We start from the raw sequence: 71,738 nt of genomic DNA, 5'->3' as shown, positions 1-71,738 counted from the left end.
TCCAGTCCATTTTAGTTCGCTGATTCCTAGAATGTCGACGTTCACTCTTGCCATCTCCTGTTTGACCACTTCCAATTTGCCTTGATTCATGGACCTAACATTCCAGGTTCCTATGCAATATTGCTCGTTACAGCATTGGACTTTGCTTCTATCACCAGTCACATCCACAGCTGGGTGCTGTTTTTGCTTTGACTCTGTCTCTTCATTCTTTCTGGAGTTATTTCTCCACTGATCTCCAGTAGCATATTGGGCCCCAAACTTTGAGGTTCCCATTTGTTTGGCCTCACTGTACATAAGGCACAGGAACTTGGGTTTGAAACCGCAGGTTCGTCCCTGTCTAAAGAAAATGAACAATCTGTTCTTCGTGTTGGAACTAATGCCACATCTGGGCTCCATTTCCATTCACCCTGAAATGGAACCCAATAGCCAACAGTGCCACATTGAGTTCACAGTCAGCTTTAATAATCCCACCAGTGACTAGGTATTTGGGGTAATTGTGATACATGAAAAGGAAACATTGTGGAATAGAGAAATTATCTCATAGGAACACAAGAGATAGTTCAGGCTAAATAAGGAGCTTGAGAGAAACGGATTTGTATCCTCAGAGACATTTATGAAGACACCACATCAATTAAACAAGAAGATGCTATGAAAATGCTAATTAAAATGTTGGAAGATAAAATAGAGGAAACCAAAAGAAAAAGAGCATAAAATGATCAACAACAACAAAAACATTTAAAAATAACCCAGGGGCTCAATATCCAGCTGATAGACAATCCAAAAGAAAAATATGTGGGAAGGAATTACAAAGAAATATTACAAGAGAATTTCCCAGAGTCAAAGGATATAAAAGTTAAGACAGAAGGGTCTACCTACTCCCCACCATAATGAATAAAAGATAGCACAAACATCACTTAAAATTTTGGAATGTTGATATTAAAAGAGAGATCTTAAGTGCTTCCAGAGAGGGACAGAGACAGGGACAGAAATGAAGAAAAAAACCAACAACCCACAAATAAATGGGCACCGAAGGCTTAAGAGCAACTCTAGATGATAGACTGTAATGAAATGCTTTGTATTATGAAGGAAAGCTCCTTTTCACTAGAATTCTATTCAGGAAAAATAGTTGTGAATTTTGAAGGCAGAAGAAAAGATATTTTCAGACAAATGCAGTGTTGAAAAGCCTTAATTCCACACATCTTTGAAGGAAGTCATTTGAGGACACAGCTGCAAAAGGAGAGAGTAAAGCAAGCCAGAAGGAGACGTAGGATTCTGGAAGCAGTACCTGCAACTTGGACAGGCGGGAAGAGAAATGTAGATGACATTTTTGCTGTAGGTCTAACGAGAGATCAGTACAGATTTTACAGCTGAAGGAAACTTGGATGTGTATTTTCTGCCATTTATAAAGACATCATAAACACAGAATTGTTAAGTCAGTTGAAGCTGGCAATCTGGACCCAATTAGTCTAACTTCAGAGAGTGAACGCTTACTTTTTTTTTTTATCTTATGTTACTTCGTCTCATAAGTTAAAGTGATTTATGGTTTCCACCAAGAAAATAAAAATTTTAGTATGTGCCCTGTATGCTAAGCACTCTTATTAGAGTCAGAATGCAAAAAAAAAAAAAAAAAAAAAAAGTTATGCAAAATTGCTAAATTAAGAAATGACTTTCTAGAAATCCAAAAATAGTTCCTAGAGAAATGAATGTAACCACAAGGAGAGAAAATTTTAAAGAGTGAAAGGCGGTTTAGTTGAGGTAGTTCAGAGGCAGAGGGAAGAGGAGGGCAAGAGATTAAATTAATCATGTGTATTCCTTTGAAAATTTAAAACTTTTTTGCTGTGTATTAAAAAAAATATTTAAGTAATTTATTTGACTGCACCAGGTCTTAGTCGCAGCATGCAGGATTTTTAGTTGAGGCATGTGGGATCTTGTTCCCTGACCATGGATGAAACCTGGACCCTTTGCATTGGGAGCATGGAGTCTTCCCTTCTAGACCACCAGGGAAGTCCCTGTTTCTTTGTATTTAAAAAAAAAATGAATAGGGCTTGTTTTAATGATAAACCAGATGAGGAATTACAGCAAGGCACAAAGGCCTGGAAGAGTAAAACGTTCGTGGCTTGGAGGAGGTCGGTATGGCTTAAGGGACTGAACTGGAGGATGGTTGTGGGCAAGTAGGAGAAGCTGGAGATGACTCTGGAAAAGTAGACCAGGGCAGGGCTGTGAAAAGCATCGAATGCCACGCTAAATAGATTGGAATTTCCTTTGTTGGCAACAGAACGATGAAAAGTTTTTGAGCCGCGTGATTCCATCTGTGTTCTAGGAGGCGCATCCTTATTGCGATGTGAAACGGGCGCTGAGTGTGGGAAGACAGGAAGCCGGAGGATGGAGGACGAGAGCAGCGCCGGGTACAGCCGTCTACGGCTCTGAACGAAGGCTTTCATCCTGGGAGGAAACAAGTTCCATACCAGTGACTGGAATCAAAAGCCCTCCTGCCACGTTAGCTGCCGCCCGGGCCTGCTGCTGTCTGCGGTTCAGTGCCCTCTGTCTGGTTGGATGGTCCCCGCCCCGGGATGCACGGCTGGTCCTCGTGTTGGGGCAGCGGGGTGGCCTCGTGGAATTGCAGCCCCTCCTCCCCTGGGAACCGCTAGAAGCCCACGCCTGGGTGGCGTCTCAGTTCAGCTTTTTAGACCTTCCTATAAACTATTTTTTGGCTACTTCTAAAGCCATGTTTTAGTTTTTCATATGGGATTTTTACCAACTTCTCTGCACCCCCTCCACACCCTTGAATGGTTCCCCTGGTTTTTATAAGCAGTTTTTCAGTTTTTTCCTCCTGTCTTGCCAACACATCTAAGAAGTAGGATTTTTTCTCTCTCGTTCTTTTATTATTAATAGCTTTAAAATAATGTGATGGAAAGAATGAATGTTTGTAAACTTCTGCCCTCCTGCTTTCTAGGTTCACACCCAGGGGTGCCCTCCCTCTGAGGCTAATTAACATTCCACGTGCTGGGTGTGGGTGTCTGTGTGGCTAGGAGCTCTCAGATGGTTTCAGCCCTGCCTCCTCAGTTACCCCGATTTCCTCCCTGACTTCTTACCTACCTCCTTGTCTTTCTCCCGCCTCTGGTTGCTAGACAACATAGGTCAGGGGCAAAAGAGTTTGGTTGGAAGTGCCTAGGTAAGGAACTCCGGGAGTTGGGCAACATGCTGAAGGTCAAAGGCAGCCATCCATGGCTGTGGCATTCTCTCCTCTAGGCATGAACCTGACTCAGGAGGGGAAATATTCGAAGGCAGGGAGTGGTGTGAAGTAGGTAGCTTTCCCTTCACACCCAAGAGACCACATGGTTCCTAGCCTTCTGGCAGAGAGGATCAAAATTGAGCTGAACAGGTCTTTGTGCATTTCAGGAATGTGTTCATTTCCCTCCAGGCTTCTCCTGCCCTTGACTCTGCAAAAATGACAAACTCACTTGTTAGTAGAGGTGGCATTTGAGGGTTGGGGATCCACCTCCCTATTACCATGTCATTCAAAATTTGACCTGGGGACTGGCAGCAGAGGAATCACCTGAGAGCTTGTTAGAAATGCAAGCCTCAGCCCCACCCCAGACCTGTGAGCCAGAATCTGCCTTTAGTCAGAATGGCTGGGTCGTTTGTGTGCACATTAAGTTTGAGACTTGGATCAGATACTCCGCTGTCAGTTTGGTTAGAATGAGGGCACCTGGCTGACAATGGGACTGGTGCCCCACAGAATCCTACCTTTGCCTGGTCAGTGGAGCATCACAGAGCCATAGAATTGGGGTCTTCTACGGATTTATGGAGAAGTCCGTGTGCAAAAGCACAGTCAGTCTCTCCTTTCTCCATCCGCCCTGATCTTTCCCAGGTTCCCCCAACCATGCATGCTTAGATTCGTTCTCCCACCTCATCCTTGCAGAATCCTAGGGGGTAGCAAATTGGGGTTATTAATCTCATTTTAAACAGTAAGCCTCCATTTTATGGATGAGGGAATGACTATCGCATTCAACGTCACAGAGCTGCTAAACTCTACTTACCCTTCTGATCACCCAGCATCTCACTCCCAGACTAGACTTTCAGCCCTTTTCAGCATGAAGCTAAGAAAAACTAATTACTATGGAAAAAAATAAAAAAAGTCATCAGAAGCATCATGTTGGGTTTGAATCATAAATTCCACCACATAGGGCTGCATCTAAAGCCTTCTTCCTGAGCCTGTGCAAACGATTCCAGTGGTTCAGAGGCCCTTTGAGCAAGAGGTTACACGGATTGAGTTTCAAAGAAAAGAATGTCGAAAAAGATCTCCCAGATGAGGATGGAGTCCAGATGTGGACATGACTCTTCCAGATGTGTGGGAGAGTCGGGTTGGGGAGCGAGTGGCCTCACATGTCTGCAGGATGAAATGGAAAAACTGCTAGCAGCCACGGGAGAAAGTAGGACAGGGGGAAGAGGAAAGAGATGAGGGGGAACGGAATCCAAGCTCAACTCTGCAACACAGGACCAGACGAATTTGAGGTGCCCGTTCCCACGTGAGCTGACATTTCCAATCTGTGGTCCATGTGGAGGCCACACCTCATACTGTGCTGCTGGAGAGAAAACTGAGACGGTGTTGTGCCTTCAGGTTGCTGAATGAATCTGATCTGCCCCACAGAGGACTTTTCCACGTGAGGCTGCAGGGCAGGCCAGGCACCTGGAGTCTTGCACAGGGCAGAAGGGAACCTAAGGCTGGAATGCGGAAGAAGGAGCCAGAAACTGCCTGGTCCTTCCTTCCCCCAGCGTCTGAATCAGCAGCTCGTGTTCTCCGGCCTCACCTGGTTTGTTATTTCAGCAGGGCTGGGACATTCCCTGTTTCTCAGATGAGTAAATCTGCACAGAAAACAGAGCTCGTGTGCACCGAGTCATCATGGTTTGTCACATCTCTGAAAGCCAGTTGTTGTTGTTCTTCAGTTGCTAAGTTGTGTCCAATTCTTTGTGACCCCATGGACTGCAGCACGCCAGGCTCCCCTGTCCTTCACCATTTCCTGGAGTTTGCTCAAATTCAAGTCCGTTGAATCAGTGGAAGCCAGAACCATTGTCCAACTCCTGGCTGCAGGGAGTACACCCCCTCTATTTCCCTCGGTCAGCATCTTTCCCTTCTGGAAGATGTCCCAGATCACTGCTCGTAGCGTGCTGTTGTTTCTCCCCACACCACTCCCACCCCCGTGCCCCGCCACTCTCCCAAGCCTTCCTCTCCTTCCATGTAAGGACCATCCTCAAGTTCCTGAGTCCATGTCACTCTTGGCCATGCATTCCCTCTTACCCTTCCTGATATGTTTTAGCAACACAAATAACTCACTCTGCGCTGGTCCCACTAGTGGGGTCCATGTTTCTATCTCCCTCTAAGGGGTCCCAGAATCCGAGGAATATGTTCCAACAAAATGAGTACATTTAAGTTGTTAATTATGTGTATTATTAAAACATGTGCGCATGTAACAACTCCTACATACTGATTACACACATACACATGCACACACACAGTCACAATCCCTGGCCAGTATGCTAATAACACAATGAATGCTCAGTTGAAAAAGATAATTGCCATAAACACACTGCTGCTGCTGCTGCTAAGTCGCTTCAGTTGTGTCTGACTCTGTGGGACCCCAGAGATGGCAGCCCACCAGGCTCCCCTGTCCCTAGAATTCTCTAGGGAAGAACACTGGAGTGGGTTGTCATTTCCTTCTCCAATGCAGGAAAGTGAAAAGTGAAAGTGAAGTTGCTCAGTCATGTCTGACTCTTAGCGACCCCATGGACTGCAGCCGACCAGGCTCCTCCGTCCATGGGATATTCCAGGCAAGAGTACTGGAGTGGGTTGCCATTGCCTTCTCCCATAAACACACTACTATATGTAAAATATATAATCAATAAGGGCCTACTGTATAGCATAGTAAACTCTACTTAGTACTTTGCAATAACCTATATAGGAAAAGAATCTGAAAAAAGAATGGATATATGTATATGTAGAGCTGATTCACATTGCTTTACACCTGAAATTAACACTATTGTAAATCAACTATACTCCAATATAAAATGAAAATTAAATTAAAAAATAATAAAATATTCAAAGAAATTTTAAAAAAAGAGTCAATTAGTTTATTAGTTAATCTGTTTTCCTCAGTTCAGTTCAGTCGCTCAGTCGTGTCCGACTCTTTGCGACCCCATGAATCACAGCACGCCAGGCCTCCCTGTCCATCACCAACTCCCGGAGTTCACTCAGATTCACATCCATCGAGTCAGTGATGCCATCCAGCCATCTCATCCTCTGTCATCCCCTTCTCCTCCTGCCCCCAATCCCTCCCAGCATCAGAGTCTTTTCCAATGAGTCAACTCTTTGCATGTGGCCAAAGTACTGGAGCTTCAGCTTTAGCATCATTCCCTCCAAAGAAATCTCAGGGCTGATCTCCTTCAGAATGGACTGGTTGGATCTCCTTGCAGTCCAAGGGACTCTCAAGAGTCTTCTCCAACACCACAGTTCAAAAGCATCAATTCTTCAGTGCTCAGCCTTCTTCACAGTCCAACTCTCACATCCATACATGACCACTGGGAAAACCATAGCCTTGACTAGACGGACCTTAGTCGGCAAAGTAATATCTCTGCTTTTGAATATACTATCTAGGTTGGTCATAACTTTTCTTCCAAGGAGTAAGTGTCTTTTGATTTCATGGCTGCAGTCACCATTTGCAGTGATTTTGGAGCTCCCAAAAATAAAGTCTGACACTGTTTCCACTGTTTCCCCATCTATTTCCCATGAAGTGATGGGACCAGATGCCATGATCTTCGTTTTCTGAATGTTGAGCTTTAAGCCAACTTTTTTGCTCTCCTCTTTTACTTTCTTCAAGAGGCTCTTTAGCTCCTCTTCACTTTCTGCCATAAGGGTGGTGTCATCTGCATATCTGAGGTTATTGATACTTCTCCCGGCAATCTTGATTCCAGCTTGTGTTTCTTCCAGTCCAGCGTTTCTCATGATGTACTCTGCATATAAGTTAAATAAGCAGGGTGACAATATGCAGCCTTGACGTACTCCTTTTCCTATTTGGAAGCAGTCTGTTGTTCCATGTCCAGTTCTAACTGTTGCTTCCTGACCTGCATACAGATTTCTCAAGAGGCACGTCAGGTGGTCTGATATTCCCATCTCTCTCAGAATTTTCCACAGTTTATTGTGATCCACACAGTCAAAGGCTTTGGCATAGTCAATAAAGCAGAAATAGATGTTTCTCTGGAACTCTCTTGCTTTTTGATGATCCAGCGGATGTTGGCAATTTGATCTCTGGTTCCTCTGCCTTTTCTAAAACCAGCTTGAACATCAGGGAGTTCACGGTTCACGTATTGCTGAAGCTTGGCTTGGAGAATTTTGAGCATTACTTTACTAGCATGTGAGATGAGTGCAACCGCGCCATAGTTTGAGCATTCTTTGGCATTGCCTTTCTTTGGGATTGGAATGAAAACTGACCTTTTCCAGTCCTGTCTGTGGCCACTGCTGAGTTTTCCAAATCTGCTGGCATATTGAGTGCAGCACTTTCACAGCATCATCTTTCAGGATTTGAAATAGCTCAACTGGAATTCTATCACCTCCACTAGCTTTGTTCGTAGTGATGCTTTCTAAGGCCCACTTGACTTCACATTCCAAGACGTCTGGCTCTAGATTAATGATCACATCATCATGATTATCTGGGTCGTGAAGATCTTTTTTGTACAGTTCTTCTGTGTATTCTTGCCACTTCTTCTTAATATCTTCTACTTCTGTCAGGTCCATACTATTTCTGTCCTTTATTGAGCCCATCTTTGCATGAAATGTTCCCTTGGTATCTCTAATTTTCTTAAAGAGATCTCTAGTCTTTCCCATTCTGTTGTTTTCCTCTATTTTTTTGCATTGATTGCTGAAGAAGGCTTTCTTATCTCTTCTTACCATTCTTTGGAACTCTGCATTCAGATGCTTATATATTTCCTTTTCTCCTTCGCTTTTCGCCTTTCTCATTTTCCTATGTGGTATCTAATCTTCCCTGGGTCTGCAGCCCAACACATTTTTCAAAGCCCACATCAGTCAGAGGTTAGATTATCCAGTTACAAGGTACTGAGGTCATTGCAGGGTAAAGTTAGGAGTGGTGCACCCTGGGCACAGAGATAAATGTCATTACTTTGGGAATCAAGTACCAGGAAGTATAGGACTGTAACTGAGCAGGGCCCTATGAGGTCTTTCCAGAATAAACCCCTACCAGTGTCTTCTACCTGCCTTTTGTCTTTAGAGAAACTTTACAAAAAAGAATAAATTTAATCAGAGAACTGAGGAAATGCAGGAAAAAAGGAAAACAGTTGAGCAAGACAAAATAATAATAGTTAAGCCATTTAACAAAGTTAAGGACCATTAGTTCTCCTTCAAGGACTATAGGTGACATTCTGAGTCATGTTCTTTGAGCTGTTGCAGAAACTGAAACTCCCACCAGATGGAAGAAGTTAAGCACACAGACCCCAGAGAAGTTGGAACCAGCAGGCTGAAGATGAGGCCTCCCAATTACCTCACCACCAATCAATCAGAAGAATGTCCACAAACTGATCACATACCTCACAAGCCCCCTCCCTCATCCGTCTTTATAAGTCTTTCCCTGAAACCCTTTGGCAAGCCTGCATCTTTTAAGCACTAGCTGTCCTGGACTCCTTACTTGGACCTGCATTAACCACGCACTTCCCTTCACTGCAGCCCGTTGCCAGTAGGTTGGCTTCACGGTGCACAGGAAGTGTCTCCAAGTTTGGTTCTGTAACAGTATCATTATCATTATCATCATCACCATCAGCATCATTGTTGGCTAATGGCAAATGCTTTATTTCCCTCATTTTATCTATACGTTTTTAGGCTATGCTGGGCCTTCCTTGCTGCACTGGCTTTTCTCTAGTGCGAAGAGCAGAGGCTGCTCTCCAGGTGTGGTGCTCAGTTTTCCCACTGTGGTGGCTTCTCTTATTGCAGAGCAAGGGCTCTAGGGCTCGTGGGCTTCAGTAGTTGCGCTGCATGGGCTCAGTAGCTGTGGTTCCAGGGCTCCAGAGCATAGGCTCACTCGCTGTGACGTGTAGGCTTAGCTGCTCCGTGGCCTGTGAGATCTTCCCAGACCAGGAATTGACCCTGCTGCTGCTGCTAAGTCGCTTCAGTCCTGTCAGACTCTGTGTGACCCCATAGACGGCAGCCCACCAGGCTCCCCCGTCCCTGGGACTCTCCAGGCAAGAACACTGGAGTGGGTTGCCATTTCTCTCTCCAATGCATGAAAGTGAAAAGTGATAGTGAAGCTGCTCAGTTGTGTCTGACTCTTTGCGACCCCATGGACTGCAGCTGACCAGGCTCCTCTGTCCATGGGATTTTCCAGGCAAGAGTACTGGAGGGGGTGCCATTGCCTTCTTCGGAATCGAACCTGTGTCTCCTGCATTGGCAGGCAGAGTCTTTAACACTGAGTCACCAGGGAAGCCCTATTTTCTTTGTTTTAGTCTAAGTTGAGTTAAATTCTCAAGCTACTGTTTGTTTTATATTTGATTCTAAGGGTAATACGATATTCCAATTAGTACCTTGTCCAGTTTTGTAAAATTGATTCTGTCCTGGTTCACTAGAATGTACATCTTTAAGTTTTTATATGTAAACCCACTTAGAATTGGCTTTAGGCCTAGACAAATAAAAAGCTAGGCTAAGTTCAGTGTGTGGTTCAGAAAATGTCTACACTTCATCCTGGCTTTTAATCACCAACTTATGTATTTCATGCTTCTGAACTGGATAGATTTCTGTTTGGCATTTTGGGTGGCCATGTTGGTTGAAAGTTCTTGTAAGCTGGTTGTATTCATTGTTATTTTAGAAAGATTCTAGAAAGCCTGGTGTTACAAGTAGCTTACTTTGCCCCCAAATACTGCCCTGTGGGTCCTTAATCACTGCATTTTGCTCAAGTTTTGTGTTATCAAGCTTTTCCACCTTCTATTTCTGGGCTTTTCACAGAGTCACACATCTGCTCCGGGAGTGATGGTATTCGGGTTTGCTTACTACCCTGATTCAAGCAGGCCTGTTCAGGGAGGAAGGATAAGGCTTTTCTCCTATCAGAACTTCCACCCCTGCTGGAGAGAGAATCCCAGCCCATTACTCCTCAGTGGTGACTAAGGCTCAAAAGCTTAGCCCTTGTCCTTGGATTCCACCTGTGTAATTTCATTTGGAATGTACCTTTCTGTTTACTTGTTCTCCTCCTTTCTTTTCACCTATCTGTTATGCTTAACTCTGCCCTCGCATACGTGTTAATTCTAATCCTTTGGTGACCTAAGCTAGAGAAATGCCGCAGGAATAAGCTGTTCAGCATCCATGAGTTTTCTCCCCTGCCTGCTATGGCATCTATTCCTCTGACATTAATGCACTGGTGTTACTGAACACGCATTCAGGTGCCTGACGCACAGTGAGGCCAAACAAGCCGAAACATCGGAGTCTGGAGAAGAGAGGTGTTTGTTGCAGGACCACACAAGGAGGCTGGTGGCTCATGTTCCTAAACCCCCCAAACCCCCAAAGCGTTCCAGCAAAACATTATTAAAGACCAGGTGAAGAAGGGGTATTGCTGGTTTTTGCAAACTTCTTGGCGTCAGAATTCTTTGTTCTTACAGCTGTCTATGTGGGTCATGTCACAATGTTCCTATAAACCTCCAACAGGACAAATGTTATTCTCTGTTCTGCAACTTTTAATCTCTATATGAATGGAAAAGTGTTTTACCCTGAAAGGTGAGAGCCTTCAGAATGGGCTTTCCTATACATTTCAGGCTAAGGCAACATTCTAAGTCATGGAACACAAAGGGTAAAGTAAAAGAATCAGAGCCAATCTGAAGTCAGATTTGCTCTTCCCTATTACACTGAGTTAAATCTTTCATTAATTATAGAACTATGTGCCAAGAAATTGACTCATGTTTATCAAATTTATTGCTACTAACAACCCAACTAGCTAGATGGTATTCTCCCCATTTTACAGATGAGGAAACTGAGGCTCAGAGTGGCTGAATGCCTTGCTCAAGTCCCTGCAGCTGGAAATCAGATGAAACCTGGTTCATGTGACTCCAGAGCCTCTTCTCCAAGGACTTTTAGTTCTAGTTCAGGGTACCCCAAGAGGTCTTCTGTTATTTCAAGAAATTCTTAAATGGCCAAACCCATCTGTTTCAATTCAGTGTATTAATAAAAACAATAATGCTTATAGGTCTCATAGTAATAAAGTGAAAGGAAGAAGAGGGTTATAGCCTGAAAGGTTGGAAATCGCCCTCTCTACACTGGAAGGAAGACTTCAGGTTACACATTAGATGTTTCCACTAGAGTGACTTTGGCCATAGGTATGTGAACCCTCCACCGCCCTTTCATTTGGTGGGTGGATTTAAGTCTGCAGCTGAACCTGATGGAGGAGATTCCTTCTAGGTTCATGGCCCTGCTCTTGGGGATGCAGGGTCTTGAGCTGGCAGGTCCTGAATGGCAGAACAAAGACCGAGTGAGATGCACAGGAACAAGGGCTGGAAGTTCATGTCATCAAACAGTTGAAAATGCAGATATTCTTTCTAGAACTTGTAGCAAAATGGTGCTTTCTATTGCAAGAAAATACAAACCACTTCCCCGTCAAGGTTATTTCCTTGTGCATACCCCCTGACACCCTTGACACTGATCCCTCTCGGCCTCTGGAGAACAAGCCTGGGTAAGTCTAGAGAAGCATGGTCTAGTGTAGGTTTACAGCTTTATCCTGCCTCCTTCCACAGAGTAGTCGAGGCTACACAAGTAATACTGTGAGGCTCTGGCAATGCCATTTTTCCCAGTGATAAGTTTGCAGACTTTGCCATGGATGACTCTGCTGACAGTCCGGAGAGGGTCACACAGTCCTCTGACAGAAGTCCAAAGCTGAAAGTCACAGTCTAACTCTGAAGTCTTATTGTGAGAATTGGTATTTCTGGAGGATGCACAGGAAAATTTTCTCATGGCATCGAGGAGATCAAATCCAAAAAGACTTGAGGAAAGGGTTGAATTTTTAAGCCTTCAAAACGAACTTTTAGGAAAGGGCCTTATCATCTGTGTGTGCGTGCTAATTAGTAGTGTCTGACTCTTTGCAACCCTATGGACTATTGTCCACCAGGCTCCTATGTCCGTGGGATTCTCCAGGCAAGAATACTGGAATGGGTTGCCATTCCCTGCTCCAGGGGATCTTCCTGCCCCAGGGATCAAACCCACGTCTCCTGTGATTTTTCATCCATTATTAACTGCAAACCAAGGAGAGAAGGCTATACCCTTCCAGGATCTTTCTTTTGGGCAATTTTTTTTTTTTTGCCAATGATAGGGTGGTATTAAGAGAGAGACACTGAAGTCTCTTGTTCTTCAGGTTAAATGTGAAGTTTGCTCAGGAAATATGAGCAAACATCTAGGAATCCTTATCACCCCATATAAACTGCTTTACTAGTTGACTCTACAGACAGTATCATATTTACAGAAATGAAATGATACCTTTGTGGAGAGTCTTTCATCATAGGATTTCTTGGCCTGGCTATCTGACCCCTAATTTGCAGAGATAAGAATAAAAACTGCGAGAGGTCACAGTTGAGGAATAAGTCATCAGCAGAACATGATGAGAGCTTAGCCTTCACTAACCTGGCATCCAGATCCAAGCCCTGGGCTCAGGACATGAGACTTGTTTGCACTCCCAACCCTGGATAAGCAACCTCATTGCAATGGAGCATGTGTAGTTAGCAGAGTGGAGTGAGTCTAATTGCTGTTGAATTAGTTGAGAGTTCAAGATCAGCTGGGTTCTTTCACCATTAACCATCATCCAACAATACTATCGAGCATCTATATGCCATGGGTGGCACTGGACACCAAGGAGAGAAAGGAGAGGCTGTGACATTTCAGCTTTTAACTTGTACAGAAGAAACGGCAGGCAGGGTCTCATACTTTTCTTTAGAGAGAAGGTCAGTAAATAAACATGAAGCCAGTAGAGAATGACATGGAGTATGTCATCAAAATGGCAAAGAAAAGAGTATGAAGGAACACTGAAGGGAATGAATGGGTGTTGGTTTCCAGGCCAAGGTTTGAAGGAAGGATGGACAAAGAATGGGTCAGAGAGAAGGGGAAGCTACATGGAAATGTTATTGTTCAGGCAAAGGGGTGGGAATCTCCGAGGTGCATGAAGGGCTGGATAAGAAAGAAGCAGACTAGACCTGTAGGGCTGTTTGTGCTGAAGCAGGTGATGATCGGGTTAAGGAGTTCAGTTCAGTTGCTCAGTTGTGTCTGACTCTGTGACCCCATGGACTGCAGCACATCAGGCCTCCCTGTCCATCACCAGCTCCTGGAGCTTGCCCAAACTCATGTCCATCGAGTCGGTGATGCCATCCAGCCCTTTCATCCTCTGTTATCCCCTTCTCCTCCTGCCTTCAATCTTTCCCAGCATCAGGGTCTTTTCGAATGAGTCAGTTGTTCACATAAGGTGGCCAAAGTATTGGAATTTCAACTTCAGCATCAGTCCTTCCGATGAATATTGAGGACTGATTTCCTTTACAATTGACTGGTTTGATCTCTTTGCAGTCCAAGGGATTCTCAAAGGTCTTCTCCAGCACCACAGGGTTAAAGGAGGAAGAAGCCATACACAGTTCCTGAATCAGGTACAAAATGGTTTTGAAACTAGTTATTCTCACCAGCTACATGTGGTATCATTTAATTAAAAAAATAAAAAACAAAATACTACACATGTTATCATGTCTAGCAATAGACATGAGTTTGAGCAAGCTCCGGGAGATGGTGATGGACAGGGAAGCCTGGCATGCTGCAGTCCATGGGGTCACAAAAGAGCGACTGAACTGAATTGAAGAAGTTTAAAGGATGAAGCAGTGATGATACCTTTGGAATGGAGGAAAAGACCTCAAAACAGGAAGTGAGAAAGAGAAAGAATTAGGAGGACTCAGTAAAAAGGGGAAAAAAATAGGCTATGGAGGAGTGATACTGAGTGTGTTTTGGCCGAATCTTTTCTGAATTTTTGAGTTGGATAACACTTTAGTCCAGTATCCTTATTTTATAAATGAGGAAACCCAGGCCAGGTCTGTAAAGAAGCTGTACATACAGAATTCAGTGTTCTTGCCTGGAGAATCCCAGGGACTGGGGAGCCTGGTGGGCTGCCATCGATGAGGTCACACAGAGTCGGACACGACTGAAGTGACTTAGCAGCAGCAGCAGTGAAGTTGAACCAGGCCCTTATCTTATTTAGACAATAATGTAAGTTTTAAGGTTCAGTCACAGAAACTTCTGTAAAATTACGGGAAGATCAGAGGAAGCAGAATGTAAGGTCTGAACTCATGACTTCTGCATTCTGAGTCTAGAAAGATCTGACTCTTGGAGACCTTTGGTGGATGGAGAGTTACTTTGCAGTGAGGTTAATCTGGATGGAGGGATTCAGGTCATCAAAAAGCCACTGGGAAACGTGGTAGGCAGAGGATGGGGTAGGGGTTGGGGGGTTCCTGAAGTCACACCCTGCTCCTGGGGGCTCCAAGATCTGGGGATGATCAGGCCTGTGTGAATGGTTGGATCTTTTCTGGGGAGCCCCACTCTGGTTGGGATCAGCCAGCTTCCCATCCAGACTCGTGCTGGTATTAAACCATGTGATTCTCTGTGACCCTTCAGCCAGCATCGTTTCTCACACAATATTATAACAAAAAAAAAAAAAAAAAAGAACTTTCCCATGGATTAGGAATGCGTTTCATCTAGCTTCATTTAAAATACATTGTTAGACTTGTGTTCACAGATTTGCCCAGTACTATAAATATGTATGAAGTTGCAGAGGCTCCCACACCCATAGAAAGGCCAGTTTTTGCACAGCTAACAGACAGAGAGAATTTTAAGTACATCCTGTTTCACTAAAGCTTAATATTTTTCCGTTTTTTCTCTTCCTCCTTCTTCTTACTCTGGCTCATCAACCTCCTCACCCTCGGCAATAGAAGTTTTGCTATGAGGGCTGAGCTTGGGCAGAGTTGAAGTTTTCCTCTTAGAGTGTTGCAAAAAATTTAAACTGTGATAGACTTAACAGCCCTCCCCACACACTCAACACAGCTCTCCTCTGTCAAACAGGAAACTAATGCCTGGGCTGGGTGTTTGCAGCTCTGGTTACCTTCCCCTTAGGGTCTTCCTGGCTATTCAACACGGTTAAAAATAGTAACCACCGGAGCCAGAAAAAAGATGATTTCATTGTCTGCCCACTGCCACTAGTGGCCTGATTTGGGTGGTGGCAGATGGAACTAGTCCTCTGACTCCGCACCTTGTGAATTCTCATATAAGGTCAAGACCGGTCCCTCCCATAGGACTGCAACACCGCGGTGCTCCCCCAGGGGCCAGCCCATCTTGGTGGTGGGGGTGGGGCAGTGAATCAGGCAGAGCCAGCTTGCCCCGCATGTGCACACACAGACACAGAGCAGGTGACACCGTCACGGAAAACTGCCATCCCCTGTGGCACAGCCAGTCACGTGCAGACCTCCTGGCTCCCTGGCTTGAGAAGGCAAGGCTGGGGTAAAATCTCTCTGCCCTCTGAATTGGCCCTTCCTGCTATGGTTTGAGGAAAATGCATCCCACCTGGACCGGCTAGGTACAAAAATTTGTACAATTTACTGAAGCCTACTTGGCCTTAGGGAGCTGTCCGAGTGACAGGTGTCGTAGGGACCCAGTGGTCTTCCAAGGCTGGGAGGACAGCAAACTACTTTGAGAAGGAACAAAGGATTTGCTGGCAGTTAATCTTGGGGAATAAAGGAGAAATCAGTTTTTACACCCCACCTCCAGCTGGTATGTCATTGGTATGTGAGTTAAATCCTCCGAGCGTGCTCAGTCGCTCAGTCTTGTCTGACTCTTTGTGACCCCGTGGACTGTACCCCACCAGGCTCCTCTGTTCATGGGATTCTCCAGGCAAGAATATCAGAGTGGGTTGCCATTTCCTCTGCCAGGGGATCTTCCTGACCCAGGGATCAAACCCTCATCTCCTGTGTTAGTAGGTGGATTCTTTACCACTGAGCCACCCGAGAAGCCCTTAAAATTCTCCTAACAGAGGGAAATTCACAATGCTAAAAAACATCTATGTCCTTCCATAGAGGGCTTATGGTCCTCACTTGTGTTATCTGTTACTCAGTCAATCAGGCAAGTGGGTTTTAAAATAACATCTATCTGCCTGGCACCTCCCAAAGTGTTGTGGGCATTCAGATTTATAAGACCTGTTTTGCTATCTTTGGGGACTTTAATAGAGAGAGAACTAACTCAACTCCAGTCAACTGGAAAGAAAACATGCCAAGCACTCAAACTTGGCATTCCCTGGAGAATGTTGTGAAAAAAAATCATAAACTCCTGCCCTCAGGGAGCTGACGGGCTAAAAAGGCAATAACAAGGAAAAATAAGTAAGGCTATATCACATGCTGGAGAGGACAATTGCTTAGGAGAAAAAGTAGCGAGGAAAAATAGGAAGTGTTGGGACCTTCCTGGTGGTTCCATTCCCAATGCAGGGGACCCAGGTTCGATCTCTGCTCAGGGAACTAGACGCCACAGCTAAGTTCACAAGCCACAACTAAAAGATCCTGAATGATGCGGCTACAAAATAAATAAATCAATAAGGAACCCACAGGCTGCAACAAACATTAAAGACCCCGCGTGCCACGACTATCGGTAAGAACTGGTGCAGCAAAATAAGCAAGTTGAATAAATATTTTCGAAAAGAAAGATCGGAGGTGCTGAAGAGAACACATCTGCTGATTCACATTGTTGTAATGCAGAACCCAACACCACATTGTAAAGCAATACTTTAAAGAAAAACGATTATATTGCATAATTACACCCTTTAGATAGATACATTAGGATCTAGAAGTTTACCAGGGATATCCTGGGGTGCCCATCCTGACATCTGAGACTGGAAGGCAGTACGGGTGTGGGAGCATCCTTGCTCCAGGGATGCCCACTGGGGTGGTGGTGTGGGCAGAAGAGCACAGGCTTTGTTCTCAGCCTTGAGGACATGGGTTCAAGTCTTGCTCAACCAGTTCCTAATCCAGACGTGATACTTCCCTCTCTGAGTCTCAGTTTCCTCATCTTGAAATTGGGAATACCAGCTTTTTTTTTTTTTTTTTTTTAAAGCGTAGCTGTTGTAAGAGATATACATAAAGTTCCATTATTATTAGTGTCATGGAATTGCATGACTATGTGAAATAAAGAGATGGGCTCTGTATGGTTGGTGTGGAATCTTGTCATAAGTCTGAAGGATGTTAACAGTAGTCAAACTCGTAGTTCAGTGGAGAGCACTCAGCCTGGCGTGAGTGACTAAGTGGGGACAATGAGAGGTTAAATGATGCACTGTTGACAGTAGACACTGGGGGTGAGGGTGCGGGGAGTGTGTGATGGGGTTGCACAGTCTGATCTGGGTCCTCAGGGAAGAAAGCGTTTTGAGGGCCTTGACTCCACTGCTAATGAGAAAAGGCAGGGAGCAGGTAGACAGGACATCAGCCATGGGGCGGCGAGCTCCTGGAAGCCTTAGCGGGTGCTGCATCCCCGGCGTCGCAGAGTCAACGATCGCCTATCAGTCCTTCCCCGGGAGGGTCCCTCAGGATGAGACCTGGTGGGAGCTGGCCTTGGCAGTTTGGTCTTGCCAAGCAGTGTCTCTTCCTCTCTCTTCCTGATCGTGACAGTTCACTCATGTGAATGTTCGAAAGCCACATGATAAAACCCTGATAAACCCAATTAGGACACCCTGAGACGTTTCAGGCACTTAAAACTGGCCTGGAGAAGGCCTGAGGGAGGCTCTAGTGAGGGAGTCAAGAAGGGCAGAGGGACTTCTCTGGTGCTCCAGTGACTGACTCCTCACTGCCACTGTAGGGGGTATGGGTTTGATCCCTGGTCAAGGAACTAAGATCCCTCGTGTCTCATGGTTTGGCCAATAAATAACTAAAGAAAGAAAAAGAAGAAGGGCAGACAGCTCTGGGAAGGTCATAAATAAAGCTTGGGGAGAAGAGAGCAGAGTGTTTCAGAGCAAAGGAAAAGTCCGAAGGGTCTGATGGAGACAGTGACTTTCTGGGTGGTAGGAAAACCTCCCAACTGGGGCTCCCTGAATGTTTAGGCCACTTTGCCAATATGCGTGCTCATCACTGAGGCCTGGTCTCCAGGGGACAGGCATGTCTAAGGCTTTGCACATGTCCCTCCCACACACCATCCAGAAATCCTGTAACATCATGGCGCCAGGGCCCCTCTTGGCTTCACACAGGTCTGTCTGACAGGCATTCAATTATTTGCTGATTCATTGATCCACAAGGCCGTTACTAGGACTGCTTAACCCATCATTTCTTTTTAACACTTACTGAGCACTTATTATGTGTTAGGCATTGTGCTTTGCCTGCACTATCTTATTTTATTCTCATAAAAACTTTATGAAGCTTGTGCTCTTATTATATTTGTTTTGCAGAGAAGGAAACTGAGCTTTTAAGAGGTTACACAATATAGGCAGGCCTGAGGGTTAGTAGTCTCAGATGCCAACGTCTGTGTGCTCGAGGAGAATGCTACACAGCCTTACCATCTACCATCGCTTCAGGTTTGACTTCTTTATGTCTGTAAAACTGAATTTTTAGACAGGAGATGAGAGATTTTTTTTTTTGAAGAGGGCATAAAGATGAACATAGTACATGTATTCATAGTGCATTTTCAATCTTCCATTCACTTGTAAGCAAGTTTTGTTCCACAAAAATAATACAGCACTGGGTGAGAGGAGAGATAAATTAGGAGTTTGGGATTAGCATATACACACTACTGTGTATCAAATAGGTGAACAAGGACCTACTGCATAGCGCAAGGAGCTAAACTTACTATCGTATAATAACCTATAATGGGAAAAAAATCTGAAAAAGAATAGATCCATATGCCTAAACCTGAATCACTTTGCTGTATACTTGAAACTAACATGGAACTGTAAATTAACTGTGCTTCAATTAAAATGCGAAAATAATAATGATAGAACACCAACTATGCTTAGGCATGGTTGATAATTAGTGAGGACTCATATTTTTTCTTCTGGCATGTGCAATCTCAGTTCCCCAAACAGGGATCAAAACCATGCCCCTTGTCATGGAAGTGCAGAGTCCTAGGCACTGGACTAGCGGAAAATTCCCAGGTAATGAGTGAAGATTCAAACACATTCTTGTCATCTAGGATCTTGCAAAGGAGGAGACTGACCAGTAAATGGGTATTGTATCTCCTTGCGATGAGTGTTAAGACAGGTGTGCTTGGAAGCTGCGGGAGCTCCCAGGAGGGGTACCAAATCCTCACTGAGGCAGAGGGTATCTTCCTGGGGAAGTTGATGACTGAGCTGAGTCTTGAAGACCAGGTCAGAGGGAAGAAGCATTTCATCCAGATGGCACTTTGAAGGGACCATGTGGCAGGGATGTGAGGCTTGAAGACCGAGATATGATCAAATATGAAAGGCCTTGTGTGCTGCCTGAGTAGTGGGCTTGCGTTGTACCCTAGCAACAACAGTGGGGTGCCATGAAATGCCTTTCCATAGAGGAGAGACATGGTGGCCCTGGACAGTCACTCAGAAGAGCAGAGAAGAATCAGAGCAGTGCACCTTTAGTAGGGAGGGATGGCAAGATGGGGAGAGGACACAAGATAGGGAGTGACTGCAGAGATCCGGGTGAGTGGCCAGGACCAGGGCTGTGCTTTGGGCAGATTTGATTTGGGTAGAGATCCCTCTGTCCCAAATCAGAAAACACATACTAAGCCTTCATTTTAGTGTTATTAGCATTATCCTTAAATTCAAATTGGTATTTCTAGTGTTCTGATATCAAATACCCTTTGATCATCACCAATAGAGTCTAAGTCTACAGACATGATTGAGACAGTGGCAGTTGTGTTCAAAGTTTCCACAAAGGTCATGTCATTTCTCTTCCTCTCAACCTTCTGGGATGGCTTTGATTCTTTTCACTTTAGAAGTGAAGAAGCTGAGGCTCAGAAAGATGAAGAACTTGCTCAGAGTCTTTCAGAGTGACAAAGCTGGGCTTCAAACCAAGCCCAGTGCTCTGGGTGAAGTCCCATTGCAGATTTTGGTATTTGTTGGAAGAGCTAACTCTTCCCTTTCCTACCCACACCCATACTTTATAGTTAACTGTTGGTTAATAATCTAGCTTCTTTAAGAAGTTCATTCTTGTACCCTCCAGTTCTTGTCATTGAATAAGCATTCAGATTGTGCTGGGCACTGGACGGAAGGATTTATACTCTGTAAAATGTTGTCACCTGTGTTACCCATATTGTGTGTGTGTGTGTGCACTAAGTCGTTTCTGTCATGTCCGACTCTTTGCGACTCTAGGGACTATAGCTCTCCAGGCTCCTCTGTCCATGGGGTTCTCCAGGCAAGAATACTGGAGTGGGTTGCCATGCCCTTCTGTAGGTGATCTTCCCAACCCAGGGATCGAACCCACGTCTCTCATGTCTCCTGCATTGGCAGGGGGGTTCTTTATCACTAGTGCCACCTGGGAAGCCCATCACCCATATTAGACCCTCATCTGTTCCTCTGAGGTGGGAACGGCATTGTCTCCATCTCACAGATGAGAAAACCAAGGCTCAGAGAAGCAAAAGTCATACAGCTAAGTGGTGTAGCTTACTGTTACCACTCGGAATTTATCTTTTTCCTTCTTATTGTCTTTTATGGACTGGATTTAGGTGCACTGGCATCACCTGGTGATCTTTTGGGAAAAAAAATTTTTTTTACTCTCTGGCTGCTTTTTGTTCATATCCAACTCAGCTCATTCAGGAAACATGAATACCTACAGGGTCTAGGCACTGGGTGTTTGAGGATGCCCATCCTGGCCCTTAGGGAGTGAGTGGTACCCAGAGGGGATGGATACTGTGCAGCCAAAGGTGAGATGGCATGGCACATGCTGTCCCAGAGGTACGTGCAGAGCCTCCTGGCTCATGGGCAGGGATTACTCACATTGCTAGGGTGGGATGGAGGGATGAGGAAGGCTTCACTGAGAAACCGACATTTGAACTGGCTACAAAGGTTAAACAGCATTTCTTCAGGGCAAGAAGGGCTGGACAGCAACAATAACACCATGGTATCACTTGCTAAACCCTGGCTAGTCACCAGGCCCTGTGTGAAGAGATTTACAGATACTACTTCTTTGCCCCTCCCAATAAAACCATGAAGTACCAACTGGTATCATCCTCATTTGAGGAAGTGAAGGCTTAGGGAGGGTTTGCCCTTAAGCAGTCTGATTCCAGCATGTTCTTTCGGTCACTGCAGCACAGGGCCAGGTACTCAAACTAAAGAACAGAGCTTGAACACAGTCTCAGAAAACAGGACCAGCACCCTTGAAGAGGGGAGTGGGTTCGAGGAGGGCCCAGGCTTGAAAGGTGGGCTGGGCCAGAGTGTGATGAGTCTTGCATGCATGATTTTATCTTGCAGACAAAGTTAAATGGCAGCCATGTGATCTGATTTGATCTGATCTGTGTTCCACACAGATAACTGATGGCAGGACACAGCAGGGGCTGAAAATATCCATGCCTACAGGAGACCAGCCCCCTAAAACCAAAGGATCAGGCCTAATAGGGGAAGGGATGTCCCCTCCCCACTGAGGGTGGCAGGCTTCACACCTCCAGCTCTTCCCAGCTCATCTAGGCCCTTTGCTGCCTTTCCCTGTGATTATTAAACAGTCCTTGGGAAACCAACGTTTTAGACATTTTCTGGTTTTAAAGGTGAGGATTGTTTTTAGAACATTTTCTGGGCCAAATAAATTGTGTACGTGGGCTGTTTGTGACCTCTGGTGTGGAGGCTGGCTTGTAATACAGATCTTATAGGGACAAGGAAACCAGTATCAGGAGGCCCTTGTACTAGTCGAGACAGAATAAGAGGCCTGAGCAAAGACCATAGTGGTGGATGTAAAGAGGAGGCAGACCTGAAATATTTACTTTTAAATTCACTTAAATAGAACCTGGTGAGTTTGGGGACTTCCTTGGTGATCCAGTGGCTAAGACTCTGCCTTCCTAATGCAGGGGGCCTGGATTTGGCCCCTGGTCAGTGAACTAGATCCTATATGCCTCCACTAAGAGTTCACATGCTGCACCGCCCACCCCCCACCCCCAAAAAAATCCTGCCTGCTGCAGTGAAGTCCGAAGCTCCTCAGTGCTGCAACTGAGACTTGGTGCAGCCAAATAAATACAGTACATAAATATTTTTTAAAAATGAAGAACCTGCTGAGTTTGGATGTAGAGGCAGAAAGGAGGACTCCAGGTTGACTGGGCAAATGATGGACCCATTAGTTCATTTAACTTGGGGACAATTAGATATTGAGTGTCTGTTAGACTGAAGCTGAAGCTCCAATACTTTGACCACTTGATATGAAGAGCCACCTCATTGATGCTGGGAAACACTGGGGGCAGGACAAGAAGGGAGCAACAGAGGATGAGATGATTGGATGGCATCACTGACTGAATGGACATGAGTTTGAGCAAACCCTGGGAGACAGTGGAGGACAGGGAAGCCTGGTGTGCTGCAGTCCTTGGGGTCGTAAAGAGACAGACATGAATGACTGAACAACAACGAATCTAATAGATGCGAGATATTGTGTTGGGAGCTGAGATACAGCAAGGACTAAGACATGCAGGACCTTGCTGAGAGGAGCTGAAATTTAGAGAGGAGGCCTGTTGGAGGGAAGGCGCCCAGGGACTTGTGGGCTCGGAGGGGCACCTCTCCCGGTCTTAGAAAGCGAGATGTCGGGCTGGCTCTGCTGATAAAGGAAATCAGAGATGTGCACGTGCAAGAGAGATAGCGAGTCTGATTTGGAATGTGTCTGAACTGAAGCTTATCTACAGCCCATCTCCTCTGTGATCTGATCTTCTCTCTGTTGTTTTTCGCTTTGTGAGCGAAAAGTCCAAACATACGACACATACCTTTCTTGCATCATGTTTTCCCTTGCCCTTTGTTAAAATGGTCAGCGCAAGTGGGTACACGGCCGAGAGTACCAAAGATGCTGACGTGACCGGTGTCATCCACGGGTTGCCCTCCTCCCTTCCCTCTAGTTATTCATCTTAGATGTTGCAATATTTGTAAAAGGAACCTGGGCTTGTTTTTTTCTTTTTTTTCATTTTGCTCATTGCTGTTGTGGTGAATGATCTGGTTTCTTTTAAGTATTATTACTATTATTGTGCTTCCCTGGTGGCTCAGCGGTAAAGAATCAGCTTGTCAATGCAGGAGATTTGGGTTTGATGCTTGGGTTGAGAAGATGCCCTGGAGAAGGAAATGGCAACCCACTCCAGTATTCTTGACTGGACTGGGAAATCCAGAGCCTAGCAGGCTACTGTCCACGGGGTTGCAGAGTCGGACACAACTAAGCAACTAAACAAAGGACAATTATTATTGTAGGTTTTTCAATTTAAATGTTTAAGGGGAAAATTCTCTGTGCTGTTACTCAGTCTGCATCCTTCCTCTGCTCACCCCACATTCTTTTTCAAAATGCAGGCAAGGTTTCACTTCATTTATTCAGCAAATAATTATCAGGCGCCTTCTGTGTTCATTCAGCAAATAATTATCGGGTGGCAGATGATGAGATGGTTAGACAGCATCGCTGACTCCATGGACATCAGTTTGAGGAGACTCTGGGAGATAGTGAAGGGCAGGGAAGGGAAGCCTGGCATGCTACCGTCCGTGGTATCGCAAAGAGTCAGACACGATTTATCGACTGAAAAACAGTTAACTGTTCCAGGAACTGTCCTAGGTGCTTGGAATGCATCCGTGAACAGAGAAGGACTCCTATGCTCATGCAGCGTGACTCCCCTGCAGCCTAAATGGTTTTGCTCTCACTGAATTCTCTGTTGCTCTCTGGGGGTGTGCATAGATGGAAGGGCACCTCCTGGCCAGGAGAATGTTCCCTCCAGCTCTTTCTCAAGAGGGAGGCTGTGTTCTCCCTCACCTGAGACTCTCCAGTCCTTGACCATGGATTGTCCGCAGTGTGCCAGGCTTCTTACCCAAGCAGCTGGAGTGCCACTGTTCCCAAAAGAACCTTAAGTACTTTGCCCAAGCTCTAAATATCAAGGTTACGACCTTTTCCCAGACCATAACTACAAGGCCGCTCCTCAAAATACTCTGAAAACGATTATGCTCTTTTGAGAAGACAATTTAACAGTGTCTTTATTTAAAAATTTATTCATTCATTTATTTATTTTTGGCTGTGCCAGGTCTTTGTTGCTGCACAGATTTCTCTAGTTGTGGTCAGCCAGGCCTGCTCTCTAGCTGCAGTGCTTGGACTTCTCCTTGCAGCGGCTCCTTCTGTTGCGGAGCACAGGCTCTCGGGTGTGCGGGCTTCAGTAGCAGTGGCACGTGAGCTCAGTAGTTGCGGCTCTCCATCTCCAGAGCACAGGCTCAGCAGTTGAGGTGTGAGGGCTTAGTTGCTCTGCGGCACGTGGGATCTTCCCAGATCAGGGATTGAACTCACATCTCCTGCATTGGCAAGCAGATTCTTTACCACTGAGCCACCAGAGAAGTCCTTAACTGTGTCTTTAACCCTCCCATGGACCAATCCACCAGATGTACCTTCTGTGATAAAGACCTTATAGTCTTTCATTCTTTGCCCTCAACGAAGAGTCTTTTCTAGGGGGGTGAAGGGTAGGTCTCCAGGTAGTCTGAAGCATGCCTGGAACCCAAGCTTGAGCTGGTTCATTGATGTGAATTTGGTAAAGCGGGATACTCAGGCAAAGGTCCCTGGGGAGGCTGACCCCCACCAGATCACAGGGCAGGCAAGGTAGGCCCAGGATCGCCAAGATAAGCCTGCAAGGGTCATTTGTGCTGAAGGAGTTCCTCACCCAGAGAACCTGAATTTAGAGCCCTCTTGGAGTCACATCTCCTCTGTGAGTGTCTAGAAAGCTCTAATTTGGACAGTGTCCAATTGGAGTAGCTCAAAACCATCTCACATGTCTGGAAATCCTGCAGCCTTTTGGACCATCCTGGATCTGTAGCAGACCCTTTATAGCTTCCAAGAGCCTCAAAAAACTCAGCAACATAGGGGAAAGAAAAACAGTAATAGTTAACAAAGAGTTAAAAAGAAAAAAACGAAACAGACCTGGACTTCCTGGTAGTAGAGTGGATAAAAATCCACCTGCTAATGCAGGAGACACAGGTTCAATCCCTGGTCCAGGAAGATCTCACATGCTGCAGAGCAACGAAGCCCCTGCTCCACAACAAGAGAGGCCACCTCAGTGAGAAGCCCAGGCACTGCGACTGGAGAGCACCCCACCCTCTGCAACTAGAGGAAGCTCGTGCAGCAACAAAGACCCAGCACAGCCCAGAATAAATAAACAGAGGCCCTTTTCCCACATACCTAAGAGACCCCAGTGCTATTCCTTAATAGTTCTGTGGTCTTCATCAAGCTATTAGGCCTCTCTGAGCCTCAATTTCACCCTTGAAATGACATGGGGAAAGGAAGATGGTAAATGCAAGGAAAGTATATTTAGAAGATGCTATGCAAATGAAAGTTTTTGACTATTGTTATCTTCAGCAGGCCTCTTTTCTGGAGTTCACAACTGTCTTGGACCTGAATCCTCAAAGTTGCCCCAGAGCTCCCCCCGCCCCCCGCCACTGGCCGAGGACAGCCCAACAGCCAGTGTCCGGCGAACCACCCCTGCCCTGCTCACCAGCCAGTCGGCCCTGGGCTGAGGGAGCCGTGCAGCTGTCACCTTGCCGCCAGAACAGGGATCTTGCATTTTATTACTTCTGGGCTCAGGCTGGAAATCCCTTGGCAAGGGCTCCAGCAGCACAGACTGGTCTGTCTCCCTGCCCCCAGTTTGCTGCGGGCACCCCATGGTACCAAGAGACGACGAGCTAGAAGTTGGTCAGAGACAGGTCACTGGCTCACCTCCTGTGCCCCCTCTAGAACTCTGTGAGCTGTAGCTTGTGTATCTGAAAGGGTCACACCCTGAAACCGGGGATGAAGGCATAAAATGGGCGAGATGACGCCATGAGCCTGGAATTTCGGGAAATGGGTGTCCTCCAGCTGAGAACACGAATGGAGAGGTAGCCAGAGCCACAGGATCTTTTACATCTCAAATTCCTGGCAGCCACCCAGCTTTATATCATTAGGGTTGGGCGGTCTGATTTGGCTCCATTTTCTTAGATGAAAGATCAGAAGGACAATATGAATGGTCCATCATTGTTTATGGGATAAAAAGAGAAGGTAGAGGCCAGAGAGAGCTGGTTGGCATCCATTCATACATGCCTTACATGAGCTTTTAGGGTTGGGAAAGGGGCCATAAGATATGGAGCCTCACAGGTGCCCTCTGAATCGTGAGGAACAGGATCCAGAGAGCTTTAAGACATTTTCTAAGCCTGCGTGTACACCTCTGAGGGATGAAATCAATCCTACATGCCTGTCCAGTGAATGAGGGACAGAATATTTAATCAGATAGCAAATATGACATTCCATGTAGAGATACGCTATGTTCAAAGAGTTTTACCACAGTACTGCTTTCTAGTGACAAAAAAATCAAAGCAACACAAATATCCATTTATCCATTAATAGGGAATTGTTTAAATACTTCATAATAGAAGGCACGTGATGGAATATTTTGTAGGCGTTACAAATAAGGTAAGTCCCCTACCTACAAACAAATTCCATTCTGAGAGAGTTCAATTTGTTCAGTAAGTCCAGCAAAGTTAGCTTAGGTACTCAACTAACACAGTCGGCTACATAGTACTGTACAGTAATAGGTTTATAATACTTTTCACACAACACATACACAACAAGCACAAAAAATAAAGAAAACATTTTTAATCTTACAGTATAGTACCTTGAAAAGTACAGTAGTGCCAGCTATATCACTGCTGCTTTTTTGCTTGCTTCTAGACATCCTGGGCTTAAGATACTGTACTCCTGTACTCTATTCTGTGTGTGTGTGTGTGTTTGTGCACGTGCGCTCCCGTGCCCTGTTGCTCAATCGTGTCTGACTCTTCACGACCTAATGGACTGTGGCCCACCAGGCCCCTCTGTCCATAGGATTCTCCAGGCAAGAACACTGGAGTGGATTGCCATGCCCTTCTCCAAGGGATCTCCCCGACCCAGGGATCGAGCCCTGGGTCTCCTGCATTGCAGCAGGATTTTTTACCACCCGAGCCACCTGGGAAGCGCTACTCTACGCTGCACTGTACAGCACACCAAAGCACAGCCACTTGTAGAGGGTGCTTGCACATGACAGTGTGCGCCAGACACATGAACTGACTTATGTGACTGGACACGCGAATACCCATTTGCATCTTTGAAAGTTCACAACTTGAGGGCTCCTATGTGGGGGACTTACTGTGACGACTATACTGCAATAAAACAATAAACGATTATGAATGTCTATATCTATTGACATGGGAAGCTGTGGGGCTTAGCTAGAAGGTCACTTCTGCTGACTTTCTATTGTGTGACAATAGCAGGTGTCAACGCAACATATACATCACCCTGGGTAAAATTTTATATACGTTTGTGTGTGTGTGTGTGTGTGTGTGTGCTCATTCACTCAGTCATGTCTGACTCTTTGTGACCCTATGGGCTATAGCCCGCCAGGCTCCTCTGTCCATGGGATTCTCCAGGCAAGAGTACTGGAGTGGGTTGCCATGCCCTCTTCCAGAAAATCTCCCCAGTCCAGGGGTAGAACCCACGTCTCCTGCATTACAGGCAGACTCTTTACCGCTGAGCCGCTGGGGAGGCCCACATATGTGTATGAACAGATAAAAAGGAGTCTTTGTAATAATTACCTCAGAGTGAGGTTTTGGATGACTTCTAACTTTCTTATTTACATTTTCATGCACTGTTGGAATTTTGTTCAGAAATCATGTTTTTTATAATCAGAGAAGCTGATTAAATCGGACATCCTCCTTGCTGTCATGGATCCTGTGAGGACTGCAGGAGGCAGACAGTGAATGTCCCCACATCTGGCTGGTTTGGAGTTGCTCTTCATTCAAAATTCAGTGAGTGCTTCCCAGAACACCATCCAGAAAAAAGAACTTTAGTGAGGGCATGATGGATTTTCAAATGGAAATTGTTATGACCAGGGGTAGATTAAGAGGTCCCCATAACATCGAGATAAACCTCCCTTTAAGAGTAAAAAATTAGGAAGACTGGGGGTATTTGGTTTGAGTCTGTGGATGTGACCACTCTACGAATAGTCACCAATGGGTGGCAGAAGAGACGTAGGTATCCCCCAACTGTAATTAAGATGCTGGGTCACAGACCAGAATGGTTAAAGTGAATTTATAAGTAGAAAGATGAAATGAAATAAACTGCACGGGATAGCCCTGGAATTTGGATGAAGCATAGTTGAAACCAAGGTGGGGATGATTGGCAAAGGGTCTGGAAAAGGAGCTCTGTGTGTTTGTCAGCATTTACCTAGCTCTGCTAAGGAAGAATGGCTGTGAATTCTGTGGCCACAAGCCCTGCCAGGCTCCAGATCCTTGAGACACTTCTTACATACCACCCACAAAGAGTCAGGTGGCCCTGGCATCTGTACGTTTAGAGGAGCAGATTACCTTGTGTATGTGTGTGTGTGTGCATGTGTGCAAGTCATAAGGGTTTGAAAGAAATCTCTTTAGTCCTGTAAGACTTAACAGTTAAAAATATTACCCTAAGCAATTCTCCTTAAATTTAACCAGAAAGAATTTCCAGTGAAGCTGAATTATTGAGTCACTCTTGTTGCTGTTCAGCTGATCAGTTGTGTCTGATTCTTTGCGACCCCAAGGACTGCAGCATGCCAGCCTTCCCTGTCCATCTCCAACTTCCGGAGCTTGCTCAAACTCATGCCCATAGACTTGGTAATGCCATCCAACCATCTCATCCTCTATTTTCCCCTTCTCCTCTTGTCTTCAATCTTTCCCAGCATCAGGGTCTTTTCCAGTGAGTTACCTCTTGGCATCAGGTGGCCAAAGTATTGGAGCTTCAGGTTCAGCATCAGTCCTTCCAATGAATATTCAGGGTTGATTTCCTTGAAGATTGACTGGTTTGATCTCCTTGCAGCCCAAGAGACTCTCAAGAATCTTCTCAAACACCATAGTTCAAAAGCATCAATTCTTCGGTGCTGAGCTTTCTTTATGATCCAACTCTCACATCCATACACGACTACTGGAAAAGCCATAGTTTTGCCTAGACGGACCTTTGTTGGATTGAGTCACTTCAGGTTTTTTTGTTTGTTTGTTTGTTTTCACCAAGAAATGATCTGGGTCTCTGAAATTGTTAAAGCTTGGTCTCAAAGATCACTTTAAGAGGGTCCTGAAGTCTTGTGTGCTCTGCTGACCACACAATTTCCCAGTGGGAAATACATTCTAAGACTTTCAGGTTGGACTGTCCAGCTTTATATCCCTTCCTCTGACAGTTTTCTTCAGGAAAATTCAAAGATGTTCTAACTGCTTTTCTCACAGTGATGGGGGTTTAGCGAGCAGGTTTGCTCTGACCAGTATTGGAGTTCAAGGGGTAAATCTTGAAGGAGGACGTGAGATTCCTTTACTTGGGGATTGGACACTTGGTTGACTTTAATGGAACACAGGCTATGTGGTCAGCCTTCACCCTCTGGGCTTGCTGCCTTCAAGGCAAAGGGAGAGATAGCCAAATCTCTAATTCCTTATAAATATTCAGTCCTTTACCTGAAATGGTCCATTAAGCAGTAGGGATAATGTATTCATGAGAGGCCAAGCGGTGAAGGTGATATACCTTTAATATTTACCTTCCAGAATGGGCTACTATTGGCATTAGCTGGAAAAAGGCAGAATCTTTTCACTTTTTATTTTGATCACAACTGCTTATTTGTATGCTTGTTATTCTCTGGTTATGAATCTGTAACCAAGCAGCCACAGATCAGGAGATCTGTTCTTTTAGCCATTCTGACCACCCGTACACATCCTGAAAAATAGATCACGGCTTTTATAACAGTCTGGTAATTGTAATTATTCAGTTTCCCAGGTGGCTCAGCGGTGAAGAATCTGCCTGCTATGCAGGGGATGTGGCAGGAGCCGAGGGTTCAATCCCTGCGTCGGGAAGATCTCCTGGAGAAGGGAATGGTAATCCACTCCAGTATTCTTGCCTGGGAAATCCAATGGACAGAGGAGCCTGGTGGACTACAATCCATGGGGTTGCAAAGAGTCGGACACGATTTAACAACTCAGCAACAGTAACAGCTGTCCAAGGTGGCAGGGTCAGCTCACTTCCCCAGCCAAGTTCAGATGTCATTGTCAACACAGCCCTCCCTATTCTATAATTATTAATACCTGCATCATACCACTTTGCTAGCAAGACTTTCCACGCAGCTGAGAAATACTCAGCCAAGAGCCTGTGCTCTGGGAAGTTCTTGGAGTTTCATCAGTTTAATCTTTCAAAAGCAGTTTCAGGATAAGCTTGCTCAGAGACAAAAAAGGGGAAGATGCAGTGGGTACCTAGAGACCTCTCATTTCATGAAATCATATTCAAATATTTCACTGAGAGGAATTTAGAAAGTAAACAATAAGAACAGGAAGGAAAGAGTAGGTGGAGGGAATGAAGGCAGAAGCATAGCAGAAATAAAGGAAGAGGGAGGAACATGACATTTTTGGTAAATCCTAAACTTTTAAACCAGAGTGGCAGGGAGTAACATTCATTTGACTTTGGAAGATACTATATAACTTTTGGGGGGGAAAGGCTGAAGGCAAAAGGAGAAGATAGCTTCACCAACTCAGTGGACATGAATCTGAGCAAACCCCAACAGATAGTGGAGGCCAGGGGAGCTTGGCACGCTTCTGTCCATGGGATTGCAAACAGCTGGACATGACGGAGTGACTAAACAACAGCAACAATATAACTTTCATTTACTTCTGTTTACCTTTCAAACAGTGCTAAAATGAACATTGGACACTCCCAGCACATATAATAGCTTTGTTTGTGTTCAGGCGCTTCCGACTCTTTGTGGTCCCATGGACTGTAGCGTGCCAGGCTCCTCTGTCCGTGGGATTTCTAGGCAAGAATACTGGAGTGGGTTGCCACTCCTTCTCCAGGGGATCTTCCCAACTCAGGGATTGAACCCTCGCCTCCTACGTCTCCTGCATTGGCAGGTGGATTCTTTACCACTAGAATGGCAACCCACTCCAGTATTCTTGCCTGGAGAATCCCAGGGGTGGGGGAGCCCGGTGGGCTGCCGTCTCTGGGGTTGCACAGAGTTGGACACGACTGAAGCGACTTAGCAGTAGCAGTAGCAGAATAGCTTTGAGGAGATTCATGTCTGAGATTCTTTTTGGCTAACTGAGCAAGTTCAAGCTCTTATGAGTTTTCTTTTCTGAGAGCGACAAGGGGTCAGACCTAACTTAGACGACCTATCCTTGTATCTTGTCCTGAAAAGCTCTGAATTTACACATCCATTTAAAGTATTTATGCCAGTTCGTACTTGAAAATCTGCCCTGGACGGCATCGAGCCAGAAGCAGATGCCTGTTGCTTCAGAGGAGGAGGGGATGTAGTCCTGTGTGTGAGCACCATGGTATGGCAAATGGGCAAGAGGGGACATTCCTTCCCAGGGCTTTACTGAGGTCAAATGAAACTTTGCCCAGTTCTTGCCATGTGGAAAACCAATGTGTCTAAGCCAAGTGGGGGAAATGGGAACTGAGAGTGGACAGGCAGATCACCCTGGATGATTTGAAACTGCGTGACAGACAGAGTGGCATCCTTCAGCCCCATGCGGTTCTATACCTCTTTACCATCTGCAGTCTCAAAGCTGACCAGCTCACGGCCAGGAAGAGAATCAAGCTATTTTCATCACATCCAGAGGCAGAGTAAGCTGGAACTTCCACTGGGACAGATCCAGTTTCCTGCCCAGACTTGATAATTTTATAAAGAGAGCTCACTGACACAGCAAGGGTTAATTCCAAGCCTTTAGAAATCGCTAGACAGGGAAGCCCGGCACGCTGCAGTCCACAGGGTCTCGAAGAGGTGAAAACGATTGAGCAACTGAACAACAGACATCTTCGATTGGCATTCGTCTTTTAGAAATACAGCAGGTCATCTGTATCTGAGGGTTCCACCTCCATGGATTCAACCAACCGAAAGTTCCAAAAAGCAAAACTTGAACTTGCTGTTTGCTGGCAACTATTTGGGCGACATTTACTTGTATTTACAATGGCTGACTTAGCATTTACGTTGCCTGCCAATGCAGGGGATGTAAGAGATGTGGGTTTGATCCCTGGCTCAGGAAGATTCCCTGGAGGAGGGCATGGAAACCCACTCCAGTATTCTGGCCTGGAGAATCCCATGGACAGAGGAGCCTGGAATACTAAAGTCTACAGGATTGCAAAGAGCTGGACACGACTGAAGTGACCTAGCATAGCACACAGCACAGGTATTATAAGCAAACTAAAGATGATTTGAAGTATATGTGAAGATGTTCACAGAGTATATGCAAAAACTCACTATTCAGAAAACGAAGATCACGGCATCCGGTCCCATCACTTCATGGCAAATAGATGGGGAAACAATGGAAACAGTGACAGACCTTCTTTCTGGTCTCCAAAATCACTGCAGATGGTGACTGCAGCCATGAAATTAAAAGATGCTTGTTCCTTGTAAGAAAAGCTGTGACAAACCTAGACAACATATTAAAAGCAGAGACATTACTTTGCCAACAAAGGTCTATCTAGTCAAAGCTATGGTTTTTCCAGTAGTCATGTATGGATATGAGAGTTGGACCATAAAGAAAGCTGAGTGCCAAAGAACTGATGCTTCTGAACTGTGGTGTTGGAGAAGACTCTTGAGAGTCCCTTGGACTGCAAGGAAATCAAGCCAGTCAATCTTAAAGGAAATCAACCTCACTTAAAGGAAGTACTGATACTGAAGCTGAAGCTCCAATACTTTGGCCACCTGATGCGAAGAACTGACTCATTGGAAAAGACCCTGATGCTGGGAAAGATTGAGGGCAGGAGAAGAAGGGGATGACAGAGGATGAGATGGCTGGATGGCATCACCAGCTCGATGGACATGAGTTTGAACAAGCTCCGGGAGTTGGTGATGGACAGGGAAACCTGGCATGCTGCAGTCCATGGGGTTCCAGAGTTGGACATGACTGAGCAACGGAACTGAACTGAATGCCATTTTCTCTCACAGACTTGAGCATCACAGATTTTGGTATCCTTAGGGTCCTGGAAGCACTCTTCTCACTGGATCCCAAGGGCAATTGTATTTACATAACCACTGTGTGTGTGTATGTATTGAGATCAAGGCATTTAACATTTTCTCTCCAAGCTCTGAACATCTCCCAAAGTACAAAGGAATGTGAGATTCACCAGGCCTACTTGGAAGCTATGACATGGGTTCAATTAAAGGTTGAATTGCAGGACAGCTGTCATTCCCTGACCCACCCCCCTTGCCTCCCCACCACCAGGTGGTGGGAGAGGAAAACTAGAACTGTTTTCTGAGTTCTGTCCTCAGAACTCCTTTCTTTTTCTTTCTGGCTGCATCTGCGGTACCCACCCTGCAGTATGTGGGATCTGATCAAATCCATGCCTCCTGCAGTGAAAGGAGGAATCTTAACCACTGGACCACAGAGAAAGTCCCCAGAGCCCCTTTCTCAATTCACTGCCTCTCCTTTGCAGACCAAGTTTGGGAATCCAAGAGTCCAGAAGGACCAAATGACTCCTCAGTTCAAGCACCGTAAGACAAGTTTCTGATTTTTTCCCCCATTTGTTTACTGTGAGAGGGAGGCAGGAGGGAGATGGTCCCCCACCCCCCCTCACTGTTTCCCAGCCCCAGATTTCTCTCTAAAAAAATGCAACCAGACCACATACCCCTCCCTCAGCATCCTTGGACTCTGTTCCTGGACCCAGCCCTGCTTCACGTGCCACTGGGGCATGGGAGAATTTGAAACTGGCAGAAAGCTTTGGAGGTGAAAGGCAAGCCCCAGAATTGTGGGGGGAAGGCCTGCAGGTAGGGTGGCCTGGCAAACTGCAGCTTGGGGATGCTGTGCCTTCATTCTGCCCTTATAGCCCGTGAAGATCTCCAGATCTCTTCATCAGACACCCCTGTTCCCTAGACTTAGGCTGCTCTTGAACCACTGCTGGAGGAGTTTCTCAAAGAGGCATTATTATATCAGATGAGTGATAGAGTAAGTGTGTGTGCATTTGTGTTTTTTCTTCATCAATCATGTCAGATAATATTCCCTTCTAAATATTAAAAAAATATATCTTTTCTTAAAAACCAAAGTAATGTAGGTTCATGGCAGAAGATTTGGAAAATACAGAAATGCATCCCAGAAGAAACTAAAATCCACCTACGATTTTACCACCTCGTTTCATTGGCATTTAGTTGAACAGCCATCAGTCCCTACTCTATTCTTTTAAGTAAGTAAAGTCACTCAGTCGTGTCCGACTCTTTTGTGACCCCGTGGACTGCAGCCCACCAGGCTCCTCAGTCCATGGGATTCTCCAGGCAAGAATACTGGAGTGGGTTGCCATTTCCTTCTCCAGGGGATCTTCCCGACCCAGGGATCGAAACCGGGTCTCCTGCATTGCAGGCAGACGCTTTAACCTTTGAGCCACCAGGGAAGCCCACTTTCATGGAATATAAATTCTTTTACGGAATATAAACTCCAAGATGACAGAGATCTTCCTCACATCTGTGACCCTGTGCTCTGAACAGAGTGCTAGTGCATGGCTATGTGCAAATATATAGGCTGGATCAGTAAATTCTAGAAGAATAGTTTGAATTGAAATAAGTTGTCACGATACAGTAGAGAACAGCAGAAATGGAGTTGCTTTGGGTGTGGCTGATCTGTGACTCAGCTGCTCCTGCTAATTTGCTGTTCTCTTTGGATCAGTTACTTCACCTCTCTGGGCCTGGGTTCCATCTTCAGTAAAATACTAATTCTAGCTAATATTTATCAAGGGCTTATTAGGTGCTACGCATGCGATAAGCTCTCTACACGTATTTCTCACCATAACTCCATGAGAGGTACTATCTACCACATTTACACCCCAGGAAATATAGGCATACAGTCACATGGCTAAGTGGAGAGCAGCCGGACTCTGGGCTCCAGCGGATGCCTGGCCTTGGGGTGACATGAATTCTAAAGGCCCCTCCCGGCTCTGGTGCTGAGTGAGAGAGGAGTGGGACAGGGAGATGGCTGGGACAATTATGCACGAGGCGCTCAATTGTGGAGCAAGGTCCAGGTGATTATTACTTAGAGATCAGAGAGCAAAGTCCTTAACTAGACGACTTCCTCCTGACTACTGTGAATGTGAGAAGCCCTGCTGGGCATTCCTGGAGCCTAATCACAGGGCTGTTCAGCCAGCCCTCCATCATTCAGAGGCAGGTTTCCGAGGGCTCCTGGTGTGTTCCCTTTTCACCCCTGCCCATCCCCAGGACAGTGTCCAGGGTCAGGCAGGGAAGTAATCAGAAGTCAACCTGATCATTGCTGACCGTGAGCTGCTGTGGATGTGTTTGATGGGAGAGGAATAATGGCACCTTTGTGGGATGATTAGCTGGGACGTCAGTGGGCAGAGCACTACAGTCCCCCTATTCCTGCCCCCACCAGATAAAAGTGTGGGCTGATCACCTGTGTTTTACTTGTATCCATGGCAACCCACTCTCTATGGTGAGGAGGAATGGGCTTCGGTAAACAGATCTGTTTGTGTGACTCCTGTTGCCCATTTGAAGCCATGTCACTCCTTTTTCCACTGTGGTCTCTGTGTCTGAGTCACAGGGAGCCTAAACTGGCTTCTCTGAATTGATGGCTCCCTCCCAGCCTGTCTTGACTGCCTGCCAACTGAGCAGGGCGTAGCTTACCAACACTTTTTTTTTTTTTAAGCAGGACTGATTCATAGAAACTCCTTTAAAACAGTAAAAAGAAACCGCCCATCACACACCCCAGCACACCAGCTCAGGAAACTTATAACCTCGGGAGGCCAGCCCTCTGCTCACTGTGGTCACAAACCTCCAGGAGAGCGGACGCCTGCCACCAGCTCCTGCCACTCAGGGCGCCTCGGTTTGGTGACCGGACCCTCAGGTAGGACAGTTCCCGACACTGCTGGGAAGCAGTAAACCAGAGAACTTTCCTTGCTTCCCACTGCTCTCCTCCTTCTGACCTCACTGAAGCTTTTTCTTATTTCCTGTGCTATTTCTCTAGGACTCCTTGAATTGAGTCTTTCAAGCTTTTCAGCTAAAAGTGGGCACTGATACAACTCTTTCCCTTACGGTTCAGTAAAATCTAGTTTCACGGGGGCCCCAGGGTTGGGGCAATCAGTCTGTCTGGGCCGTGATTATGTCTTGCAGGAACGGGGTTCTTGTTCTGAAAGTGTGTTGGGAGCAGGGACTTTCGGAACATGAGAGGATAGCGTTTGCTTTCTGGAGGAAACCCGACGTACCTTTGAAACCGGACTGCACCGTGGGCTGCTTGCCAGACTTTGTCAACTGCTCTGCTGTGATTTAAATTGCTCAGGACTTGTTTCTCTGTTTGCCAGTCTTTTGGGGGTGAGGGTGGGTAGCATCTGCTTTTCAGTTTATTTTCCTGGTGGATTTTATCCGGCTGTCCTTTAGCTTGTGCATTCACTTTTGTTAAAGTATAAATGTTTGTTCTTTTCTTTTATTTTCTTTCCACGGAATAGGAGGAGAGCAAGGTGGGCTTATTTAAAGAAAACCGTTAGAGGGAGAGAGGGAGGGAGAAAGAGGAAACTTTCTCTCTTTAAGTCTGAAATGTAATGCAGGAGGGGGCTCCTGGTGCCTGATGCGGATTGCAGAACTCTCTCCTGGGCCAGATGCGGAGGGTGGGGTCTCAGGGAAAAGTTGGGTTTGGAGGGCAGGGTGGGGTTGGGGGAACTTCATCTGTTCTTATTAAAAATAAAACAAAACTCTGCATCACTTTATGCTTTTATCCCAGGAGCTGCCAAGTTCGGTGCAGAGCAAAAAGACAGCCTATCAGAAATGTTAAAATAATTTTTATTTTCTTAGGTAGATGTGAGGTGTTTTTTTTCTCCTGCATGCCAGGCAGTGATTGTTTTGGAACATGCAACTTCTCACTCTTTCCAAAACATGGCCGTACAAACGCTAATCATGAAAGGATCTGGAAAAGGAAGAAGGGTGATTTCTATTTGCTTTTTCTTTTCAAGGTTAGCATGTTGGTTGGCTGAGGTGTGGCCCATTTCAACATAGATACTGGTGTATCTCCCTGCCCTACCACCCCACTCTGCACATAAGTCGAGGAGAATGACAGGATACAGCTTGTCTGATGAAATTAAGCTTTTCTTTAGAAATGTGGTTCGTTGGAAGAGAAGATTCAAACATAATCAGCCTGGATCCAGGCAAGGTGCCTCCTAAAGTTGCCCTCCAGGGGACGATTCAGTTAGTACAAGGGCAACTTTTTAAGGTGCAGGGGACTCCCGCCTTTGCTTGAAGTGTTGATTATTTCTAGATTACATCGACGTGGATTGGGGAGGCCATTGTCATTAATGGTATCCTGAGAAGCTAGAAACAAATCTTTGAGCCTGTGCAGGCTGAAACTAGTAAGAAAGATTTAACCAGTCAGGAAACAGAAAACCCTGACAACTGTGGGCATATAAACTGTCCTGAATCTCACTGTTTGTACGGTGTCTCATTTTACGCTGGAGTGTTATGCAGAGAAAGGTGTGCTGTGTGTTACTGCTTGGAGTTTAAGGGCAATTTAAAACATGCTGTTCTTATTCCTGCTTTTCCATCTTCCTCCAACAGTTAGTGAGAGAGTTCCTTGGCTGTGGGGTTTTTTCTGGATTTCAGCTATGTCTGCTTGACAAGACTGGACCGGGAGTTCTTTTCTTTTTTTTTTCCTGCTACTGTCTCCCACCCTTGGGGGTGGATTGAATTCCACCCCAGACTCTGAGGACTGAGGCAGGGGTTTGGGGCAGACCGGCAGGATGTCTGGTCTAGCGTCCTGGTCTGAGGATGCCCCGGATTTTACATTGTTTGAGGATACGAAACTGTCCTGGGAGTTGGCAGGAGGCCTTCGAGGACCAACCCAGGGCAGATCACATCCCAGGGCAGACGGTGGCTCCCTTCCAGGAGGGGAAGAGAGGTCCTCAGGCCTCAGAGGGGAAGAGACGTCCCTTCCACAGACCGTGGAAAAGACTGGGGCTGTCTCCTCTCTTCCTGCTCCCCTGCTAGGCCAGACTTGGCCCGTCCAGTTCCCATAGACATCCAGACTCTGGGGGATTGAGGGAAGGAGCCCCATAGAGCCCACCCTGGGGATGCAGACCGTCTTTGCTTGGCTGCGTGGCTCTGGGGGTTTCAGCTGGTACCCGGACCCACTGGGACCAGTGGAGAGAAAGCAGCCGGTGCCTCAGAAGGCTGAGAGATGAACCAAAAGGGCTTTTCTATAGGCGCCTCGGCATCAGAGAGGGAATATATCTGAAAAACGGCCTCAGAAGAAGGCACAGGGCAAATATAGTTACGTGTCATCCTTGATTTGTGCATGGAGTTTGGTACAGATCTTGGAGGTCAACCTGCCATAGGCAGAAATCTTATTTTCATACCGCCTTGGATGGATGAGTGTTTTATGCTTTCCTACAATTTCCAGAGAAGGGACTTGGCACCTTAGAGAGTACTTCCACGCCCACCCCGCTTCACTGGACAACTCTCATAGCTAGAGTTTCTTAGATCTGGCAAAATTAGCTTCTCTATAACTTGTATACTTTCTTCCAAGTTCTCCAGTCCTGAAAATATCTATTCCATTTTTGCTGTTGCTGTTGATCCATCCAATGCTCCTTATCTTCTAAACACTTGACTCTTATTTAGTATTTGATGGATAAAACTTGATAGACCTGTGCTGCTGTTATTATTATTATGACCACCCAAACTCCAGTACTTTGGTCACCTCATGCGAAGTAGTTGACTCATTGGAAAAGACTGTGATGCTGGGAGGGATTGGGGGCAGGAGGAGAAGGGGGCGACCGAGGATGAGATGGCTGGATGGCATCACTGACTCAATGGACGTGAGTCTGAGTGAACTCTGGGGGTTGGTGATGGACAGGGAGGCCTGGCGTGCTGCGATTCATGGGGTCACAAAGAGTTGGACACGACTGAGCGACTGAAATGAACTGAACTGAACTGAACTGAAGATTCAGAAAGAGCAGGGAACCTTGTTGAAGTTTTGAGGCTATGTACATACTCATGCCTACCCAGGTGATCTGATTCTGAGGTCTCTTTTTTCCTAAGCAAAGCGTGTGGTTTCTTCTTGAACTGACTGCATACATAGCTGCCTAGCACAAAAGCCCAGAGCCACCTGAGACTCTCAGATGTATGTACTCAGAGGGACACCTGGTGACAACCACGAGGCCATGGTTAAATCAATGCAATGCCAGAGACGCAGGCATCAAACTTGGCTTTGTGGGGCTGGTCCCTTTACTTGGTCTGTAGTTCATGGAGCCCACGCCTTGCCACTGTTACTTCCTGTAATGGTAAGTACAGCAACAGGCTGCCAGTCAACATAACCTCGGTCTAATTGCTGGCAGGCAATCTGGATGTCCAGCTCCTTGGAAAGGGCTCAGAATCCTTAAGTAGTGTAGAACTGGAATTTTCTGACCATAAACTTCCGTTTTCCCATACTCCTTTCAGTTGTGCCCAGATGACCCTGGATTCCTATTTAGTAACCAAGGGAGCTGAAATACGCTTCTAATTAGGAGTTTGCTTGGATTCCCAATACCCTATACCCCATACACACAAGTCTCAAAACCACACTAAGTAACACTTCAGTTACAAGTCATTTTTCTCAATTTAACTGGGAAATCCACTGAAACTGAACCACAAAGATGGAAACGGAAGCCCATGTGGGGATTGCTGCTTCTCTCTCTTCATTTTAATCACAACATCTGGAGCCCCTTTTCCTTCTCTGCGGGCCTCCCTGGTGGCTCAGAGGTTAAAGCCTGCAATGCGGGAGACCCGGGTTCGATCCCTGGGTCGGGAAGATCCCCTGGAGAAGGAAATGGCAACCCACTCCACTATTCTTGCCTGGAGAATCCCGTGGATGGAGGAGCCTGGACTACAGTCCATGGGGTCGCAGAGAGTTGGACATGACTGAGCGACTTCACTTTCCTTCTTTCCTTCTCTGCTGTGGAAATGGCATTTCTCTGGAACCAAATTGGACCCCTCTACTGGTGCCCCTGGCCTTACTGAGGATGTGGTAGTTTTCATATTTCCCAGGCCTGTTTCATGAATTCTCTCTTCCAATGGGGGTAATTAAAATTGAGAACCTGCTAGGCTTGGCTTGAAATTGGTGGCTGGAACTCTCTGGTAGGTGCAAGATGGCTAAATAGGAGGCCTGAGGGGCTTGGTCTTGTTCTGAATCTGCCATGTGATGTGGGCAGAACATTTGCCTTCTCAACAGAGGGAACGGACCCTTGTGGCCCCGAGACCCTATTGTTCTAAGATCCGATAGTTCCTGTTGGGAGAAGTCCCGTGGGTTATGCCAACAGCAAGTTTAATGCATAAACACTGGTAGGAAAGTGAAATGATGTAACATGTCTGCTTGGAAACAGGAGGATGGAGGACCCAGGTGGACTCCTCTGCTTCATCCACTTGAGATTCTCCAAGTACAGGTGTCCGCGGGCTTTACCACTGGGTAGCAGTGAGCATTCACCCAGCTCTCGGAAGGAAAGAAAGAGGTTTGATTTATGAAACCTGAGCAGTGCCTGGTTAGCGAAGATTTGTGGGGACATTGACAACAGCAAGTGATCCACCAATGAACCCAGACCAGGCTCCAGAGACAGAGACACAAAGGTGGTTCTGGGAAAGGAGCCTCATCTTCTTTTCAAGGAGGGTGTGGCCAAAAGGTGTGGATGGGAATGGATGGGGAGCTGGGCTTCGAGGAGGAAAGGGGAGGTGCCAGGAGGAAAGGGGTGGGGAGCAAAGGAACTGCCTGAGGTTTCTTAGACCTGTGTGCTGGCTGAGAGGGGGGCAGATGGAAAGGCCTAGAAGAGGGAGAAGAATTGATGCTTGCAAACTGTGGTGCTGGAGGACTCTTGAGAGCCCCTTGGACTGCAAGATCAAACCAGTCAATCTTAAAGGAAATCAGTCCTGAATATTCATTGGAAGGACTGATGCTGATGCTGAAGCTCCCGTACTCTGGCCACCTGATTCGAAGAACTGACTCACTGGAAAACATTCTGATGCTGGGAAAGATTGAGGGCAGGAGGAAAAGGGGGCAACAGAAGATGAGATGGTTTAGCGGCATCACTGACTCAATGGACTTGAATTTGAGCAAACTCTGGGAGATGGTGAAGGACAGGGAAGCCTGGCATGCTGCTGTTCATGAAATCTCAAAGAGTTGGACAGGACTTAGAGACTGAACCACACGAAGAGGGAGAAACTGAAAAGAGGAAGCCTGGGAGAGGGCGAAAGAAGAGGGCAGAAACGTGAAGATGCTGTCCCCCTGACTCCCTCCCCTCTGAGTTGGGGACCACCCACCCTCAATGTCAGGATAGTCCTTGGGGCCAAGAATTTCGTTCTTTGTTTCACCTCTTCTTTCCTCCGCTGTGAAGAACCTTCTGTTGTTAAGGAGGCAATATTAGAATTTCTATGGATTACTTGTGCAGTGGTCATCTTTCCCTGGGGACATTTTTTTTTTTCCCTTTCCAGAAGGGTCAGGTCAGGACTGACAGCAGAATGAGGTCCTTGATACTTTGATGTCTTCTTTCAAATAATCAAAGAACCCTGCTTGGGAGGCTGGATGCCGGGAGCTGGGGAGAGGTTGTAGAGGTCAGGCCAGCCAGGTGTGTCCACACTCTAATGAAGCTGAGACCTCAAGCTTCCCTTGGCTGGCTGGGCTTCGCTGCTGGGGAGGGGGACTTGTGCTGTGGGTGGGGGCCGGGGTGGATGTTTGAAGCTCCTCTGGGGCCAGCAGTGCTGGCAGGGTGGTCTGTTTTGGCTTGGGCTGTTTCTGCTGGTGGATCTTCTCAGCAACTCAGTAGGAAGAAGCAGTGACCCTCCAAAGGCCCTTTGTTTATTTCCAGTGGCATCACTTTGGAGAGTCTGTGCTGACCTTCTGATTAACTAGGAGGGGTTGGAGAGACAGAATGAAGCAATAGATCTAGAATTCTACCAGAAGTAGGAAAGAAGCTGTGCTGCAGTGGGGAAAGCCTGGCCTGGAAGATGCGAGGGAGTGGGTTTCATCCCGATTCTGCTTTCACTCTGGAGACTCGCTTTCCCACTTTTGTCAAGGAACTGGACTGATTAACTTCAACCCTGCTAAACCTCTAAACAACCAACTGCCTGCAGAAAGAGCCACAGGCCCACAGCCCAAGCCAGGCACCGGGGTGCTCCTTTCTACACCCGCATCTGTCCCTGGGGGTCCCACTGCCTCCCAGACTACAGCCTGCTGGTTGAAGCCTGTTGCCGCCACCTACTGTCAGACCCGCCCAAGTGCCACCCCGCCCCCCCCCCCCCCCCACCCCCGACAGCCCCGGGCTGGGCCACACCTTGAGTTTCTTCCAGAACCCTAGTTATTATCTTGGCAGTCTCTCTATCGGAGACGTTCTGGCCCCCAGAACACTCCTCTTTTGTCAGCAGTAGAAGACAGCGAAGGTTCCATCCTTGCCCTGGGGACATCGCCTGATGGCCTGACCAGCTGTGGTCTGGGGGTGGAGGCTGGCCTAGGTCACCCCACCCAGGTCTGGCCTTGGCCTTGGCAGATGTCACCCAGCCCCAGCCCTTCCCCGGACACAAAAGAGGACAAGGGGAAACCAGAGAGAGCGAGCGAGAGAGAGAGGTTTTTCTTTCTGGGAACATTTGCCAAAACAAGATTCAAGCTGCTTGTTTGCTTTTAGCAGAGTTGCTGGCCCTCGGATTCTGCCTGAGAAGTTCCAAGCACATTTCACTGGGCTAAGTTTCTCCTTATTCATAAACGAACAAAAGAAATAACCAGCAGCCATGCAGCCTTTGCTGTGTATCAGGCATGAGCCCTTTGGTCCTCACGCTAAGGCTGTGAGGTGTGCAGATGACAGTTAAAAGGGGCTGGGGTTACCACGATGTATTCTTGAAATAGCTTACAATTTTATGTGCCAACTATACCCATTGAATCTGAACTTTTTTAAAAAAGGAGTGCAGTCAGGAGTTGCACCCAGAATTCATGTTTTGTTTTTTTTTTCCCTACTCACTACTCTGTCTTTCCAGGAGCTACTGTCCAGAGAGGATATGTCATTTTCCCAAAGTCAGAAGAGTTAGAATTTTGAAGCCAGGTGTTCAAAGAAGTGCTCTTTTTCTTTCTTGCTTTTGGTTCCCCTTAAACAACACGCTTGTCCCACTACCCCACCCCCACTTCCTTATCCCTAACTATGTGAGAATCATGCCAATCTACACCAGGGCCAGATAAGCACCACCCTTTCTATAATATACGCTGTTCGCAGGTGGGAGGTGCAGTTCCCTCACCTCCTGGACGCTGAAAAACAGAATAGTTGTTTTCTTTGGAGCATGTGGATTCCTGTTGCTTTTGCTGCTTGACTGCTGATGTTTCTCCTGGTCATAAAAAAACTGCCCCACATTAAAAAACAAAACACAAAAAACAGACCCCCAGTAAGAGTGTACACAGTGAAGTACAGCCCAAAGTTCTTTCTTGCCACACCAAACATCCAGACACCCAGAAGCAGGAGGAGATGGTGCTTTAGGATTCCTTCTTTCCACGTGTTTCCCACGGAGAAATTAACGCCCCCCCATTCCCCACCCTCACGTAAAAACAATGTTTAGAATGGAAAAGTACACTTGATATAAAACAACAAGAACAATGGTCAGAAAACCTCATCCAAGGTCTCATTCACTGAGCCTGTCTTTAATCCCAGCCTTTTCCTCCTGCGGATACATCCTCTCCGGCTGCTCCCCAAAGACAGTATTTCTTCTTCTGCTTTTGCGTTCAGTGCATATTAATTTTGCCAACCCACATGATCCTCAGTGGGAAATAAACACATCAAAACAAACCAACAACAGCAAAATGATCCTGACGCGTAGAGGACAGAAAGGCATCAGTGCCACCACCCTGCGCCGTGTTCCTAGGAGAAGCACAGCTGCAGTTTTGGGTGTGACGCCGAGGAGGATGGTCAGATGGGGGCTGACTCATGGAGATCGTACGACTGGGAGTGGCTCTGCCTCTCATCTTGTGCTTTGGAGAAAGCCTTGTGTCTTGGTCTGAGAAAGCCTTCTTCAAAGTCTGCAGTCATCCAGAGGAGATGGGAATTTCACTGCAAGCATCAATGGACAAAAAGACAGAGTCTGTCCGGCAGTCGGGTCTTCTCAGGACTGTGTTATGATTTACTTGAGATTGGGGGATCTCTGGCTAATATTCTGATAACCTGGAAGTTCTGCTGGCAAAGTGACCACTTCAGAAAAATGCTGTTAAGGGAGCATTAGACAAAGGGCAGGAGTAAGACAGAGGTAGTCCTTGCCAAGAGCCGCCTCTAATACATTCTCAGGACCTTTCTGCTGAAAGAGTGGGGAGATTTTTGTAGATAGTGAGTTACCCGTGACTGGAGAAGTTTAAGCATGATTTAGGTAGTTCCTGGTTATAGATTTGTAGATGAGTTTCATGTTCTGGGGAGGGATTTTAAAGCCTCCTTTCAGTCCAGAGTTTCTGTCATTGAAAGAAATAGATAGGAAAGTCAAGTCTGTAGATAAAATAGTACTTAGAAGTTTAAAATTTTTCTTTGCATTGACCTGTTTCTTCTTGAATAAGAGGGAACATACATATAACCTTGCATATTCAAATGTCAAAGATACTCAGGGAATGTTCTCAGAGTTCGCATGTAGTAAGATGTTCAATACCTGCTGTTGTTCAGCCTCTAAGTTGTGTCCGGCCCTTTGCAGCCCCATAGACTGCAGCTCGCCAGGCTTCCCTGTCCTTCACTATCTCATCCTCTGTCATCCGCTTCTCCTCCTGCCCTCAACATTTCCCAGCATCAGGGTATAGAAATAATTTCTAAAAATAACACGGGACTAAAATTCACCTAGATTAAAAAAAGTAGGGGGGCATCATTTTCTCTCAAGAATTCTGTTGTTTATTATGAAGACTTCAGTTATCTTGACATTCATTGTTTTTCTACAGGGAAGAAAATATTGTCTTTCTTGATTCTTTTATTTGCTGGCTGAACAGATAATTGCCACATGTCATAGAAAAGATTCTCCTTTCAGAAACTTAGAATCTTGGGGGTTGGGGAGCCAAACATTTCCGCAGATAATTCTGTTACCAGGTGGGCTACCACTGGTGATTTTAATAACAGGAGAAAAATGACTACTTTTGACCTCTGTATCAGGGAAGTCTTCCTAGAGGAGGCAGAATTTAAACTTCCTTGAAAACAATGTGATAGTTAACTGGAGGAAGGCTATAAAAACAGACCTTTGGAAAAAAAAATTGTTTTTAATCCTAGGATTTGAACTTCCTAGGATTCCCAGGGCCAGTGTGGAGCCTCTTTCCTGATTGGTGGTGGGGTGGTGGTGTGTTTGGAGGATCTGAGAAGAGGAGTGACTTGGTCAGATAACCCAGTGGTACTGAGGATACACTTAAGAGGGAGGATCAGAAAGAGGATCATAGGAGAGGCGGGTGGTCCCCAGCTAGACAATGACAGTGGGAGTGGAAAGTAAGGATGTGCAGGAGATAAGTACTGGAGGAAGCATGTGTGACCTGACGGTGTTATTTTCGGCAGTAAAAACCTGGGATGAGAGCAAGGAGCAATGCGGACTTTGGCAGCGGGTCACTATTGCTCCTGTCTCCCCAGAAACGTCTGGGCTGTCTTGGCTGCCAGGGAAATGACTAAACTGTCTTCTGGCTCTCGAGACAGATCCACGTGCTTCTCAGAAAGTTATCTTGTGCCATCTGGTCGAGGATGCTTCCACTTTGCCTTTGTCTGGGAGACTCTCAGCCACTCCCAGTGAGTCACAGACATTTGAGCTCTGTGGGACCCCCCCGACTCCCATCACTCACACAAGCCCCCGACTCCCTGTTTTCTGAACATGTGACACCCCCGGTCTCTGGCTAGTTCTTCAGTGACTCAAGCCCAGGATTTCCATCACTTCCTTTGCTGGAGAAGTAGGTCTTGGGGCTCTGTTCTGTTGTATTGCTTCCAATCCCTGTTCCTCAGACTACTCGAAGGCCCTGCTTCCCCCAAACTGTGGTGGCTGCTCAATAAACAGACAGACCCCAGGGTTCGGAAGAAGTTATCAGTCAGCAATCTGACCCCTGGCTTAGTGGTCATGCCAAATTACCAACATCTCGACTGTCCTTCTAGAAGTCGATGATTCTCAATGTCCCTGCTGTGAGTTACCCATCAGAAAAGGAAAGGTGTCCACAGAGATCTGATTAATTTCTCATGGCTGTGCCTGTGTGCTAAGTCGCTTCAGTCATGTCCAACTCTGTGCGACCCTATGGACTATAGCCCACCAGGCTCCTCTGTCCATGGAGTTCTCTAGCAAGAATACTGGAGTGGGTTGCCATGCCCTCCTCCAGGGGATCTTCCTGACCCAGGGATGGAACCCTCAATTCTTGTGTCTCCTGCACTGCAGGCGGATTCTTTGCCACTGTGTCACAAGGGAAGCCCTTCTCATGGTCAGACCACCCTAAAAGTGTTAGGATGCTTGCAAAGGGTGAAGAAGCAATAGAAGGCAGCCTCAGGGCTTTGTTCCTTTGTTTCTTTCATTTTGTGGGAGGAGATAAGAAACCAATAAATATTGAAGTGGAGGGAGCCAGCTAGAGAGGGCCGTCAGCCCTTCCCCCACATCAGTTGGGTATTTACAGCTCCAGTCACCAGCAAGCATAATCTTCAGGTTCAGTTTCACTAACTGCAATGAATGTCCTATTAGCAAAGATCTTCTTCCAGATCTGGAATGGTCAGTGGCTGTGAGGCTTGTATCAGGGACAGGAGTGTAAAGAGACCGCTGCCCTACTGTGGTCTGAGTGATGTGGGAAGGAAAGGGGAAGTGTGGTCAGAAACAAAGATGGCGGTGGAGGAAAGAGAACAGGCGGCCTGTTGATTAGGGCAGAGAGAAGAACAGGAAAGGGATAACGAGAGCCTGTGTGTAGCTCGAAGTGGCTAACCTCCATTTATCTTGACAGTCACTTCTCTGCTACAGTCAGCATTCATGCCTCCAATACTTTTCTCAGTTTCCCACCCAGCCCCATGGAGCCCTGATCAACCCTGTTCCGTGTCTGTTGGGTGGGTGAGGGTAAAGGGGGATCCTACCCTGCTTCCAGTTGGGGGACCTGTTTCTGGCACCCTGCATAGAACAGTCAGTGGACATCCTATCCCTTGAGAATGCTGTGGATTCAGTAGCTCTGGTGGCCTGGGTCCAACTCCAAGCACCACAAATAACGTTGTTATGGAAGCCCCACCAGCAACATGATGAGCTTTGGGACTGCCCTGAGCTTCCATGCTCTACGAGGGGGTAGCTGTCTCTTAGAACTTCAAAAATGCCATGCTGTTTTCCGTTGCAGTCTGGTTGGAGCTCCCCAGCTAGGACAAAGTGTCTGCTTTCCACTGGAGAAGGCTTTTTCATTCTTAAAAAATTTATTTATTTTTAATTGAAGGATAATTGCTTTATAATATTGTGTTCATTTCTCCCATTCATCAGCTTGAATCAGCCATAGGTATACATATGTCCCCTCCCTCTTGAACCTCCCTAAAATCCTTCATTTCAAATGCTGTAAAATTATAATCCTTTGATTTCTAAATGTACAACTGCAATCTTTGATAATTATTACTCAAGAACAGTTATGTTTTATGAGTATTGTTCAATTGTTGTCACCAATAGAGCCACACGCAGATGCATCCATAGCATTTTGATGAGGTCAGAGAGAGAAATCAATGACAGCTTTAGTGAAACCTACTGCCGGGACAGAAAGCTGTAGCAGCCAGTACTTCCAAAGATATAAATGCTGAGAAGTGGTCTCTTTTCAGGACTTTTATATGAAGGGAGATTCACATGAGGGCAGGGAATGAGGCTCTCAGAAAGTGGCCCTGCACGTGATGGGTGGGTAGATGTCTCAAGAGCACCGGGTCCTCTATTATTTCTACCCAAACTCCCCTCCAATTTGATAGGTCTCGCCTCACCTGTTCAGTGTGTGGGCTTCCCAGGCAGCGCGGTGGTAAAGAATCCACCTGCCAATGCAGGAGATACAAGAGTTCCATTCCGCGGTTGGGAAGATCCCTTGGAGGAGGAAAGGGCAACCCATTTCAGTATTCTTGCCTGGAGAATTCCCATGGACAGAGGAGCCTGGTGGGCTAATGTCCATAGGATCGCAAAGAGTCAGACATGAATGAGCACACACACATGCTGGTCCCTAAAGATCTCAAGAATTACCTCCCATCTTCCCATCTAGGGGTTTCTCTGCTGGGAGAGGGGCAACCTATAGTATAGGGATAGATATTTAAGAAGATAGCTCATTCTGCTTCCAAATGTGTTGGGGAGGGCTACTGAAATTCAAGGAAGCCCTTCTAAGCTGACGATGGATGATCCCAATAAAACCTGGCAAATTTCAGGCAATGAAAAGATGGAGAAGCTACTACCTGTGTTATGTGATAGCTCCAGTAAACAGCTTCTACTTCTGGCTCGATACAACAGCCAAAAGCAGATAAAACTGTGTGTTCTGTGCACTAAGAACACTTGCTAATCCAAGGCATTTTGCTCCTTTTTTGGGTGGGAAGATATGGTGTGGTTCAGTTCAGTTCAGTTTCTCTTTGTGACCTCATGGACTGCAGCACGCCAGGCTTCCCTGTCCATCACCAACTCCTGGAGCTTGCTCAAACTCATGTCCATCGAGCCGATGATAACATCTAACCATTTCGTCCTCTGTCATCCCCTTCTCCTCCTGCCTTCAATCTGTCCCAGCATCAGAGTCTTTTCCGATGAGTCAGTTCTTTGCATAAGGTGGCCAAAGTATTGGAACTTCAGCTTCAGCATCAGTCCTTCTAATGAATATTCAGGACTGATTTCCTTTAAGAGTGACTGGTTTGATCTCCTTGCTGTCCAAGGGACTCTCAAGAGTCTTCTCCAACATCACAGTTCAAAACACATCAATTCTTCAGTGTTCAGCTTTCTTTATGTTCCAACTCTCAAATCCATAGGTGACTACTGGAAAAACCATGGTGTGATTACAGAAATCTAAATATCCTGAAAGAAAATTGCTATCTTGCTTGATCCCCTCACCCACTCCTGCCTGAACCTCACAGGGGAATAGTGATCAGGTGGGGCTGTGGTTTAGATAAGAAGTGAGAACTGGTGGGTGTGGAGTGACGGTGGTGGTGGTGAGGCAGTGAACTAGCCAAGGGGGATGAGCAGGGTATTTGGAAAGCATGAATGTTCAAATTATCAAAATGGAGAGTGTGAGCAGGGGCAAAAAGAATCAGGCTCAACACTGGAGGGTTACAGAGCAGTCTAAGGAGACAGAGAATTCTGCTGGATCCGCAGCAGTGTGTCAGAAAGGAAACTCCTAACATTCTCCTTGACCTCATATAAGAGGCCTTGCTTGGTGTATTGCATTCCATCTCTGGCCCCTCAACCCCTATTAGGAGGAGGATGTTTGTCAATTAAAAGTAAAGGGAAAAAAAAAGTAATTTCTACAGCCCAAGGAGGATTAAGCACAATCTCGTTATATAATGTTTTAATTCCTTGCATTCAGAGAATTAATTCAGGCCTGTTCCTTTCCCCGTGAGGGGTGAGATCAGGATCTAGTGATGGTGTGAGTCTGGGGGGAGTGGGGAGGGTGACCAACACAGGGATGAGAAGAGACAGTTTCTCCTCTTCATCCCCAAGGGTGGTCCCTAGTGGTTCCTCCCTGCAAGGAGCAAGGATTAGGTGTAGAGATAATTTCTAAGAGGACCAAAATGGTTTTATTCACACTGCCTATGAACTGGATAGCAGGTATCCTATTGTTTCACATGGGGCAGCCTGGTGAATGGATGACTCAGTTGCTACTCAGTTTCATATAATAGCAATAACAATAACAGTAACAGTAACCCCATTAGTATCTGCCAAGCGCCAAGCATTGTGTTGGGAGTTCTCCATCTAGGATTAAATGTGACACTGTACAATGAGCATTGCAATCCCCACCTTTCATAGGAGGGAACTGACACCAGGAGGTCATGTGATTCTAACTCAACCTCTGTCTGATTAAAAAAATCTCCTTTTACTGTGCATTAAAGTCAAGCAGAAAATTGAGGAGGTATGACTGAGGAGGTGTGCAAGGATCTGAGAAAAGCAAAAATGCACTGGAATATATGGGGAGATTACGAATAACAGGCACAAAAGCTCTAAGCTCTGCCCTGAAGCCGAGCAGTAAACATCATCATTTTGATCATTCGCAACTGGAGAAATTTCTACAGAAAGAGGCTGGGTGGTAGGGAAGTGCTTAGATGGCGAAGGAGGGCGGGAGTGGTTGGAATGGGTCAGGGTTGGCAGTGGAGGCCAGTGTCTGCCTTTCACTCTTGGCTTGTCAACAGCAACCTCCTCCCTCCCCCCACCAGAGTACAGTAGATCATTCTGGATTTGGAGTGCCTGATGAGGAAAGGGAGAGATCAAAAGCACTGGAAGTGTTGGAATGGTTGCATCCACGCTCTCCAATAAGTACCCTGTCTGAAGTGGAAAGGACTCAAGCTCAAAGCTTTAATTGAGGTGGAGGGAGAGAGACAGAAGTGGGACAGTTACTGGATGTTCATAGCCATCTCCTCCCTGGGAGGGGACAGCCACACGTCCACCCTCCCTAGGGTGTGAGTAACGTGAGCCCTTTCCTTCTGAAGTTCCAGCAAGCCTGCACCACCTCTTAACTGTCTTGGGTGTGACAAAGCATTCCTGCCACTGCCATCAATCAAAATGCCCCCTCACTCATCCTTCACACTTCCATTATGTTCTAGGTTTGGTGATCCATGGGCTCCCCTCATCACTTCTGAGATGATGACTGAATGCTTCCATTTACCCATGCGCATTCTTAATCTGTTGGTTCCCCATCCTCCCATCCACCATGTGATGGATGCATCTGCTGATGGGCTGTACTGAATCCAGAAGGATTGGCGTTTGGGTAAATGTCACACACAAGCCAAAGGCACGTTTCGTCCCTCCCGCTGCACCCAGCCCTCAGAACTGTCATATTGAGTTGCAGGAAATATAACCCTCTGCCCCCAGACCGAAAGCAGAGTCCCTACCATGATGTAGCCCAAAGACTCAGGTGCAACACAAGTCTTAAATATTCCATTGGTAGGTGATCAGACCATTAAACTGTAATTGGGTTGTTATAATTATTGAATATCAAACAGCATTATTATAGTGGAAGTTGTGGCTCTCACATTTTATATTTCATAGGGGATCAAATTAGTAGCCCATTTGGTCTCTGGGCATTGAGTAATAGCTGCTAGTCTTAGGAAGGCATCCGCTTCAATTAAAATCGCTGGGTGAGCAGTTTGATAGAAGTGTGGACAACTTCCCTAATGGAAAATGCAAATTTATATGACATTGTTGCATAGAGACCTGGAAATGACAGCTGTGAAAGGCCTTTTAAAAACCAAAGTCCTGCTTTTGACCTGTACAATGCAAACAAAATAATTACAGTTACCATAAAATTGTTCTTGTTTTGAAACAGGCTGTATTAGAGGGATGGATACATAAATATCTGAGGTAGAATTTTCTTTCTGTTTAGATCTATGTAAACAGATGAACAAGCACTTGGGGAACTGGGCTAACTAATTGGGTGTTGGCAGGAATTTATGGAACCATGATGATTTTTACTGTAACTCCTCTTGATTTTAGCAGAGAACCCACCCACAGGGGAAAGCTGAAATAACGCATTGAATGAGACAGTAACCTCTGCTTTTCTTCTCGTGTTCTCCTTTCTTTTCAGAGCTCCCTTCACCCTCAAGCCAACGAAAAGCCAAGATGTTGGTGTTACTGGCGAGTATCTTTGTGGTCCACATTGCCACCGTCATCATGTTATTTGTCTCCACCATTGCCAACGTGAGTCCTGTTCTTCTGTTCATTCATACATTTGGAAGTTATTTGAATATTTACACAAAGTGCTACAAAAGATGTTTAAGCCATTGTGAATTTACAGCTTAGTTGTGGAAAAAGGTAAACACATACTTGCACTTCAAACAACCAAATATTAATAACAAGTGTCCAAAGGAGTGGTCTCGCCAGGCTGGAGAATACCGTGCGGCTTCCTGGGGGAGGTGGAGCTTGGCGGATGGGCAGATGGGCGGGGTTTCTCGCTGTAAGAGACGCAGAGTGAAAGGAGCTTGGGAAGCATTCCAGGAGGTGCGCCCAGCCAGGGAGTACGGGTGGGAGGGGCAGGCTTTGTTCAGGACATAATGAAGACACCATGTGGCAGGCCACACTTCCTTCTGGGAACCTTGATCAGAAGGAGAGATGGGAGTGAGATGATGGATGAAATGCTTTGGTGGTCCGATCAACAAATACAAGTTCTGAGCAGAGAATAGCATGTGAGAGTGGAATTATGCAAGATTAACCTCGTTTGCCTGAATGAACCAAAAAAAAAAGACAAACTGAAAACAGAGTGAGCCACAGGCTCTTCTCTCTGAATCTGGGGCTCCTCTGACCTCTAGTGGTAGTCTGTAGAGTCCAGTTTGCTTTTCTCAGAAAAAACAAAAAACAAGACAACTCCTTGGACCTAAAAATCAAGGCCATGCATCACTAGATAAACAGATTTGATCCCGGAATCTCTGTGGGTCCTTGTTACAGTTGAAGGATAATGAGTTTTAAATTTCAGAGAAGAGTTTTGCCAATATCGGTGGGTACGATTCTAAGCAAGATTCAGCAAAATTTCACCGTGATGACAGAGCCCTCGCTGTGTGGACGCCTCCAAACTTGAATTTAGCTGTTCTGTACACCCGGCCCCCACCAAGTGTCTCAGTTTACCAGGTCCAGTAAATGGCTCCAAACTGTTTTAGTGGCTGCCCAGTGCTGAAATCTGAATTATCAGCCTCTAACATGGGGCCGAACACACAGCTGTTTATTAAATCAAGAACAGGCAGGCGATTGGACATCCCGGCCCTGCTTTTCCAGTAACTCGCATTTGAACAGACACTCTGTGTAGACAGGCCTGGGCGTTTGTTTTCCATCCCAGAAGGATAACTGTTTCTCTTGGGCCTGGAAGGAGCGGGTGCTGGCACTGTGGTGAGCCTCGGTGAATAGATTTGGGTTGTTTTTTGACTTTCAGCTGCCCCCACAGGACAGCTCTGCCTGGACTATGTTATTATGAGATTGCTTTTCACGTTGCGACAATCAAGGTTTATCTTTCTAGTTAGATGAGCGTGGCTTGTTGATCTCCCAGTCTCAAGGCTGTGTTCTTTGCTGCCCCTTATGTTTCTTACTCTTTTCCAGTTGAACATTTTTTCCTTAACTTTTTTCACCTTCTTTGCCAGGCCCTTTATTGGACACAGTCTTGGTAGGGTGTATGAATTGTACATCTTTAAAATCAATTTCCTCATGCACAGTTTCCATTTCTTAGAGCCTTAGAATGATTAAAAAACCAAAAATCAAAAAACCCCAATGGTTGAATTACGTCCTTCTTTTTTAAGTAATGAGAAATGTGAAGTCCAGAGAGTGAGGTAACTTCTCCTCGGTCGTACATTCTTCTCTCTCTTTTTTTCCTTGGGACCTCTGTGACTTCAGTTTTAGCAAGACATTATTTCCACCTAGAGATGAGCTTCTTAGCTGTATTTATGGCTAAATATGGCATCTTGCATATATTTAGTCCAGACACAAGCTGATGGTTGTTTCTTTTACTTTCAAGCCAGGGAGTTAGTTTTTAAACAGACTAAAAAAAAAAATTTTTTTTTTAAATTTGTATTGGACTGTAGTTGATTTACCATGCTGTGTTAGCTTGAGGTGTACAGCAAAGCGAATCAGTTATACATGTACATATATCCACTCTCTTTCAGGTTCTTTTCCCACCTAACAGAGTACTGAGAAGAGTTCCTTTATGTCTTTTTGATTTCAGGTCTGGGTGGTGTCAGATTTGAGAGCGGAATCAGTAGGTCTTTGGAAAAATTGTACCATTGGTGGCTGTGGTGACAACCTTTCCTACGCTGGTGAAGGTACGTGCAAAGATATTGTACCCAGCGCCCTTGAGGAATGGCCAGCCCCTTGGGGACTGGGTAGCCTGACGTCCTCACTCCCCCTGCTCTCTGTCCGTAGATGCCCTCAAGGCTGTGCAGGCCTTCATGATCCTGTCTATCATATTCTCCGTCATCTCCCTCGTGGTCTTCGTGTTCCAGCTCTTCACCATGGAGAAAGGCAACCGCTTCTTCCTCTCCGGGGCCACCTTGCTGGTGTGCTGTGAGTATCAGCTTACTCAGAAAAAGCTTTCCTGTAGATCTTACAATGGGGGCTGTCAGTGGCGTGGACAGTTGAGCACTAGGGGCAGTGAAACTGCCTTGTACAATTTACTGGCTTGGTTATTTGTGCTCTTGGGGAGAACCCCTGATAGCCACTTGAAGTAAGAACCCTCATCAGCTTCACTGTTTAAACCTGGGGCTCCTGGGCAGATACCAAGGAGCCGGGGTCTGCCCAGCTGTAGTGCTTGTATGGGTTTGTGCTCAGTTGTGTCCGACTCCGTGACCCCATGGACTGTAGCCTGCCAGGCTCCTCTGTCCATGGGATTTTCCAGACAAGAATACTGGAGTGGGCTGCCATTTCCTCCTCCAGGGGATATTCCTGACCCAAAGATTGAACCTGTGTCTCCTGCACTGGCAGGTGGATTCTTTACCACTGAGCGACCTGGGAAGCCAGAGCTTGTATTCAAGACAGTTGAAGGGGCAGGCCATGTGGGAGTCCTCAGATAGTGAATTTGCTGATGGCCATTCCCTCTCTCCCAATACACACAGTTTGATGGAAGATGTGTTCTTTTGCATTTCCCCAGGGCAGCCTGTCCTGGTGTGCTGGGGTCTAGATGGGAAAGCCAGTGGAGAGGAGTGGGGAAGACCTGAGGAGCTGTGTTTTACTTCACAGCCCTACAAACCAGTGCAGGTGTGAGAACTCAGATACCAATGGTACAGCAACATCACCATCAAGCCTGGTTCAGGGCCAATCAACAGAACCACCGCTGGGGGTCAAACTTCAGATTTCATTTTCCCATCGCCCACGAGGAACATAGGATCTTTCTAAAGTTATAAATCTTTTTCTCGCTTTGAATGTTAAGAAACCAAACCAACAGTGAATCATTTCTTCCCACTGCAGGGCTGTGCGTCATGGTGGGGGCCTCCATCTACACTCATCACTATGCCAACAGCTCTAAAAACGGTTACGAGAAGAGTCACCATGGCTATTCCTTCATCCTGACCTGGATCTGCTTCTGCTTCAGCTTCATCGTCGGCATCCTTTATCTGGTCCTGAGAAAGAAATAAGGCTGAACACATTTACTGGGGACCTGGGGGGTGGGGAGGAGGGAGCCCTTGAATCTGGGAGGGGAGAGGAAGTTGCTAAGCAGGAAAAACCAGGAGAGGGAAGGGGGGGGAGGGGATGGAAGGGGGAGGGGCTGAAATCCAAACATGATGGAGGGGGTCCTGTACTGTCCAGCCCCTGCCCTGGGAGAAAGCCGTTGGCTGGGACGGGTGCTCCCTGGATGCGGGCCAGGGGGCCTCCCTCCGGCCACTGGGCTTGGCCTCCAGCTGTTCTCTGTTACACACACTGCCTGGGGCCCCAGCAGCTGCCACATCACTGGCTCCACTTCCAAGGGTGAATTCAGTCTTCAGACTCACTGCACCCAGTTAACACAGCGGTACAGGTTCCGGCCAGGGCAGATACTGTTTTTGCATGGAATAAGCCAAGCCTGGAAGCCACCTGCCCTTCTGACCCAAAGCAAAACATCACCATGTGAAGGGCTCAAGGGAGAACTTTGGCCACTGTGCCAGGATCCTTCTTTGTTAAGCAGAGATTTAACTCTGTGGTATTTGTGACAAAATGGGAAGAAGAGACACAGTGATTAAGGCCAAGTTGGTGGCTTAGCTAAACTGAGAAAGAAATTTTCACAGTGGAAGGCCTGGGGCATGGTCAGAACCCAGACCTGGCCTCACACAGCTGTCCCTTGTGGAGACCTCTTGCCGTGGACTTTGCTTGGTCGCTCGCTTAAAGCCAAGGCAGCACTCTGGAATTTCTGTAAACCCACTAACCAATTCAGTGGTGGGATCACCACACAAATTATGGGAAAAGGGGACAGTCCTACAGCAGAATTATATTAGGGTTATGTTATTAGGAACCTCTCTCGGTGCAATCACCTTTAAGTATAAGATGTGAGAGACATGGACATAGATCCTTGCAGCTCAATCTGTTACTCTCCCCCTAAATTATACCCTTTTGAGGAAGTTTTATTTGATTTGCCAAGTTGGGGATCAGGGCTCAGAGATGGCTCTAGCTTTATGAGCTTAAGTGGTCGCCTATCAGAGGTCCTGCCTGTTCCACAACACAGATGAGGCAAGGCAATTTTGGAAGCTTCTTAAAACACATGCAAACCAAACTACACATCCTTGGGTGAAAGGTGCTATACAATTGTCAAGTATTAAGCATACTAGATTTCAGTCACAGTAAGAAGAGAGTGTCTGTACTTCCAGGAAAATAAGAAAATTTCTGTGAGAGAAATAAAAATGTAGGTGATGGGCAGATATTTTCTTTAAGGGAAAAGCAAAAACCCTTAAAAACTCTTGCGGTGCCCAGTCCGATGGTCATTGAGCTTCTCTGCTGCCACAAGTGTTTCTTTGTAGGACTTAGAAGTATGGTATTAGTATGGTAATCCTGGTTAAGCAGTCACTGCTCTGGCCTGGCGCAGGTATTTTTAAGCCATCTCAGATTCTGGCTAAAGGGTTTGTTTTGGTGGAAGACACTTCCTTTATCAATTTGAGAAGATCTACCCTAGGGAGAATCTGAGACATCTTGCCTACTTTTCTTCTTCTAGCTCCCCTTTCATTCCATTTCTTATATAGTTTTCCTTTAGGGGAGCTGTTATGCCACAATTGCTGGTATTTATATAAAAGGATTATTACTAAGTTTATTTCTTTATGTTCATTCTGGTTAGGGGAATGTGGAGGGTGGGCCACCAAATTATCTGGACTAGGGGTAAATGGGTTGGAAAGCAAAAAACTGTGGGATGATGAACTTTTAATTGTGATTTAATGATCATATGATTATAGAAGGCTGTCTTGAGTGCAGAGGCAGATTTGCATATCAGATATATCCAAAAGAGATACTAGCATTGTGTTAAAAGGTTAAACTATGACTGGAGTGAACCATGTATTCCCTGGTCTTTTACTTTGTTTCTGTGCCATTTATGTCTCATGTAATTTGCATTACAGTGGTGGGTTGTTCTAGTACTGTATTTGGCTTCTTCTTTAATAGATTGATATTTCATATACTATAATTGTAAATATTTTGATACAAATGTTTATAACTCTAGGCATATAAAAACAGATTCTGATTCCCTATACTGTGTGGGTGTTTTCTTTCTAAAAATGTATGACATTTTCCCCTTATTAAGTTGTCAATCAGTTTGATTTGGACAACTTGGCATTTATCCGATATAATAAGCTACTTTCTGGTAATGCATTAGGCATTTATACAATAACACTTTCAGACAACTGAATGTTACTATACTTTCATCTTGCTTTCATTAAGCCTTTTAAGCAAAAAAAGAAAAGAAAAGGAACTTCACAAACTATTAGAGAGAGGTTATTATCTTGAATTAGAATGGCTTATGATATTAAGAAATGAGACACTTGCTAATTTTCTTTGAAATAGTCAACTCCACTAATGTGTCTTCAACATATAAAGCAATTCGCAAAGGTGTGTATCACATACATTTGCATGAACCCATTCATTGCACAACCTGGGATGTACCTGTATGACAGAAGGAAAGCTTCGAGGCTTTCTGGGTGCAGTGAGGCCTGGAATCAAGAGTGGAAAGCAGAGTTGATGCTGCCTACCCCAATTTCATGTTGACACCAATATGATGAGTGCTTTCAATGTGGAGTAGGTCATCTTTTAGTCCCCGGTGTCCTTGGATGAAATCACTGCACAGAGTAAAGCACACACAGAAAAACTCCACAATGAAAGCTGAAAATAATACTTGGACATATTTTAAATTAAATTAATCAAATTGCATTGATTATTGATAGCCGCTTAGAGACCTATGTCCGTCGGTTCCAAAAGTTATCTTCCTAAGCTGATTGTCTGGAACTCACAGCATGTGGTCCATAGAGACAATTTGAAATGATCTTACTTATGATATGGGCTAAAGTGACTTTAGTAAGTCTAGCCTGGAAAATAAGTCTAATAATGATTTAACTATTATTGTTATCTTCAATGGGAAATGAGTTAGTCAGATTTTGAAACCTGGACCCCTCTGTTGCCCCTCCAGACCCTTCATTGCATGAGGAGTATATCTGATAGAGGCAGAGATGGGAAATGAATAGGAGTCAGTCGCCAAGTGGGCATGGCTGCCTGGGAATCTCTCTTCCCTGGTCATGTCAGAGTTTGCCATTGAATATAGGAGAAAGTGGTATGTAGCATGACTCTGACTGGCTTCAAATATGTAATTTTTTAAACTGGGGGTTCTTAAACTGGGAGTGCTTGTTCTATTCTGCAACTGCAAGATTTAGAATCAATCTTAATTTCCCTATGTTTATTAGCATATCAATAGCTTAAATCCAGTTTACCTAGGAACATTAGAATGATTCCTATTCCTTGGTACAATAATTGACAGGCTTCTGGAAATGATGAAATCTTACTATTTTAGTTTGATTTCACAACTTACCCTCACTCTCATAAAATAATTACAAAGGGCACACATATCTATAATTTTGAAGATGAATCAAAAGTAAACCTGTTTTGAGTATTTGAACACAATTTGCAAGAGCTCTTGAGGTAACTAGGCCTTGCAAAATCAAGTTGGAGAATTATAGCACTGGATTTATGAGTGTGATCGATTACACAAATGAATCTGACATTTGGTCACCTTGTTTTTAAAAAGTTAAAATCATTCTGGCAGTAATATTTAAATACAGATTTGCTTCCATAAACCAAGTTGTCAAACTCACTTCAACGTGGCATACTTGAACTGACTTTACGAATTTCTTTCTCCAGAGTAATTAATATTCTTTACCTCTCATTATATTTAATGTTTATCAGAGCAAGGCCAGACAAAAGATCAATGCAGACAACTTCACTGGGTTGACCCAGGGGGATGGGATGGGGAAGGAGGTGGGAGGGGGGTTCAGGATGAGGAACACATGTACACCCGTGGTGGATCCATGTATGGCAAAACCACTACAATATTGTAAAGTAATTAGCCTTCAATTAAAATAAATAAATTTATATTTTAAAAAAGTAATAAATCAATCACTATAAGCTAAAACAATAAAAAAATTAATTTTTATTGGAGTATAGTTGCTTTACAGGGCTTCTCTGGTGGCTCAGAAGGTAAAGAATCTACCTACAAGGCAGGAGACCCTGGTTTGATCCCTGGGTCAGGAAGATCCCCTGGAGAAGAGAATGGCTACCCACTCCAGGAGAATCCCATGGACAGAGGTGGGCTACACTCCTTGGAGTAGCAAAGAGTTGGGCACAACTGCACACACAGTTTACAATGTTCTATTAGTTTCTACTGTACAGTGAAGTGAACCAGCATTATGTATGTGTGTATCCCCTCTTTTTTGCATTTCCTTCCCATTTAAGTCACCACAGAGCACCGAGTAGAGATCTCTGAGGTGTACAGTAGGTTCTCCTTAGTTATGTATTTTATATTTAGTATAAATAATGTATATATGTCAATTCCAATCTCCTAACCCACTTGCCCCCTTGGTAGCCATACATTTGTCCTCAATGTCTGTGACTCTACTTCTGTTTTGCAAATAAGATCATCTACACCATTTTTCTAGATTTCACAGTTCAGTTCAGTTCAGTAGCTCAGTTGTGTCCAACTCTTTGCGATCCCTTGAACTGCAGCACGCCAGCCCTCCCTGCCCATCACCAACTCCCAGAGTCCACCCAAACCCATGTCCATCGAGTCGGTGATGCCATCCAACCATCTGATCCTCCATCGTCCCCTTCTCCTCCTGCCCTCAATCTTTCCGAGCATCAGGGTCTTTTCAAATGAGTCAGCTCTTCACATCAGGTGGCCAAAGTATTGGAGTTTCAGCTTCAACATCAGTCCTTCCAATGAACACCCAGGGCTGATCTCCTTTAGGATGGACTGGTTGGATCTCTTTGCAGTCCAAGGGACTCTCAAGAGCCTTTTCCAACACCACAGTTTGAAAGCATCAATTCTTCAGTGCTCAGCTTTCTTTATAGTCCAACTCTCACATCCATACATGGCCACAGGAAAAACCATAGCCTTGACTAGACGGACCTTTGGTGGCAAAGTAATGTCTCTGCTTTTTAATATGCTGTCTAGGTGAGTCATAACTTTTCTTCCAAGGAGTAAGTGTCTTTTAATTTCATGGCTGCAATCACCATTTGCTGTGATTTTGGAGCCCCCAAAAATAAAGTTTGACACTGTTTCTTCTGTTTCCCCGTCTATTTGCCATGAAGTGATGGGACCGGATGCCATGATCTTCATTTTCTGAATGTTGAGCTTTAAGCCAACTTTTTCACTCTCCTCTTTCACTTTCATCAAGAGGCTCTTTAGTTCTTCTTCACTTTCTGCCATAAGGGTGGTGTCCTCTGCATATCTGAGGTTATTGATATTTCTCCCGGCAATTTTGATTCCAGCTTGTGCTTCTTCCAGTCCAGCGTTTCTCATGATGTACTCTGCATATAAGTTAAATAAGCAGGGTGAAAATATACAGCCTTGACAAACTCCTTTTTCCTATCTGGAACCTGTCTGTTGTTCCATGTCCAGTTCTAACTGTTGCTTTCTGACTGGCATACAGATTTCTCAAGAGGCAGGTCAGGTGGTCTGGTATTCCCATCTCTTTCAGAATTTTCCATAGTTTCTTGTGATCCACACAGTCAAAGGCTTTGGCATAGTCAATAAAGCAGAAATAGATGTTTCTCTGGAACTCTCTTGCTTTTTCCATGATCCAGAGGATATTGGCAATTTGATCTCTGGTTCCTCTGCCTTTTCTAAAACCAGCTTGAACATCAGGAAGTTCACATTTCACGTATTGCTGAAGCTTGGCTTGGAGAATTTTGAGCATTACTTTACTAGCATGTGAGATGAGTGGAATTGTGTGGTAGTATGAGTATTCTTTGGCATTGCCTTTCTTTGGGATTGGAATGAAAACTGACCTTTTCCAGCCTGTGGCCACTGCTGAGTTTTCCAAATTTGCTGTTATATTGAGTGCAGCACTTTCACAGCATCATCTTTCAGGATTTGAAATAGCTCAACTGGAATTCCATCACCTCCACTAGCTTTGTTCGTAGTGATGCTTCCTAAGGCCCACTTGACTTCACATTCCAGGATGTCTGGCTCTAGGTGAGTGATCACACCATTGTGATTATCTGGGTCATGAAAATCTTTTCTTGTACAGTTCTTCTGTGTATTCTTGCCACCTCCTCTTAATATCTTCTGCTTCTGTTAGGTCCATACCATTTCTGTCCTTTATCGAGCCCATCTTTGTGTGAAATGTTCCCTTGGTATCTCTAATTTTCTTGAAGAGATCTCTAGTCTTTCCCATTCTGTTGTTTTCCTCTATTTCTTTGCATTGATCGCTGAGGAAGGCTTTCTCATCTATCCTTGCTCTTCTTTGGAACTCTGCATTCAAATGGGTATATCTTTCCTTTTCTCCTTTGCTTTTCACTTGTATTCTTTTCACAGCTATTTGTAAGGCCTCCTCAGACAGCCATTTTGCTTTTTTGCATTTCTTTTCCATAGGGATGGTCTTGATTCCTGTCTCTTGTACAATGTCATGAACCTCCATCCATAGTTCATCAGGCACTCTATCTATCAGATCTAGTCCCTTAAATCTATTTCTCCCTTCCACTGTAAAATCATAGGGATTTGATTTAAGTCATACCTGAATGATTTAGTGGTTTTTTTCCACTTTCTTCAATTTCAGTCTGAATTTGGCAATAAGGAGTTCATGATCTGAGCCACAGTCAGCTCCCAGTCTTGTTTTTGCTGACTGTATAGAGCTTCTCCATCTTTGGCTGCAAAGAATATCATCAATCTGATTTCAGTGTCAACCATCTGGTGAAGTCCACGTGCAGAGTCTTCTTTTGTGTTGTTGGAAGAGAGTGTTTGCTATGACCAGTGCGTTCTCCTGGCAGAACTCTATTAGCCTTTTCCCTGCTTCGTTCTGTATTCCAAGGCCAAATTTGCCTGTTACTCCAGGTGTTTCTTGACTTCCTACTTTTGCATTCCAGTCCCCTATGGTGAAAAGGACATCTTTTTTGGGTGTTAGTTCTTAGAAGGTCTTGTAGGTCTTCATAGAACTGTTCACCTTCAGCTTCTTCAGCGTTACTGGTCGGGGCATAGACTTGGATTACTGTGATATTGAATGGTTTACCTTGGAAACGAACAGAGATCGTTCCATTGTTTTTGAGATTGCATCCAAGTACTGCATTTCGGACTCTTTCATTGACGATGATGGCTACTCCATTTCTTCTAAGGGATTCCTGCCTGCAGTAGTAGATATAATGGTCACCTGAGTTAAATTAACCCATTCCAGTCCATTTTAGTTCACTGATTCCTAGAATATCAGTGTTTACTCTTGCCATCTCCTGTTTGACCACTTCCAATTTGCCTTGATTCATGGACCTAACATTCCAGGTTTCTATGCAATATTACTCTTTACAGCATTGAACCTTGCTTCTATCACCAGTCCCATTCACAACAGGGTGTTGTTTTTGCTTTGGCTCCATCCCTTCATTCTTTCTGGAGTTGTTTCTCCACTGATCTCCAATAGCGTATTGGGCACCTACCGATCCAGGGAGTTCATCTTTCAGTGTCCTATCTTTTTGCCTTTTCATACTGTTCATGGGGTTCTCAAGGCAAGAATACTGAAGTGATTTGCCATTCCCTTCTCCAGTGGACCACATTCTGTCAGACCTCTCCACCATGACCCATCTGTCTTGGGTGGCCCCACACGGCATGGCTTAGTTTCACTGAGTTAGACAAGGCTGTGTCCATGTGATCAGATTGGCCTGTTGTCTGTGATTGTGGTTTCAGTCTGTCTGCCCTCTGATGCCCTCTCTTAGTGCCTACCGTCTTACGTGGGTTTCACTTACTTTGGATGTGGGGTCTCTCTTCACGGCTACTCCAGCAAAGCACAGCCACCGCCCCTGGCCTCTGGCCTGGGGTAGCTCCTCTAGGCTGCGCTTGTATGCCGTCGCAGCCGCCTAGATTTCACATGTATGCATTAATGTATGATATTCGGTTTTCTCTTTCTGACTTGATTCACTCAGTATGACAGTTTCTAGGTCCATTCATGTCTCTACAAATGATGCGATTTCATTCCTCTTATGGCTGAATAATATTCCATTGTGTATATGTACCACTTCTTCTTATCCATTTGTCTATGTCCTGTCTATTGTGAATAGTGCTAAATGCAGACAACATTTCACTGCAGACAACTCTTAACTTCATTTCAGCCACTCATTCCCATGACCTTTCCTTGAACCTTCCCATTCCTACCTCTAGTTTTTGAATTTCATGCTATCTTAATTCCTTAAGATTACTTTTTGGCACATCCCTTCTTCCTGTTTCTCCAACCTCTCTCTTTCTTTACTGGAAATGTTCTCTTGTAGATAAAATATGTTTAATTTTATCTTGTTGTAAGCAAAACAAAACAAAACACTCTTTTCTACCCTAATACTTTACCTCTTGCTGTCTGTGGGGCCCCAAGTGAGAGTACAAATAGAGGTCTGCACACCTTGCCTGAATATTTATTTAGCTGTGCCTTGCAGCCTGTGGGATCTTAGTTACCCAACTAGGGATTGAATTGCCCTTGGCAGTGAGAATGTGGAGCCTTAACCATTGGGCTGCCAGACAATTTCCATGTCTAAATATTTAAATGTTACACATCGAGTTAATGAGCTGCTAAATGAAGAGTGTATTCCATGGTTCTACCTTGGTAAATATACGTCTAGAAAGTCAGGATTGGGTTTAGAACTGTCAGAGTCCTTGGGGTTCTGGGGTAGAACATGGTTTTGCAGAGGAGGCTTGGTGCTTGGTCTCTGCTTCCCAACCTGCCTTCCTTACCCGTCACTTATGGCTCCATCCGCCCTCCTGACGGACCTTGAGGGCTTGACTGTGGAGACCCTGGCCCACACATCCACGTCCAGCTTTCCTCTCTTCTCCATCCTGCAAATGGCCACCCCTCAGCCAGCTCTTGGGCCAAGAGCATGCACACTCGTGGCATGGTCTGGCCTCTGTATGGAGTGGACTTGAGAGGAAGTACAGGGGAGGGAGGCTACAAGTGAGCTTGGGGACTTTTGGGCAGGGAATTTGGGGTCCTGAATAATCAGAATATAATCTGGAAGGAGAGTGTGGGCTCCACTGGGAATGCTCCTTTAAGTCCAAGTTCAAGGACTTCTTGTTGACGTAGACATGTGGCTAGGGGAGGGGCAGAGAGAGCCATAATACACCGGCCTGGGAAAGGCCTTCTCACCTGGTCTAAGGGCACTGGTTCTCCAGCCTGACTCTTCACGCACTCTTTACAGCCTCACTCAAGCGCATCTGCTTCTCCCCTCATCATTCCGAAACAACTGCTCTCTTATGGGTCAATGGATCCTTGAGAGTCTCTAGTCCAGGGAGCAATCTCTTTTTGTTTATTTAGTCTGTTTTCCTTGAACCCCTGTTCCTTTTATCTCTGTATTCTGCATGAGAGACTTAATTAAAATTCATACAATGAATCACCACTGATCTTGTAATGATTTCAAAATCTGCATCTTGACTCAGACCGATTTTCTGGCTCCAGTCCCATAAGCACCAAGAATTCGACAGAACCCAGTATGTTCCTCCCCGTTGTGTGTCCCTAGTCTCAGGAAACAACCACCCATCGCTTAGATGCTCTTAGATGCTAGAAACCCGAGCATCATTCATGATTCCGCCTTCGCCCTCATTTTTCACATCCAGTTAGTAACTGCATCTTGTTGATTTTAACTCCTGAATGTTTCTAGACTCTTTCCCTTTATTTCTAACCATTTTGCTGCGATATTAGTTTAGACCTTTAATAGCACTTATTTAAAGTAGCTGAAAAGTCTCTTAAGAATTCATGGCCCTAACTCATTTTCCACTCTGTTGCAAAGATGATTCCTTAAAATGCAAATATCATCGTATCCTTCCCCTGCTTTTAATCCTTTCTCAGCGCCTTCGTGTTGTTCATGATAAAATTCAGAACCCGTCCATCACCACCTTTCCTCTCCAACCTCATTCTATCCTGGAGCTAAAACATACTGCTTACTCCACACTGTGGGGAGTCTTTCCCCAGGCTACTCCCTTTTCCCTGCTTCCTTCTGATTCCTCAAGACTCAGCATATTGCTCATCTCTGAAAGAGTGGCCAGGCAAACCCCAGGCCCTACTGGGATGCCCTTTGTCAATGTCTTCATAATACCCTGTGCATATTCCATCAGAATGTTTTTCACAAACTATTTTAATTGTGGGTTTAACTGCACGGCTTCCTTTCGAGGACAGGGAATCCACCTATTTATTACTGTCAGCATGTAGCACTCTGCCTGGCAATTAGCAGATGTTTAATATAATTGGGTGAGAGATGCCAGGGGAGGTGCTGGGGGGTAACTTGATGGGTCACAGACCCCATCTAAGGAGACCTGGACGAGTTGTTCCAATGCAGGTGTTGTGTGATTAATACTGAGAAGGGAGTGGGGATATAGGCTCTTGCGTGTTAGTTGCTCTGTCGTGTCTGACTGTGTGACTCCATGGACTCAAGCCTGCCGGGCTCTTCTGTCCATGGAATTCTCCAGGCCAGAACACTAGAGTAGGTAGCCATTCCCTTCTCCAGGGGCTCTTCCTGACCCAGGGTTTGAACCCAGATCTCCTGCACTGCAGGTGGGTTCTTTACCATCTGAGCCACCAGGGATCCCAAAGATGCCCCTAGGTGGGAGTTTAAAAACCTTCTTGGGGTCATTAAATTTGATTTAAAAAACCCATCTCTGCAAAATGTGCGTACTTTTTTTCCATGAAATTTAGGACACTGACAAATTCCCCTGGAGCCATCCATGGATTTCCTATATAATGCATCCTTTTAGACTGTCTTAGAGAAATCTGCTCTGACCCTCACCCACCTGTGCCTCTGAGGAGCATCTGAGATGAATTTGAAGGGCAGGTAAAATTTTGGAAGTTGTACTTATGGGAGAAAGAGGGAAGCTAGTTCAGAAGGATGGGCTGAAAGAAGTATGGGGGTAGGAAAGCTGGCTAGAGCAAGCGACTTATTTGGAAAGGTAGACTGGGGTTTCTGCTGAAAAAGGGGCCAACTCTGAGTTAGGAATTTGAAGCTGATTGTGTGGGATCATGGGATGTAATTAATTTTCTTTTTTTTGGTGGGGGGCATGACATAATTGGAGTGTGCTTTGAGAGGATGACTTTGGCAGATGATTGAGTGGGTTCCAAAGCAAAAGAAAAGACAGGGAAACATGTGTGCAGTGGTTGATGAAAGAAATACAACTGAAGAAACTAGACAGATGGGTGGGGATGGAAGAGATTTAGGCAGAAGACATGACTTAGTCACCCAGTGACTTAGCAGGAATTCAAGGAGAAGCCAATAAAGATTATTCTGATGTCACAAGGCTGGACTTTGGGAAACTGGCCATGCTGTTAATGAAACAGGAAAGCTGGAAGAAGAATTAATTTGAGGGAGAAGATGATAAGCTCAGATCTGGACCTGAAAAGTATAAGGAGCAAGCTGGCCATTTAGGAAGCTGTCGACTTCACTGGGTCACAAAGAGTCAGACACGACTGAGTGCACGCGCACACACACACATACACACACACACACACACCCCCTTTCAAAGCTAAAGAAGTTCTAGAAAATTCTTGAAGAGTTCCATTCTAGAGTAGTCCTGGAGGTCTCTGAAGCATCCCAGAATTTAAACTCTGGGGAGCATGCATATTTTTCTGGGCACACTTGTCAATTCTGGATCAACTTGCTTGGGACAGGGGACACTTCTTAATTCAGCTGTCCCGCCCTTAAAATTTTACTTTTAAATGATTTAATGGCCACATTGAGCTTCCTCAAATTAGCGTCATTTTTTTTTCTGTGTTAGACCCGATCTTGTTTCTCCATGGGATAACAGGGCTGCTGTGGGGTAACCATGGCAAGATGAAAAGAGAACAGGGCATGGATCCAGGGCACACGCAGAGTTTTAACTTGGTATCCTACAAAACTTCTTGTTCAAAATATCCAGTTTGCTTCAATTTGCTTATCAGAAATGTTACCTTTTACAAGCTTTCCCTTTGGACATGTTTAACATCTGCTTTTGTTTTAAAAGTGCTTGTCTTTTTTCCTTTTTAAAGACATCTTTTACTTTTGTCCAAATGCTGTTATCCTCAACATGGAGACAAACTATTTTGGGACAAACTAATTTGATGTTAAGCCTCTGAACACCCATCTCACCAATGGGGGATCCGGAATGATGCCTAGACACAGGCAACAGGAACCTGGCATGAACAGGAGTCAGGTGATATGATGAACAAGCCCACGTGATACTAGGACGTATGGAGAAATACACGCATGAGTGCAATAGTTTCCCTATATTCTGAATTAGTCACATTATAGTCTGAATTAGAGGACTGTGTTCAGCATTGGTCACCGTGGTTCAAAGGGATGTGAAGAGTTTGGTGTGACTGTAGGAACATGCAACAAAGATGATTAAAGGGTTGGAAAACAGGTACCAGGATGAAAGATGAAAAGGTTTTTTGATGTCTCGGGACGAGAAGACTAAGGTGGGGCATGATTCTGAAAGGTCTTTACAAGGGATTTATAAGGGATAAGGGAAAGATAGAACTAGAATGCAAAATGGAGGAAGATTGGGAGCAAACTTAAGAGATGAAAAAGTGCCCTATCTTGGGTAATTTAGACCAGAGTCAACACTTTGCCCTACTCTTGGCAGACACTACCAATTAATCACAACGCTCTTTTTCTTTTGGTGAGGGGGTGGTGGGGTGGAGTTCAGTATTTTTTATTTGGTGAGGAAACAATCAGTAAAACCATAAATTATACTATTCCATTCTCACAGGGCTGGGTAAAATGAAAAAGACAACGTTTTCAGATGCCAGTAAGGAAATGGAGTGGCCAGACTTCTCATACACTTCTGGGGGGAATGGCCTAAATCTCTCTGGAAGAGAGAAAAAACTAGATATCTCTCTGCTTGACTATGTCTATTTTCAAAAGTTTTTAAATTAATTTTTTTATTGGAGTATAGTTTATTTACAATGTTGTGTTAGTTTCTGCTATACAGCAAAGTGAATCAGTTATACATACACCCATCTTTTAGGAGTCTATTCCCATATAAGGCATTACAGAGTACTGAGTAGAGTTTCTTATGCTGTCTCTCAGTCATGTCTGATTCTTTGCGATCCCATGGACTATAGCCTGCCAGGCTCCTCTGTCCATGGGATTCTCCAGGCAAGAATACTGGAGTGGATTGCAATTCCCTTCTCCAGGGGATCCGCCTGACCCAGGGATCAAATCCTTGTCTTCTGCACTGCAGGCAGATTCTTTACCGGCTGAGTCACCAGGGAAGCCCCAAGTGGGCCCTTATTAGTTATTTATTTTATATATAGTAGTGAATCACATCACTCTTGTCTATGGAGCTTGGGCCAGCCCTCAAACGTCCTTCATTTGGAGTTCCAGGGAGCCTCTACCAGTCCTTTGAAATTTTTACGTAAGAAACTCCTTTCTGACTTTAGGTTTAGACATTTAACTTTCTGAGGCAAGTTTTATCTGATGCTTTTTCCAACCTCTTACTATAACTTTGATTCTACTAAATCTTTGGTTAAATGAGTTTTGTGAGAACCGGACACAGTGTATAGATTAATGGATCTTGGCCCTTTGAGCAAAGTGGGACATCTTTGAAACACTTTCAGTTAAGGAACCGGGGTGGGGGGGGGGGGGGGGGGTTTGCTACTATGTTTTCATATAAAATTTAGTTGGCCTCTCAAAAAAGCTCTTAGAGTCAGCCTAGAAAGTCTCATAATACTGCGAAGCTTGAGCAAAAAGAAATATATGGATTAAAAAATAGAAATATACTGGAGTTAGTTACAAGAGCTTCTCCAAGAATCTTCCCTTTTTAAAATGGTCTAGGAGTTGAGATTTCCCTGGCGGTCCAGTGGTTAAGACTCTGTGCCCCCAATGTAGGTGGCGTGGGTTCCATCCCCAGTGGGGGAACTAAGATCCTGCATGTCATGCAGTGCAACAAAAAATAAAGAAAGAAATAGAAAATTTGAAAAAATAGCAAAAGTAGTTCAGGAGGAGAAAAACTGGCTTTAGGTTAATCCTGAATGCTGACTGGTTGGGGAAGGCATCATGACATGAAGCTAATTGAACTCTGCTTTTTCTGTAGCTTTTAATATGCTATTATGAAAAGACCCGATGAACAGTGCTTTTCTGGCATCGAGTCTCTGGGAGGTAAACGGTGATAAATGGCAGATCAGAAAGCTGAAGGGCAGAAATCGATGCTTGCTGTTTACTCTGTAGTAAATTATGAGACGCTCTGGACGAGAGGGGCAGATGTTGGTTTTCAGATCACACTGCTTGAACTTTAGATGTTTATACATTTTCTCTCTCCCCGAGGATCTGAGTTTCTATTTTTGCCATGTATGCCCTAAACATATGGGGCTATCCATCAGGACAATTAAAAAAGTGGCATGTACTTCAACTTAATATTTGTATTTTCTTCTCTACTTTCTCTAGATTTTCTAATGATGGCTAGCATCATTCGTTATGTTGAAGGAAAGCCTTTGGATTGCAAAATGGATTAAACTAAAATAAAAAAACTAATTGTGCTTAAAAAAAAAATCAGAATTTCCTATCCTGAGTTTCAAGGGAGTCTTTCTCTGTGCCATTTGGCTCACAAATATACATTCTGGAGCCACTAAATTTGAAATACAGAAGGATTTTAAAAAAGGTGTTTCTTCCAATGAGGTCAGCACAATTTTCACCATATTTTAGACAAATGCACCATGTTCGTCCAAGTGAGAGACTTATATATACTCACTTGAAGTCTCATCTCTGAAAAATAATAAAGAAAAATAATCAGTCTTCAAAGATATTTTTGCTGTTTCCTGGGGACAGTTGTTGACCTTTAGTGTTTATTGATTTTCCTATCTTTTCCTTATTTATATTCCTTGCACTCCCTCCCTTTTTTGGAATTAGCTTCTTGAAATTTGCAGTAACAAGGCTGCTGTTAGGAAATTTGCTGTTTTTTTTTGTTTTGAAAGGCTAAAGAATTTATTATTTACATGCATGGAGGCAACACGCTGCATCATAGATGCGGATCAGGCTGATCACCAGGAGAAATATACGAGATGTCATTGGAGGAGGCTTCTTGCTGCCCATCACACAGGTGTGTAGGGATATTTACCTGAAGTAGCTATTGGGTAACAATCAGAGTCAAGACTGCAGAGAGAATAGACCCAACCCTGTTCCCCATCAGGCAGGAACACTGTAACTCAGAGGGAGGGGTTTGGCATTCTTGCCTGACCTGTCCCCCTACCCATGCTGCCTGCCTATGGACTGTGGGCTCAGCTGACCAATCCATAGACAGAGCCCAGAAGCTGGTGGAGCCTCCTACCAGACTAGATCACGATTATTTAGAGACAGAAAGTGAGCAAAAGTTGTAAAAAGCAAGCAGGATAACCTTAGAGATCTCTGGGCTGTGAAACAGAGAAATAATGGTTTCAGGGGCTCTGAGTTGGGGCCAGATCATAAAAACTACTGACACGTGATCTAATTAACCCAGGTATTTCTCCCCAACCTCCTCCCAACCCCCCCACCCTCCATCGCCGCCCTTGACTGTAAGTACCTGGAGTGCTTGTTCAATGACTTTTTGTTCCATTGTTTGCCTGCAGTCCACCACATTGCCTGGATCATGTAGAAGAAGACATTGAATAAATATTCATTGAACCGATTAAACAAGAGAAGGGATGAAAGAATTTTAACTTAAGATGAAGGAGAAATAGACTTCCATTGAAGCATCAGGGATACAGGCTATATTTGCAGGGGGTTTCTTGGCAGGGAATATTGTTGAAGTCTGTTATGGGTTACTGAGTCAGTTTCATGTAATCTAAAGAGACCTGTGATCACATGTCAACTGTACTGAAGAGATTTCAGTGGGCTGCCTGGAGGAGGGCACAGACTAGTTATTCACAGCCTCTCATTCTTCTCTTGACGTTGTTGGTTTTGATTCTCAGGAAGCTTCCCCTCTTCCCTGCTCCCCTAACTGGCTGTGTCTATTTCCCGGATGATTCTAATTTCCTTATGGTCACTGCGGTACAGGAGCCTTGGGTCCTGCAGCATTTTTGACAGTATGGTCCTGGCAGTCATTTTCAGAGCAGAGATGATACCTTCTCAATTACATCAATGATGTCATCAGCCAAGAGGCTGAAAAACTAAAGCACAAGCGGCCAATGATCCCTCTGCTAAAAAATACAGTGGGACTTCCCTGGTGGCTTAGACGGTAAAGCGTCTGTCTACAATGCGGGAGACCTGGGTTCGATCAGTACATCATTACTGGGGCTAGATAGCAAGTGTCAAGAAACGGAAGTCAGAAACTGCTCCCACCCATCTTTTTCTCCATTGACATCTGTTGACCTATATT

At 45.3% G+C, this 71,738-nt stretch overlaps 1 protein-coding gene across 1 annotated transcript; it reads left to right on the top strand.

The window, feature by feature from the left end:
- The first annotated feature begins 35,902 nt into the window (after positions 1 to 35,902).
- Positions 35,903 to 55,393, top strand: EMP1 (epithelial membrane protein 1). The gene is made up of 5 exons (XM_052641018.1): positions 35,903 to 36,029; positions 51,852 to 51,964; positions 53,970 to 54,066; positions 54,167 to 54,307; positions 55,208 to 55,393. Exons 2-5 carry the CDS (start codon positions 51,887 to 51,889, stop codon positions 55,372 to 55,374), a joined length of 483 nt encoding a protein of 160 aa, XP_052496978.1. The 5' UTR covers positions 35,903 to 36,029; positions 51,852 to 51,886; the 3' UTR covers positions 55,375 to 55,393.
- Positions 55,394 to 71,738: the final 16,345 nt, after the last annotated feature.

Source organism: Budorcas taxicolor, chromosome 5 (genome assembly GCF_023091745.1).
Source record: "Budorcas taxicolor isolate Tak-1 chromosome 5, Takin1.1, whole genome shotgun sequence".
Lineage (NCBI taxonomy): Eukaryota > Metazoa > Chordata > Mammalia > Artiodactyla > Bovidae > Budorcas > Budorcas taxicolor.
Note: the sequence above shows the minus strand (reverse complement) of the source record. Positions and strands in the feature narration are given on the sequence as shown.

What these genes read in the sequence shown, in the direction of transcription:
- EMP1 (XM_052641018.1), top strand. Translation starts at nt 51,887, where the DNA reads ATGTTGGTGTTACTGGCGAGTATCTTTGTGGTCCACATTGCCACCGTC. An exon ending in CCTTTCCTACGCTGGTGAAG is followed by an intron (nt 54,067 to 54,166) that starts GTACGTGCAAAG and finishes CTCTGTCCGTAG; the next exon opens with ATGCCCTCAAGGCTGTGCAG. An exon ending in GGCCACCTTGCTGGTGTGCT is followed by an intron (nt 54,308 to 55,207) that starts GTGAGTATCAGC and finishes TTCCCACTGCAG; the next exon opens with GGCTGTGCGTCATGGTGGGG.